The sequence below is a fragment of the Chenopodium album genome, chromosome 11, assembly GCF_948465745.1.
Source record: "Chenopodium album chromosome 11, dcCheAlbu1.1, whole genome shotgun sequence".
NCBI lineage: Eukaryota > Viridiplantae > Streptophyta > Magnoliopsida > Caryophyllales > Amaranthaceae > Chenopodium > Chenopodium album.
The window spans coordinates 19,227,420-19,299,508 of NC_137844.1; the positions used below are offsets into that span (position 1 = coordinate 19,227,420).

Consider the following 72,089-nt stretch of genomic DNA (forward strand, 5'->3'; position numbering starts at 1 on the left):
GGAGCAAGTAATTATATTTTTACACTTATTGGGACATAATGTAAGGTTTCGTGTGATTGGGGGAAGATTTTTTCGGTCAATAGGGACCGTACACTACTATTTTCATATTGTATTTCAAGCTATCCTTCGATTGTATCTAGAGGTTGTGAAACCACCAACAACTTCAATTCAGCCAGAAATTCAAAACAACCCTAGGTTCTTTCCATGGTTTGAGGATTTCATAGGGGCTATAGATGGAACACATGTGCGTGCCTCCGTTCCCATTGAGATATAAGATAGATTTCGTAGTAGAAAGGGCGGAACAACGCAAAACGTGCTAGCTGCTGTTGATTTTGATGCCAAGTTCACTTATGTTCTAGCTGGCTGGGAGGGTTCTGCACATGATTCAAGGGTCCTTAATGATGCGCTAAGTAGGGGTTTCAAAATTCCAGAAGGTAGTTGTCTCTTTTTTGGTAGTTGGCTAGTTGCAAACTGAAGATAAATTGATTATAATATGAATTTTTATTTTTGTGTGCAGGGAAGTATTATCTTGCAGATGCGGGTTTTGGTAGTCGCAAAGGTCTTATGCCTCCATACAGGAGAACCCGTTATCACTTGAAAGAATTTACAAACAATCCTCTAGAAAATGAATGGGAGTTATTCAACCTTCGACACTCTTCAATTAGAATGGTTGTAGAGAGGGCGTTTGGAATTCTAAAGGCGAGGTTTCGTGTCTTGGATGCTAAGCCTTTTTGGTCAATTAAAACCCAGGTTGATGTGGTTTTAGCATGTTGTGTGATACACAACTTCCTTAGGGGTGTGGATCGTAATGACCCGATAACTAGAGGGGTAGACTTGGAGATGGATTCACAAGATACAAGAACATTGCTTACTCGAAGGGAAATGCGAGAAGAAACAAATGAGTGTGTTAATAAAAGAAATGCCATAGCATTAGCCATGTGGACTGCATACAAGAGGCCTCAAACAACCTGAGTCTTTCAATTTATTTCCTTATGTTGTAATGGGTTACACTAATGATTTAAAGTAGAAATTGCAAAGATGTTTATATTCTCCTTAATTACATGAACTTTTATTTTGGTGAATGTATCTAAAATGATAAGATTTTCTTGATAATTCATGTGGTTTGCATATGAGAAGCATGTGTATCTACCATTGCAGGTGAAGAATGAAGAAAAAAAGGGAATTTTCGTTGGTCAAAACAAATGTCCAAGGAGTTGCTGGTATTTCTTGCAGAAGAAGTGAGAAAGGGAAATAGGCCAAAAAACACTTTCAGAACAAGCTCATTTGTTGCTGCTGCAAAAAATATATCAGAAAAATTTAAAACTTCCTGCACAGCAGACCATGTTGAGAACCACATGAGGACGGTGAAAGCTAATTGGGCAATCATATCGAAAGTTCGTGGTAACTCTGGATTTGGGTGGAATGACACTGTGAAGATGGTAACAGCATCTCCTAATGCTTACAATAACTATGTTCATGTATCATTCTAACTTAATTTTTTAGGTGCTTTGATTTCTAAATGAAATTAAAAGATTGATGTACTTCTGATCATCTGCATGGAAATATATGGTAAATGATTTTCTTGGTTTTGCTAAGCTTTTGTATGAGGGCAATGAATGTTACATACAACAGTTATGTTTTAACTCAAGTATGTTTCAAGTATTTCTCTGATATTTTTCTCCTTTTGTATGCAGGAAAATCCTTCTCATGAGAAATATCTCAACCAAAAAATTGATATGTATGAAGAAATAGCAATCGTGGCTGGTAAAGACATGGCTTGTGGAGACTTTTCTAAGAGTTTTGCTGATATTGAACTTAGCAATGAAAGTGGACAAAGGCAGGCTACAAGTATGAAAGAAGATGGGACATTGAAATCAGATAGTGCCACTTCTTCAAAGCCAAGACAACATCATAAGAGGACTCGAGGTGAAGATGACACTTGTGATTTGCAACAAATATCTAATCAACTAGGAGAAGTGGTTAGTGCTCTGAAAAAATTCTCAAACAACCAACTTGATGTGGAGAAACTTTATGAAGAGATAATGAAGATGGATGATTTTGAAGAAGCAGTTCGTGATGCCGCATTTGACCACTTAGTTGAGCGGGAGATACTTGCCAAAGCTTTTTTGACAAAGAGCAAACCTCTCCGAAGAGTTTGGATCCGAAACTTCATAAATTCCCTTAATCGTTAAAATTAGAATGAGTATGTTTTATTGTTTGTCTACAACTACTTACTATAAATGTCTACTATTATGAGTACGTAGAAAGTAAAGTATTCTGTAATGTCTTGGTATTTGAGTTGTTGTTGCTACTTTGTACTAGTCTACAACATTTTATCTTACTTATATAATTTTATTATGCTAATTTTTACCCTTTTATTTCTAAATTGCATTTAATATTTACAAAAATAAATTCAAAGTTATCCTTTAAAAAATAATATAGGAAAGACAAAGAATAAAAAAAAATTTAAAAAAATGTTGATTTTCTATTGAACAAAACGACGGAAAATGCTTAAAAAGGAAAATCAATTTACATGTAACCAAACAAGGGAAAATATGTAGGAAATTACATTTTCTTATGAAAAAGGTTTTTCGAGGAAAATCATTTTCCATTGAAAACCTTTTACACCCAACCATACATGGCCTAAGATATTGCTGCATTTGAAAAGGAAAACACTATACAATTGTCTTACAACTTGCAATTGTCAACGTATTTGTGATATTAAGTCAATTCGATTACTCATATTTTAGGTCAATTATCCATACTTTCGATTTGTTTGGTTGTTTCTTTTTCTTTTTTACAATACGAGTAATTTTAAAACCGACCTTATTCAGCTATGTTTCCTATTTGTAGGGTCTTTTATTTTTTTTAGTTAAACAAAAACAAAAAAATTAAAGAAAACCACCCATAGTGGTATATATATATATATATATATATATATATATATATATATATATTGCTAGAATGAGAAAATGAGAAAAACACTAATCCATTGATGCATCATCTTGGTTTAAAATTCAAATTCCCACCTCCTTTTATTCTTAACTTTCTCATATTTTGACAAAAAGCGTGCCAAGAAGGTGTGCTTCATTTAAAAGAAAATAAATAAAGTCGATCATATGAGTTTCAAAATCAAAAATCCAAAAAATAAAACCCCAACAATCCCCAACGGAATCTAATATTTTAGTTCGGATTTTTCGATTTCAGGTTTAGTATCGAAATTCTGGATTTATTGTGCAATCACCCAAAATCGACTCGAAAATTCAATTCAGATTTTGACTTGTATAAACACAATAATCTATAACATAACTTATTTATATTACTCCCTCCGTGTTTTAATAAGTGTTATAGTTTGACAGACACATAGTTTTAGGCAATTTAATTGACTTAAATAAAATAAGAGGTAAGTGAGGTAGTTAGAGTATTAAATAATTGTAAAAGAAAGATAATGGGGTTAATAGTTTATTGAAAAGTAATGAATGTGAGAGGAAAGTTGTAGGGAATATTTCAAGCATTATCCCAAACTTGAACCCCACTGTGATCATACACTTAAGCATGGTGGCGTCCAAAAGGAAGGAAGCTAGAGCAAAAGAGTCGCCAATAAGTTTTAGGAACTTGTAAACCGTTCACAAGGTGAAGATTACACCCCTTAACGATCCAGGAGATCGTCAACTCCAAAAGGTTTTGAACCAAATAGGGTTCGGAGATGAAGGTACAAATCCAATCTAAAAGACAAAGAACTCGCCCTAATAATAGGCCTCTACTTTATTCTAATCGTATTCATGTGCACTTTTTGACTAGCATGCAAACAATAGGTTAACCCTAAACCTGTTTATCTATGTTGGTTGAATATATTGCACAAGCAAAACTATTATTGGCGATCACTTGAATTATAATCATATTATCCCTAAATAAGATTATTAATTATCTTATTAAGCGTGATTACAAGTACAAATTCCCTTTGAACAGCATAAAAGACGTGATCAAGCAATAACAATAAATAAGCATCAAGCAACATGATAAATAATGATCATCATAATTATGTTAAAGCATAATATTAATACCAAGATCCTAGGCATGATACTAACAAGATTAATAACAAACCCTGGCATGTCACTAAGCAATAAAGATCAAAGCTTTTGCCTGATACTAATATGATATTAGAAAAGAGTAAAAGGCACCCTAAACATGATACTAGAAAGCAATAATAACATCCTAACATGATACTAGAAATCAAACAAATTTAAACATGCTTTCTACAAGAATAGAGCAATAAGACTACATACTTTGATGCCTCGTATCTCTTTCTAATAACAAAATACACGCGTTAGTAACTTCAAGGAAAATATGAAATCAAACAATCAAATTAAATAATTAAAATAGAGATTAGGGACCAAACCCTCAGAAATTATAACCTTTCACGTCTAGGGAGAAGGCAACTTCGAACTCGGCTAGGTGTGTCTAGATCTCGTGCATGCGGAATTTTGTTTGTGAAAAGGGTTGGTTTAGAAAGAGGGAGAGAAAAGATTGATTGATGATGAGAATTGATGGTAATTGATGATTGATTGTTGATGATTATTGAATTTATGATTGAAGATGAATTGATGGTAATTGATGATTGATTGTTGATGATTATTGAATTTATGATCGTAGCGACAGGCTTGTCGTTTGGCAACAGCCTGGATTCCTACACGATTTCAAATACGGAGTCCATTTATCAATCAAAATTGACTTGTAAAGTCCGTATGAAAACTGAAATCGTATTCTTCATAAAATAATATTTTATTCCAAGTAAAACTTATCAAAATATAATTATTAATTCTAATTTTATTAGGACTTAAAAGAACCTTCTAGAGAATTCTAGAAGACTATAAGTAATTCTAATAACTTTAGGAATAATAATTAACATTGGGCCCTCCCCTAGATCATCGGGCCGCATGTAAAGATCAAACCGGGCCCAGTTTATTATTTTGACCATAACTTCCTCATTATTCATCGGAATTGGGCTTATAATATATCGTTGGAAAGCTCTTTGCACGCCCCATCCAACTACACTATTATTGGACCCGTTTCGTGGACCAAACTAAACTGGATTGGCTATTTTCATAAAATAGAGTTGTTTTTCGAAAACAGAAAGAAAGAATTTTTAATAAAAACTAACCGCAACATCTGACCCTTCACACTTTCACCTCGTTCGATAATCATTCGACACAAAAGGTATTCATCACTGGGTTTGATTTTGGGGAGACACAAATGGGTGTCTACAGAAGCCCCCACTTTGACTGTGTTTGGAGAAACGCAAGTTTCGAAAACGAAAGTCAAAGTATCGATGGGGACAGAGAATGATTCAGAATGTTCTGCGATCCTAAATCATTCTTGTAACGCTGATACCTGCAAACTAGCGTTAGTTAAACAGATAAAAGAGTTAAGAAACGCGTATCTTGCACCGTCGAGCACACGTCTCTATAGGTAACCGATTTGTTGCTGTATTGCTGTTTTGACAACTTTCCACAATCTATGGAACACCATCTTGCTATTTTGAAGTTCACTCGTCTCTAAACAATAGAGCTTCTTTTTTTGATATGTTCACGCGCATTTGAACAAAAGAGCTTGAAAGAAATGTCCACGCGTCTCTAAACAAAAGAGCTTTGATAGAAATGTCCACGCGTCTCTGAACAAAAGAGCTTGAAAGAAATGTCCACGCGTCTCTGAACAAAAGAGCTTGAAAGAAATGTCCACGCGTCTCTGAACAAAAGAGCTTTAAAGAAATGTCCACGCGTCTCTGAACAAAAGAGATTTAAAGAAATGACCACGCGTCTCTGAACAAAAGAGCTTTGATGATACTTGAATGTTTGTTGCGATAATATTTCGAAGAAAATTACCGAAGACCAACGCTTGTCGATCTTTAAAGCTCGCTTGAACTTTCCTTCCGCTATGCCAGTACGTCGACGCTTTTGCTGCTTGTGAACCATTATGTCGGTGCCTCTGTTGTTTATGAACCAGTATGTCGGTGTCTTGCAATGAGCCAATGTTTAGGCGCTTTAAGCTAAGTGAGACGATCTTTCGTCAGGTCGATCACTTATTGCGATTGTAATCAAGCCGACTCCTTAATCATGACAAATTTCTTATAGGGGCTAACTGGCGTACCAAGGAACCCGAAATTGCTGAAAGAGGTTGAAATAATTGATCTGAGTGGTTGAGCATTCTATCGCCGCTGCAATGCCTCTGGCGCCGCGATTTGGCTCTATCGCCAGACGCTATGATCTACCGCCAAACACTGAAATCTGTTACCAGACGCTTGATGTTGTCGTCTAGCGCTGGAGTAGGGTCTTCCCTATTCTGCTCTTGCTGCCGTTGGGATGCACCTGTATTTATCTTTGACTATAGTACTTTGCTAATTTCTTTAATTATTTTAGGGTTGACCTAAGGTTTAATGTCGCTCGACTCATTGACTTGACACAACTCAAGGTATAAACTTGACTCGCTGTGATTGACTCGAGGTTGACTCGACTCGAAGTGAAATGACACGTGTGTGCATTGTATTGTGAAAAGCAAAAATTTTCCGTCATTTTTTGTAGAGGGTACCGACTTTCTCCCGAAAAAGAAAGACGCGAAAAAGAATCGAAGTGAATTTTTTGAAGGTGCATGTTGAATGAGCTTAATCCGTTAATGTTGTCTCTCACAGTACAAGGATTGTAACATCTTAGACTATCCTAGTTGACTTGATAATGAAAGTATTTAGGTAGCTTAGGCGCAGAGGCTAAGTACTTCATACTTTGTGATGCAATGATGAGTGATGAGTGATTTTGTTATGACAAAGTATGCTCCAGCGTTGTGTTAAGATTTCATGACAAATGGTTCCTAAGGGAAAGACTATTTGGTCATGTATCTGTGATGTGTGTGAAAGTGATACTACAGTTACGCTGCAAAGGCTAAGTGTTTGGATAAAGTATTTTGAGAAGAGTCAAATGATGGTGACTCTTAGGCTAGGTAAGCTAATAATGTAGGGGTCAAGCCCCCAAGTCTATCTCTAAATGAAAAAGGATGAGCATTGGAGATCCTTTGATATGATCAATTATGAACGTAAATATAATGCATTTTTATTACGGCCGCACCTCGATGTGAGGTTGCCTACGTATCCGTTAGGAATCAGGCCGAACGTAGCTCTAGCCGAACCTCGCACAAGTGTGTATACCTCAAAAAGGTCTTTTTAAGGGTTGTAACGTGGTTAGGATAAAGGTTATAGAAGAGAGGGATAAAGGCTCAAGACCCTAGATAAGCCCCCAAGGTGTGCAACCTTGCATTTGGATCCTTGTATTTTTATGCTTGAGTTTTCTCAGTTTTAAATTCTCTTTTATATATTTGCTCTCTCTTTTTTTTTTTTGCTTTTGAATTTTTTATTTTGAACCTTTTTGATAAGTGTGGGCAATCCCGATCATGCGGTCTATCACTCACTTGGCATTCATGTTTCTTAGGCACGGTACCGAGCACTCGATAAGAAACGCAATCTGAGACGTGTTCATATCAAAGACATGTTCACGTCAATGACATTGGAACACTTTCCCTTTTGCCACTTGTATTGTTTTTGCTATTTTAATTTTTTGATTCACTCAAGCTTTTGAATTTGCATAAGTTACTCACCATCCCATCCCCAGGTTAGGTAGATGTGGGTTGAAGAAAGAAAGGTCAATCGTTAGACGAGGCTCAAAGTAGTTTATCAAGAAAGGATTTATATATTTGAAGGGTGAAAGGTGATATGATGTGGCTACAAGGGGTGCCTCAAATCATTGGTATACCTTGTGCTTAGTTTGGCGCTTTTTTTTTTTTATGAATGCAATGCAATGCGGTGATCATACGAAAGGAAACAAATGCTCATTTTATTAAAAGGGAAAGAAATAATGATCCTACAAAATAAATCTAAGGAGAATAAAACGGTGCCTATGCTAGACTTATTGGGGAAAGGAATAAAAAAGAAATAGAAAAAGAGGTCACGAAATCTTGTCATTGAAGCTCGCCTCTTGTCTTGTGCTTTATCATCACTCGGTCTTCTTGCCGATTGGAGGTATAGGAAGCTTGTTATTGTCGATCAAATATTGGATTACATCCTTTAGCTTCCAACAGCTCTCGGTAGTATGACCCCTACCTTGATGGTACTTGTAGCGTACATTTGGGTTCCAACTAGGCAATCTCTTCTCAAGTGGGGGATCTTGAATGGGTCCAATAGGAGTAATGAGTTTCTTTGCATGAAGTCGATCGAAAGCATCATCGTAGCTAATTCCAATAGGGGTGAAATCTTTTCTTAGTTGCTTTCTGAATCCTCGATTATCCATGGCTAAGATTTCATTAAGGTCGAAAGTACCAACACTGTTGCTAGAGTAGGTGTTTTCGGAAGAAGAAGGATAGTCGTTCTTCTTTCCTTTACAACCATTGTTGTTATCGTTACTAATCCTAGCCTTCTTGTCGCGTGGAGGAACATGAAGGAGACTTGAATCAATGAGGTCTTGAACACGATCTTTGAGAGCGAGACATACTTTGGTGGTGTGACCACGACCTCTATGGTATCGGCAATAAGATTTTGGGTCCCAATTGGGATACCGTTTTTCAGGCGGAGGGTCTTGACTGGGACCAATGGGGCGAATGAGACCTTGATCGTGGAGACAGTCAAAAGCTTCATTGTAAGTCATTCCTATTGGTGTGTATTCTTCAATGGTCCGTTTTGTCCGTGGCTTAGGAGCATTGAGTTCTTCATTAGATTCTTGGTGAGAATTTTGTTCAACAACCATCATTCGATTTGCTAATCCTTCTACCATATACAAGAGCATGGTAATGACATCTTGCAGTTTTCGAACGTCTTCTTTTAAACTTGACAAGTCTTCCCTGATATTATCTAAGAAAATACTTTCATCCTCCTCAATCATGGCCACTTCATCAAGAGAGGTTATATAAGTTGTCTCGATCATGGGCTTACCTACAGGTGTGATAAGGAGTGAAGGATCGAAGGATGTTTGATCTTCTGTGATGGCTAGAATCTCGGAAGTGACCCTTTCCTTGGTGATATTTGTAGTGCTTATTAGGATCCCACTTGGGTGGCCTGGCTTTTGGAACTGGATCTTTGATAGGCCTTATGGGCATGACTAGTCCAATAATAGTGTAGTTTTTCGAAAGCTGTTTCATAACTCATACCAAGTGGAGTGAACACTCTTTTCGACCTTTGGATTCGTGGTTTGGAGGTGATCGTAGCATGTACTTCATTAATGGGAGAGGAAGAAGAAGGATGGTCGTTCTTCTTTCCTCTCGCACTATTATCTTTCAGAAGGTCATCTTCAATGTCAATGCCTATATTATACACAGCCTTGAAAGTATTCAAGTTGTGTTGATATTTTAAGTGCTTTGCATATTTTTCTTAAAGATTCTTGATGAACATCCTCACAGATTCTTTCTCGGTAGGAACCTTGACCATATTAGCAGAAGTTTCCCTCCATTTGTTGAAGAAAGGAGTGAACCCTTCGTTTTCGTTTTGTTTTAACATCTCAAGTTGTCTGTGGTCTGTTTCGTCTTGAATGTTGCACTTATATCTATCTATGAAAGCGTTTACAATTGACTCCCAACTAGAGGTTTTCTCTTTATCAAGAGAAAAGTACCATTGCTGACAAACGGTTTCTAAAGATAGAGAAAACACAGAATGAAAAGCTTTCTTATATATTCCCTTAATATTCATTACAGTTTCAAAGGCTCTTAAATGAAAATAAGGGTTATCCATTGCCTTGAATTTCGGGATTTCGTTGGCATTGAACTTCTGCGGAAGAAGATCCTTGTCCACCGAGACCCCTTGTGAGCTAATGCCCTAGAATCTATAGTCATTGGATAATCTGCTCAAACTTTCTTGCATGAGCTCCATTTGTTGTTGTCTCACAGGGTCATTGATTGGGAGAGTCAAATTCTTCAACATTTCAGCCATGTTAGCCACTTGTCCCTTGAGTTCGTTGACTTCTTCCTGACTAGCCATTATTTTCTTAGCTTTCCTTTTTCGACCGATTGGCTTATCAAAAAGTTGAACTTGAATAAAGGTGTTGTCTTTGATTAATCTTCCTTCTCTCCTTGACCAAGTATTGTGGAATGGGAAATTAAGGGATATTCATTGTTAATTATTTGACTCAACTCTATTCAATATGCAATGGATGGAAGAAGGTAGGAAGAATGAATATTGTGACATGGGGAAAGCATGTAGAGAATGGAAAGATGATGTAGATGGAAAGATATGAAAAAATTAGGAATAGAATGTACCCCCAACTCAAATGACGGAAAAAACCGACTCATGCATGAACCTAAGACATGGTCATGGTGACTATATAAAGTGTGTGCTAACACTAGTGAGTGTATGTGACATGTTAAGGCTCTTGTGTAAGACCATGGGACTAAGTGCCTAGACTCAATTAAGGACTTAAATATGGCTAAAGCCATTAACAAATTGGTTAAACTGATTAGCAGACTGGTTAATTAGACTCGTCGTGATGACTCGAGTAAGAATATGGACTGTCGCCGGAACAACGGAACTGTCGCCACAGTTTAAAGCTTGTCTCCAAACGACAAACAGTATACTGCGGCACCACAGCCCAAACTTCTGCGCCATTGCTGGAACATTAATGTGGGACTGTTTCCAGTAAGATTACTCTAAGGGGACATGCCTACAGTTGTACTAAGTCAGATTGATTACTTTATTAGTCTTTAATTAGTCAAATCAATTAATTAATTAGTTAGACAAAGTCCTTTTTAGTCATTAATTAGTTTATTTAGACTTAAACACAAGTTAAACAAACGGTTAGCACAAATAGGGTATGCACAAGCAAAGAATGCACAAATAGTTCAAATAGTCACAATATGATGCAATGAGTTTGCAACCTAACCATGGCTCTAGTTCTCTAAAGTTCAAGGATAAGGGTTAGTTAAAGAGAGTCCATGGTTATGAGTCCGGATGCATCGCGCAGAAGCCTTACCTTTGGAAGGGTTGGCGCATATGGATGGGCCCCTGTAAGTTAAAAAACTTGCTTCCACGGTTTGATGGATTCACAAACTCGGATGTACCCGTCGTTGCCAGGAGCGTTCGATTGGGTAGATGGAGCGTGAACCCCCAGAGGGTTATGTCCATATGTAAAACACATATGGGTTTCAGAAAAGAGAGAAACACTCAATCAGGAAGTAGAATCGAGCCAACAGTGTTAGAAATGGTCAAAACAAGAAGGCAGAGTTTTGGCTCGGTATTGGAAGAACTAGGCGCCAAACTACAAGGACTGTCGCCGCAAAAGTACCCCTGTTGCAAAGCGACAGAAGCACTTTACAGGCGACAAGCCCTGTTTTCTAGACGCTAGTTCCTACATGCCTCAGCAGCTATATCTACGTTCTTAGAATTTTCCAGATTTCGCAGTATTATTTCAATTTTAGTTGTGAAAGATATTTCTCAAGTTTCCTACGTGTAAAAATCCTATGTTTTTTACTCATTTCGGATGGTCTATCTAATGAGAACCTTTTTTATGCATATGACAATAATGCTAATCAAAATTACGCACATGAAATACTTAGAACTTTTCGAGTCTCATCCGCTCGTTCTAAATCAGTGCCAAAATAAATTTTAGGAATTAAAATAGAAATCCTTCCTAGTGGAGTCGCCAAAAACTGTAGGGAATATTTCAAGCATTACCCCAAACTTGAACCCCACTGTGATCATACACTTAAGCATGGTGGCGTCCAAAGGGAAGGAAGCTAGAGCAAAAGAGTCGCCAACAAGTTTTAGGAACTTGTAAATCGTTCACAAGGTGAAGATTACACCCCTTAACGATCCAGGAGATCGTCAACTCCAAAAGGTTTTGAACCAAATAGGGTTCGGAGATGAAGGTACAAATCCAATCTAAAAGACAAAGAACTCGCCCTAATAATAGGCCTCTACTTTATTCTAATCGTATTCATGTGCGCTTTCTGACTAGCATGCAAACAATAGGTTAACCCTAAACCTGTTTATCTATGTTGGTTGAATATAATGCACAAGCAAAACTATTATTGGCGATCACTTGAATTATAATCATATTATCCCTAAATAAGATTATTAATTATCTTATTAAGCGTGATTACAAGTACAAATTCCCTTTGAACATGCATAAAAGGCGTGATCAAGCAATAACAATAAATAAGCATCAAGCAACATGATAAATAATGATCATCATAATTATGTTAAAGCATAATATTAATACCAAGATCCTAGGCATGATACTAATAAGATTAATAACAAACCCTGGCATGTCACTAAGCAATAAAGATCAAAGCTTTTGCCCTAACATGATACTAATATGATATTAGAAAAGAGTAAAAGGCACCCTAAACATGATACTAGAAAGCAATAATAACATCCTAACATGATACTAGAAATCAAACAAATTTAAACATGCTTTCTACAAGAATAGAGCAATAAGACTACATACTTTGATGCCTCGTATCTCTTTCTAATAACAAAATACACGCGTTAGTAACTTCAAGGAAAATATGAAATCAAACAACCAAATTAAATAATTAAAATAGAGATTAGGGACCAAACCCTCAGAAATTATAACCTTTCACGTCTAGGGAGAAGGCAACTTCGAACTCGGCTAGGTGTGTCTAGATCTCGTGCATGCGGAATTTTGTTTGTGAAAAGGGTTGGTTTAGAAAGAGAGAGAGAAAAGATTGATTGATGATGAGAATTGATGGTAATTGATGATTATTGAATTTATGATTGAAGATGAATAAAAACAGAGGTTCAGGACCCTATTTATAAGAAAATAGTCCGGAAATAGGTAGAATTTGATAAGGAATAAAACTTCACGCTGTCGCCGCAAAATCAACCTTGTCGCTTGGCGACAAGCTCTGTCGCGTGGCGACAACACTTGTCGCGTAGCGACAGGCCTGTCGTTTGGCGACAGCCTGGAAACCTACGCGCTTTCAAACACGGAGTCCATTTATCAATCAAAATTGACTTGTAAAGTCAGTATGAAAACTGAAATCGTATTCTTCATAAAATAATATTTTATTCCAAGTAAAACTTATCAAAATATAATTATTAATTCTAATTTTATTAGGAATTAAAAGGACCTTCTAGAGAATTCTAGAAGACTATAATTAATTCTAATAACTTTAGGAGTAATAATTAACATTGGGCCCTCCCCTAGATCATCGGACCGCATGTAAAGATCAAACCGGGCCCAGTTTAGTATTTTGACCATAACTTCCTCATTATTCATCGGAATTGGGCTTATAATATATCGTTGGAAAGCTCTTTGCAAACCCCATCAAACTACACTATTATTGGACCCTTGTCATGGACCAAACTAAACTGGATTGTCTATTTTCATAAAATAGAGTTGTTTTTCGAAAACAGAAAGAAAGAATTTTTAATAAAAACTAACCGCAACATCTGACCCTTCACACTTTCACCTCATTCGATAATCATTTGACGCAAAAGGTATTCATCACTGGGTTTGGTTTTGGGGAGACACAAATGGGTGTCTACAAAAGTTATAATAAAAAAGTAGTAGTGAGTTTGGGTGGGGACTATGAGAGGAGAGAGATATAAAATTTAAATGTAGCTTTTTACCAAAAAAGGAAGTGTAACACTTATTAAAGCACGGAGGGAGTATTAATTAATCCTAGTTAACTCTCTCCTCCTTCCTCTCCCCTAAACCTTAGCCTCCACTGCTGTTTTTTGAATGGGCTTCCATCGATGTTAACCGGTGGAAAGCCCCATATAATCTTTGTTAATCTCTTTAAAAGTTTTTCTAGGTTTATAATAATGGTTCCTCCTTTTGGGAGGAACTTTTCTCCTTCTAAAGAAAGGGGATCTTCTTTGAAAGACAAGGGTTTTTCATCCTCCTTCGAAAGACAAGTTTTATCTCCTCTTTTTGGGGAAGAATTTTCTTAGGTTTGAATCCATGATATTAATCTAATGATGGATTGCCGTGAAACTATTTCGTTGGAGAAAAACTATACGAGATTGCAGGGTTATCAAGGTTTTGAATACAGTCAGATGAACCAGAAGGAAAACCCCCTAGGGTTACAAAGGATCGTTTGATTGTCCCTCCAACAAGGCTATATTTTCCACCGATATAAGCGGGAGATGTTCCACAGTGCAAGATCTACTCAACGATTGTAGTTTTTGTAAAGGAAATTTTTATTTGATTTTTATGTACTACCCCCGATTCTTATAACTCGCAATAAAGAGTAGTTTTGCAGAGTCCTAGGCGAACGATCTTAAGAATAGTTAGTGAAAAATAATGGCATATACTTAAGTATATATTAAACAACCCTAAAAAAAAAGGAAAAAACAATTTCAACCAAAATAACCCACCACCACTAGCACCACCGAAACCACCAACCACCACCACCCAGTAGCGCCGAAACCACCTAGCATCGCCAGCCGGCACTACCGAACGAAACAACCCAACACCACCGAAACCACCTAACACCATTGAACCCTGTTGACCCACCGCACCCACAAACTCACAAGCTGCAACAACCCACCGAACTCACGAGCCGTAGAAACTCACTGAACCCACCAAACCTACGAGTCATAGCAACCTAGGCCACCAAACCCACGAACCCACGAGCCGGAGCAACCCACCAAACCCACGAACCCATGAGCCTGAACAACCCACCAAACCCACCGACCCCAGCTAACCCACATATTTGGAATAAATTAAAACCACCCATAAGCCACCAGACACGAACCCACAAACCAGCCACGAACCTACTGATCCACCCACAAACCACCCACGAACCCACCAATCTGAACCCACCGATGTGAACCCATCAACCTACCACTAACAAACCCCACAATCAGAAACCACCAACGAACCCATGTTCTGAAACCATCGACAAACCCACAATCTGAAACCTACCACCATCGATCTCACCGCTCTTAACCCACGAAGCCACCATGAGAAGGAGGTTGGAGGAGGAGAGAGAAAAATAATGGGGATGAGAGTGAAATTAATTAAGCTTGGGGTTTAATCTAATGAAATTAGATTTGTAGTTTAATAAGGTTGGTTTTTTTTTTTTAAAAAAAAAAAGTTAAGAGTATAATTGTCAATTCGCGCCCAAAAACTTACTACGAAAGGAAAGAAAAACATTTGTTGTGACTTGCGAGTAATATGAACCATCCATTTTTGGCAAATGTTGCGAGTAATAAGAACCGAAGGTAGTATTTAAAGTTGAATCTATTTTGTAGATGTCATATAACCTTTTATTGTCCTGTTTGGCAAAAGTAGCGGTAGCGGGTAGCTTTTACCGGTCGAGTAGCGGGTAGCTTTTAAGGTAGCGAGTAGCGGTTAATTAATAGTAGGTAGAGGTTAGTTGTCAAAGTAACGGTTGATAGTATGGTGTTTGGTAAAAGTAGCGGTTGCAATACTAAAATATATCAAAATTCATATAAATATTGTTTAAATAGTAATAAAAAATTTCCAAACTACCCGCTACTTCTAAACGCTACCATTTTTAACGTTTGAAAAAAGCTACCTAAACTCTACCTATATCTCTAATCGCTACTAGAATCGCTATCTTTTCAAACACTCTCATGACTGGTCAAAAACGCTAACCGCTACTACCAAACAGCAAAACCAAAATTTTAAATCTTTACTATTAAAAAAAAAAAAAAAAAAAAATCTATAACATAACCAAAATTTTAAATTGACCCAATTCAACCCAACCCGTATTAAGCAAAACCGACCTAGACACCCGAATTGACACTTCTAACCGTCATTTAGTACAAATAGTCTAATCCAACATAAAGACCAAGACGAAGAAGGTCAGAGTTCCCGCCATGGCGCCATGTCAGACCATTTCCAACTGACAATGAAAGTGGCCGGTTTAAGACTGTATAATATAATGTTGTCAATTAACAAATATTCAAAATTTCAACGGTCTCCAATTTGTTTTATTCCTACAACAAAGGCATGCCATTTACATCTCCTCATGTTTCTTTCCCAATATACCCACGTCACATCATCTTCCATTTTTCTTCTGGTATTAACTAATTTCTTCCTTATTTTTTTAAATTTCTCTAATTTTAATTTTATTGATACCTTTTTTTTTGTGGGGTTATTTGATTCAGCCATTGTTGATTAAGCGTAAGTTGTTATATAATTTCTGTCATTATTGTCAATTTGTTGGTTTTTTTTTCAGCATATCTTTATGTTGGTTGATTTGAATTTGTCCATTTTTATATAATGTGAAAAAGTCAATTGGGTTGTCTACCAAATGTTCGATTATATGTTCTTTAAATGGTTATGACTTTCTTTATTGGATGATAGAATTGATCTTGTTATGTTCGCATGAATAGCCCGGTTTAGAGTATTGTTGTTGCTTTGATTGGTGTGGTAGAATGAAGATATATGTTATTTACAATGTCCCTCTTAGGGATGGGTCCATCAAGTGTGTTGAAGTTGCCGCGATTTCTTCATAATGTCTATATAATTTCGTTCTTAATACAGTTGCATTATGTCATGACAATTAGCAGCACGATGTAGAGATTGAGCTACTTCTTTATAAGCTAAGCTTAAAGTTTTTTGGCTGATTTTCTTTCAAAGGTTTATCTCTTTGATTACTTTGATATTCTTCAAGAATTGATGACCTTGAAAGTGATGGAAGACTCGTATTTACTTAACTCCGTAATATGAATTTTTTAAAATGTGTGAATCATCTGTTGCTAGTGAATGTAATTAGTATGTTTCCACAGGTTGTAATTGACTGTTGCATCCTTCTTGGTAGGGCATTCCCATTAAGGTAGCGTGGAAGACAATAGAGTTAGAATCTCTCCGTTGTCTAGATTTTCACAGCAATTGAATTGATGTGGAACTTCGTATACCCTATCATATATGAATGAGTTTTGGAGTTCATGTCTGAAAAGTTTGACATAATGAATACCAGTCCGAGGTTCAACATTAAAGGAAATGCTTTTGAAATGGTGTCTAGTCCCACATTCGAGGCTGAGGGTAAGGAATGCAAACTGTGTATGTCATGCCTCTCAACCACAATCCTCTTAAAATGACTGAATGTATTGTTACTTGCAGTCCAAAAGCGTATGTCTCTTGTTGAATGGATAAACACGATAGTCCCTCATTTTTACCTATCAGTAAAAGCTTCAGATGAGGAAATGAGAGCGTCTTTGCTTGATGGCGACATATTATGTCAGATATTGCACAAGTTAAAATACACTTCTAATGATGAGGTTAGTAAGATGCTTTATATATATATACTCTTTCTTCATATGGTTTTGGCTATTTTATTGCTACATTTTTCTGACAGTAGGTTATTGATTTTATCTGTAGGTTGATGATTGTAGTCCTTCTCCAGAGTCCAAGAGAAGAAAAATTCAGAGGTTTATCACTGCCATGTCTGAAAATGGGCTGCCTAGTTTTGATACATCAGACTTAGAGAAGGTATTCACTACAAATAAATATGTGGTTTTTAAGTCGCAAGTGTCATTTTGATAGCTTATGATAAGCGTATGAACGCATGAATACTATTCATTTCCAAAAAGGTAACATGCACATTGCTAAGAATGAATATCAGAATTGCTGTTCTTTTTTTGAAGACAGAATTGCTGTTCTTGACATATGCTATTAATGTAACAAGATTCTGATATCTTTCCTCCATTCCCATTCTTTACTTGGTTCACTGTGTAACATATCCTCTAAAGAATATGATAGTATTATTCCAATATCAATTAGACTCGTAAAAGTATTTTAACAATGTTTTCGAAATAACCATGAGCAGCTATAGTATTATAAGTTTCTGAGCTTAGTATAGATATGTTAAGGGTAAGGCAACCCAGACTAATCGAATTAACTTTCTGCTTTATATGGCTTGAAGGGATCAATGAAACCTGTTCTAGATTGCCTTTTAGCACTCAAAGAACATTCGATGCCAAATTTTGGTGGATCAGTTCTGAAAGCTGTGGATGAAAGGCGGAAGGCATTGTCAGACTCAAAATTTCAACGTGGATGTAGTCCGCTTTCACCAGGTTAGAGACCCTTTTTACTAATTTCAGATGTTAATATAAGTTCAAGGTTTATAAGTTCAGGAACAATACATCCAGGGCTGTATTCTCCCACCTTTTATTCACTTGATCAGTTCTAATAAGTTCACTGAAAGTCAGATCAGATAAGTTTAGGAATAATAAGTTTAGAGAAGCTTAGGGCTAATTGTTTATATAAGAAGTTCAGGTCCAATAAGTTCAGATATGTTCAGGTCTAATGGGTTCATGACCTGCTTTATTTTTCCTTACCACATTTTTCTCTTTTTTAGAATCACCAACTAAGCTACTGCATGGTGGAAATAAGCTCCATGAAGTGTTTCAGATGAAACAAGGATTTTATACTGATCTTTCTGCGACGAAAATTTCAGAAATGTTAAAGTCAAATAGCTTAGATGTAAGTTCTACATATTTGTGAATCTCAGCATTCGAGATGCAAATTCTTTCAAGGTCATAATTATCATCTTTTGTGCAGAATGCTCCAACTCAGTCACTTTTGAGTGTCATCAGTGGAATTCTGGATGAAAGCATAGAGAGGAAAAATGCTGAAATACCTCAAGTACTATAAATTTGTTCTTCATTTTCTGAAAGTTATGTTGTGCATGGAGATGATTGAGTAAATAATCTAATATATCCTTTCTTTCATTTATCTGTTGTGATTTCCTTTTGTCAGCGCGTAGCATGCCTTTTAAGAAAAGTTGTGCTGGAGATAGAGAGACGGATAGCAACTCAAGCAGAGCATTTGCGAACTGTAATGTGTTTTTCAAAATCATTTTTTGTTACCAAATTTCTTTGAATATATTAACAATATCCATATTTTTCTCTCCTGCAGCAAAGCAATGTATTTAAGGCACGAGAAGAAAAATATCAGTCTAGAATTAAAGTGCTTGAAGCCCTTGCCAAAGGGACCAGTGAGGAGAGTGAGGTGGTTCAAATAGTATTTTAATTATTTATTTGGTCTTGCTTTAGCAAAACTACCATTTTCTGCCATCATTTTGTGATTCAAATATTGTCCATATTTTGACAGATTGTTATGAACCAGCTCCAGCATATAAAGGTACAGTTGATGATGTTTATGAATTATAATACGTTTTTTTGTATATTTTTGTCAATATTGGAGAGATGTTCATTTCAATTTTTCATAAAAAGTGTGAAGTGGATCTGTTTACCTCAATAAATGTACCACTTCAATCATGTTAATTGCTGCAATAATTTTATGTTGAACCTTTTTTTTACCTGTTACACCTGAAAACATCATGTGCTGATTTAGACTAGCTAACTCTTATACAATGAACTTGAATGGGCGTAGACAAGTTCTAAAGTTTTGGATTGATTTTCGTTCAAATTTCAGACGTCTGACTGATTCTTTGCAATTAATTGGTCATGTTATCATGTACTTATTCTGTTTACTTCTAGATGCGAAAGGCTCATGAAACTCTTAAACTTCTTAATGCAATCATGCTTTGACATTTTAATTTATTAATGCGCAGTCTGAGAAAAGCAAGATGGAGGAGAAGAAAAGGTTTGAACAACAGGAAGCTACCAAGTTACAGAAACAGAAGGATGAAAATAATCTTGAGGTCTCAACACTGAGACAGGAGCTGGAATTGGCCAAAAGAATGCATGAACTGCGCTACATGGAATTGGAGACACAAGCCAAGCTGGAGAGATTTGACTTAGAAAAGCGGTTGAAGGAGCAAGAAAAACTTCTAGAAGATTCAAATATTAAGGATGAAGACCGTGTTGAAATCTCATCTCTAAAACAGGAGCTGGAAATGGCCAAAAAAACGAATGAAATCCATAGTTTGCAGCTTGAAAGTGAGGCCAAATTTGTAAAATCTGAATTGGAGGAAAGGTTAAGGAAACAAGAGCAGCTTCTTGAAGATTCAAAGGTCAAAATCAAAGAACTTGAAATGAGTTGTGAGACAAAAAATCATAGATGGAGCAAGAAAGAGCATGTATATGAAGCCTTTGTGAAGATTCAGTGGTCTGGCTTAAAGGTATGTATTTTATTATTTTGTGTTATCGGTTTTGACATGGGAAATCAACTTGTCATAACTCTATGAATTGATACATTGCCAACACTCAGGAGCTTAGGTGCTCTTCAGATAACATCAAGCAAGAAATGTTGTTGTCACAGAGGACCTACCTGGAGGAATTGAACCATGTAGGTAAGAAGTGGATCTTGTTCTGCAGATTATGAATAGCATTGTTTTTTCTACTATATAACTCAGGTTCTTAACTAGCTCAGGTACAAAGCTTAAAGATTTAGCGAAAGCAGCTCAGAGTTGTCATGAAGTTCTTAATGAAAATCGCAAATTATTTAATGAGCTTCAGGATTTAAAAGGTTTGTTTTCTTGATGTTGTTTTAGCTATGCCACAGTTAGTGCAGGGAAGTGGAGATATGATTATTTATTTATGCTATCCTTTGTGTTCTACTTATTTGCACAGGTAGTATTAGGGTATATTGTCGAGTAAGGCCACTCCGTCCCTGGGAGAATCAAAAGCAAACAATCTTAGAGAACATTGGGGAACATGGAGAATTGACTGTTGCAAATCCTGTCAAACCAAACGATGCTCAAAAATCATTCAGATTCAATAAGGTTTATGGTCCTATGGCTACTCAAGGTTTCTTTTTTCTTCTTGTTCTCTTTTATTTAGGATCTATATTATACCGTTATGATACTTCTTTTTTCTTCCCTTTTTGGTTGGTGTTAGTATAACTTTCTATCGACTTGTATATTCTTACTTGTAATAGCTGAGGTTTTCTCTGATACTCAACCGTTGATACGAACCATTCTTGATGGGTACAATGTTTGCATATTTGCTTATGGTCAAACTGGCTCTGGAAAAACATACACAATGGTATGTATTTCTCCTTTCCCTTGTATCCTTTCCCTTGTATTCAAAAGGATGTTTTGTCTCCTTGAGAGATATTCATTTCATTGGTCTTGTGGCAGAGTGGACCGGATAATGCATCTAAGGAGGATTGGGGGGTCAATTACCGTGCTTTAGATGACCTTTTCCAAATCTCTGAAGACAGAAAGAGCTTCTTTTCCTATGAGATAGGAGTTCAAATGATTGAAATATATAATGAACAAATTCGGGATTTACTCTCAAATGATGGTTCGCAAAAGAAATATCCTTTTACTACAGTTTTTGTAGCATGATGACTGATAAGTTCTAGCATCATATAAGTTGTTTTTATAACTATGTTAGATAATTGTTTCCTTAACTTGCGCACACTAGGGATTTTAGCCACTCCTCAACCGCATGGACTTGCTGTCCCAGATGCAAGTATGCATCCAGTCAGATCCACTGAAGATGTCATTGAATTGATGGAAATTGGACTATCAAACAGATCCGTTAGTTCTACTGCAATGAATGAAAGAAGTAGCCGCTCGCACAGGTGAGGCGCAATGCTGTTAAGAGTTTATGACTTATTTTTTCTTATCCATTTTATAATGCTTCACTTTTTTTTTTTTTTTTTTTTTTTTTTTTTTTTTTTTTTTTAACAACGCTTTGATTAATGCAATATTCACATTTTAAATTTTGACTACATTTTATGATTTATAGATAAGGAAAAATATAGCCTGTTGGATCTTGTTGTATTCATATTAAATTAAGCTTACATAATATCAATTATAAACTTTTCTTATTGATTATTAAAGATGCTAATGATTGATAATATGCATTGGCAAGTGTGAAATTAAAAGTGTTGCAAGTAAAAAGAAATAGAGGAAGTAATAGCATACATTTGACTTTGATGTCTAAGGTGCATTAGAATTGGTAATTATTTTGTTATATAATGTGTGGGACTATGATAAAGCATCATTTGGTATATACTAAAAAATACATTCATAAGATCGTGCTTTCATTGTTATACTATAGGACTGAATGATTGAAAGGAATGGTCAAAGACAAGATTTCACGTCAAAATTGATCTGAAATGAGTATTATTAGTAGCTTGACCTTATGCATAGTAAATACTTGTGCAGTGTTGTCTCCATTCACGTTCAGGGAATAGAGTTAAAATCTGGAGCAACCTCACATGGCAGTCTTCATTTGGTAGATCTTGCTGGTAGTGAGAGAGTTGACAGGTCTGAAGCAACTGGGGATAGGTTGAAGGAAGCACAACACATCAACAAATCACTATCTGCTCTCGGGGATGTTATCTTTTCACTTTCTCAGAAAAATCCCCATGTACCATACAGAAATAGCAAGCTTACGCAGGTTCTTCAGGCCTCTCTAGGTAATAATTCTCTTTTCTTGCCCATTGGGTGCACACATTAACTTCATTCCTGTCCCTCTCTTCTTCCTGTGACTCACTTTTTGATAACTTTAATTTCCTCATGGTGTTTACCGAAACTTGATAGTTTGACTCATGCCTTCAATGTTTCAGGTGGTCAAGCAAAAACACTTATGTTTGTTCAGATTAATCCTGATGTGAATTCATACACTGAATCATTAAGCACCTTAAAATTTGCTGAAAGGGTGTCTGGTGTTGAGCTAGGTGCTGCACGGAGTAATAAAGAGGGCAGAGATGTCAGAGAATTAATGGATCAGGTGCTTGTTATGTTATGTAACTCAATGCTTACATAGATTGACTTTAAATGAAGTTGAACAATCTGCTTGACATGATAGTTAAATATGAAAAAGCCACAATGATCAACATTTATAATAATTTTAGAAATCGAGACGTATACAAACATTTGGTTCACCTTATATAATACTTTCACAAACCATTCAACTTATCACCATAATGTGTTGGTTGATATTAAGTATAGTAGTCTTGGATCTAGAAATCTGTGTAATTTGTATATGGTGCATTCAAGAACATATTGCATGCTGCACCTAGCTAATCTGTTCGCTGATGAATAATGACTATAACTGAATATTTATTGAATCAAAATATTAAACTTATGTTAATAATATCAATAACCCTTTAGCAGCTTAATAATCCAAACTATAACTTCTTCAAAACTAGAATTAAGCTTTCCTAGCTTGTTAACAAAATAACAACTAAACACCAGCTTTCTTGGAGTGGAAAAAGAGTAAGAAGATAAAGTAGTAGTTGCAAGTTTGAAAATGTTAGATAAAATAATTTAAAGGGTTGAGATTTCATTGATGACCTCACATTGTTATCAAATTTTGTTTAGTACTTTTAGTTTGCTGTAGGTTATTATGTTTTATACAAATACATCTACTCTTTACAATTTTGATAAGAGGTTCATTTTTCGAAATGACTATAAAAAGAATTACATTAATGATATTGAATTGAATGGTTATCAGCACGCCTCAACAATGCTTCATATGTGGTTGTAAACATGTCACTTAGAAATAGTAAAATTAATTTGAAGTTCATCTCAATGGTAATCTATAGGTAAAGTTTAATGATGTGCAAAAACTTGTTGGGTTTTTGGCAAATAGCATTGATATTTAGTTTTAAAATTATATGTTATCACTAGAATTCAGCTTTGAAGTTCAATTCGATAAAAGTGTATAATTAGTTTCATATGTGGTCCATGTTGGGTGCTTTTGGGTGTAAAAATCAGAGCTACCGGTGTAGTTGCTTAAAAATGGACACAGAAAAGATTCAATGTGTAGCTAAACGAAGTATGAAGATCTTAATTAAGAGTTTAACTGTTATGAGACCATACAAAAATGATCTGGAATATCAATGCCAATTTTAGTGCAATGGGTACTGCGAAAATCAATCAGTAAGGTTCAAAAATTGCAGCAGAAAATATACCATGTACCATAAAAGCAATAGATCGAGATCCTTTGATACATGTAGGCATGTAGCTCTGCCATTTTCCAATTGAAATATGATTGTCAGTTCAGTTAAGGACTTCTGCATGTATAACAGAAATCTTCTAGACTGTTAGTTGTCACAATATTGGATTTATTCATTGAAACTTTTTCTTAAGTGATACGAAAGAAAGGACACAAAAGTGAATTTTATTACTTGTACCTTATTGCTTATGTTTTATTTTGACAAAAAAATTTGATTTTAAAAAATCAACCTCTTTTGTTTTAAGTATGCCCTTCAAATTGGTTGTTCTTGTTCTGAGAATGCTTTAAATTTGTGATGATCTCCATCATCTCTTCCCTTTCCCATCTAAATTATGCATTGCTTTTTAGATTTATGAGATACATTTTGGATAATATATTTCTTATAATTGTGTTAAATTATACTTCAAAGTATAATTTTGTGAACATCAAGCATTCTTGAATGTTACTATATGGATTGATTAGAATCATACACCTTATTGTTGATTTATGTGTGACTTTCAGGTGGCATCTCTCAAAGATACAATAGCTAAAAAAGATGAGGAGATTGATCGATTACTGAAAGATCCCAGAAGTCCAATCTCTAGGCGGAGCTTAAGCTCCTTAAAGAATGGATCTTTATCACCATCAACAAAGTCCATTGGAAGTAGTCCTCAACGAAGTCCAAAAGTATCTAATGTTAGACGCATGGGAATTCGTACAAAATCAGCTTCTGATCAGGATGGAGTTTTGAAGAACTATGACCCTAGTGTCCTTTCCATACATGAAGATGAAAATGAAGGGTTACGAGCATCATGGTCCATGAATGACTTAAACGACCAAAAGGATTCTCCCCGGCTACCAAATAACTCTGGTGGGACTTCAATGGTTGATGATGTGATTGGTATGGGGGACTCTAGTAATGATGACAGATTGAGTGAAATATCTGATGGTGATCTCTCTGTTGGAACAGACATCGATGGCACTTACGAAGCAAGCTCTTCACATGAGGCAACCAAACCATCAAATAGTGCAGAGAAGCGAGGAGAAAAGTACGTTTTTTAACTACTTTTGGCTACTATTTTGTGCACTGTGTTTTTCTCTTGTTTTGAGGTTTTGCATAAGTTTTTTTTTTCTCCTGCTATAAGAATTTCTTCTTGTCCTGAGCGTGTTTGTTATCCTGATTCCTCTGCAACCGTACAATTCATGTGTCGCATTCATTATATGTTCTACAATAGTATGAGAAGTCATAAATAACTAATATACTACCAAAACTTCAGTTAGCATAACTCTGCTTATTTTCCACTCTTAATTTTTAATGACAAATACCTTGGATGTTGGGAATGCAGTCAAAACCAAAACTATAAAGTACTTTATTAATCATATTATGTTGGTATAGGTCAAATAAAAAGTTCATTAAAACAGGAAAATTTCAGAATGATAATTAAGTTTGTCTTATAAACTACTGTAATATGCATGAGTACACACTAGAATTACAATAACGCGATCTTCTTTTGTGTGCAGACCAAGAATGGTTACAAGGCCTTCTCAACCGTCAAGGTTAGCAACAGCCAGAAAAGCAGCCGGCATCTCCCGTTTGTCAGAAGTAAAGTCCACCCTAAGAGCAGCTTCTGGTGTGTTATAAGCACTCTTGTTTTCTGATTCAAAATGTTTTTAGTGTCGCGTTCTTAATTATTCACTATTTTTTTTTTCGCAGCATTGAAAAAACCTGCTAGTGCAAGCTCTTCTCCTGTTGATTCAGTCAGTGGCCGAAGACGAGTGTAGGTTAGTCAAAAACAGTAATTCTTAAAAAAAAAAAACTGTGCACAGTTCTACATTTTTTGTGTGCCATAATAATAAGTTTTATGGTTGGTTCTTGTTTTCTTATAATATTTTTTTTTATTTTTTTAATTAGTTCCATTATTTTCTTTATTTGTTCTCATGGCTTGTATGTTATTCTTTTTCATGTAATCTGGTACTGGCAAGAAGCAATTTTGTGCCAGTGTATATGAAGGTAGAGGAAAGGTTTCTTTCACTATGAGGCAAACAATTCTCAATGGCCCTTATTCTGGGTAATGATAGTAGTTGTATTACTTGTATATATATTATGGTTACTCGTAGAGTTGTAGATGATTTCGTGCAATTATGTTTATTTACGCTTTTGGTTGATTAGCATTTGTGGAGGGAAAAAAAGGGGAGGGAAATAGAGGAATGGAATGGGAGACGAATAGGCTCGTCTCAATTATAATGGAGGCCATGAGAGCGACAACAACCAAAAAAATAAAAAAAATAAAAAAAAAAAAAAAAAAAAGTGGGCCCTTAACCTATAAATTAAATGAGAAATCTATAAATTTTTACCTATACCCCTAATGTAGGTAGTTCTGCCTACACCCCCTTTCCATTACAATGACGTCGTCTTAATAATTTTTCGGGTTTTGAATCACATATAAAATGTTCATTCTTATATATATAAAAGTTCAATTTTGTATTTGTCAAAAAAAAAAAAAAAAAAAAAAAAATAAAAGAGTTCAATTTTGTATCATTAAATGTTCAATCCTGCTAATACAATGTGTTCTTATTTATTTGTCTTATTATTTAGTTAAATTAACTAGTATATATAGTACCCGTGCGATGTACGGTTGACAATAGCAAGTATTAAAAACATAAAAATATGAACTGATCTAAAAGTATGGATGTTGATTTAAAAAAACCTAATAATACGACTATAAGAGTGTGAAGAGTTATCTAAAACAATACATATAAAAATAAATTACATTGATGACAATTTAAAAAGTAAAATTTATATAAATAATAAAAAATCGACTTTCACATTTACTGAGCTGAGATGAGCTGAACTGAACTGAACTGATTGGAGCTGAACTGAACTGAATAGAGCTGAAATGAATATTTTATAAGAGAAGGAAATTAGGAGCTGAACTGAACTGAATTGAACTGAACTGAATTGAATTGATTGAAACTGAACTGAACTGAAGTGATTGGAGCTGAACTGAACTGAACTAAATTGAACTGAAATTAAGCCAAAGTGAACAGGTCCTTAGTTAAATTTGACCCATTTGTTAATGATGTAGTTTGACCCTAAACATACAACTACACATCATATAACATTTGTTTGTTTGTATTTTTTTTATATAAATATTGTATCAATAATTATGAAAATCGAGTGAATATGACATTAGTATACGTAGTGAGACACAGAATTTGTGATTCCAAATCAAAGACATTGTGACTACTACAAAAAAAAAATGTACTCACTTCTCTGCACAACACTCTAATTTTCTCGTCAATTTACGGCGTTACACCTGATTTAGATGGAGATATAACGATAAATTGGAAAAAATGTCAGTAAAGTCCATAACTTCAATTCTAGCTCAAATATCGATACTTCCAAAGCTCATACACCATGAAAATGAAGTTCTTATCCTATGATAATTCTGACCATGTAATCGCAAGATGTAAGGCCAGGTCCATGACTTGATTGATAACTGAATCGATTTTTTCTTCCATTGACGTGAATGCATGCATATTATTATAAGATCTTATGTTCTCCAAAAAATTCCTTCTTTCAGGGTCCTTGTTCTTTAAAAATCCACTAAGTAGTGGTGATAGTTCTTTTAGTAGAGGTAATTTCACTTTTCCTTGCATACAACACTATGAGTATTTTGGATTTGTTGAGTTTCGATGCTTCTCTAATCTTTCCTCATACCAAAATATTGCACCACAAAATTGGCAAGTATATGTCGGGTCTCCAATGTCCCAATATTCTGAGCAAACATAAAACAACACAACATTTTTAGTAGTGAAATTATTTTCTTAATAAGCTCCACAAATTACAAATAGCTTATGAATAATATAATTCTTTTTTTTTTTTTTTCAGAATCATTGGTCTTTAGCATTATAATTATATAAACTGAAGAAAGATAAAATCATAGTAGCACCAATAAATATACATAAGAGAAATCAACCTAAACTCTGTTACTTTTATAAATTATAGTAACATACCTTGATTTTCTCGAGTATCGTTGTGAATATGTATATTATCCGGTGTCGAATCAGAGTGAATATCACCTGTTATTAAAATAAGTTCTATAAAAATTATAATGCATAAAATTCATACCTTTAAAAATTCTACCGTAGTCGTCGACTACGGACGACTATGGTCGACTACAATAAGAGATTAAATCTCATCCATTTATTGTTAATTGGCTAATCCTAGACGTCCAATTCGATACCCCAACAAAACAATCATCAAGTCATTAACACAGTCATCAAGTCTAGTCATCAAATCATTAAACAGTCATCAAGTCTAGTCATCAATTCATTAAACAGTCATCAAGTCTAGTCATCAAGTCATTAAACTGTCATCAAGTCTAGTCATCAAGTCATTAACTCTAGTTTGGTTAAATTAATTTGTTCAAAAGCTTTTTTTTTAATTTTTTTATTTTTATAAAATTGAATAAAAATATCTTATATTCATCTTCAATCTCTATCATCAAAAACCTTCATGTTCAACCTACAACATTCATTCTTCTGGTTCAAATTAATTAAATTCTTATATTTTGTTTAATTTCATATTTAAATTGATCATCATATAATCAATATTTTGGCTTCATATATTGATTTACTTGTTGGCCTTTTCTCCCTTTATTCATGGAGTACAAAATCAATGGACCTAATATAGGATTTTAAAAATATTAATTATATGATTCATCCGCAATTGTTTTTTCATCCGGAATTGTTTTTTCATTTTTTTTTATCACTATATGATTCATCCGCAATTGATCATTATATGATTTATCCGCAATTGTTATTTTTTTTTTTTTTTTTGAATAGCAATCCGCCATTGTTAAATGTTAAGGTTGAAGATGAATAATATTGTTTTAACTTTTTTTTTTTTAAATCCTATATTAGGTGCGTTTTTCAGAAATAAAAAAAAAAAAAAAAAATTCCCTACCCTACTTCCTTATACGTGTAATATTAAGGAATAATTAGAGTGTTGGTGTATTATTGCTTCAAAATAGTAGTAGTTATTATTTCCTATTCCTTAGCTAGGATATTGCCATTAATGGCTTAAGATTAGGAGCCAAGGGAGTTTTTTTTATAATTGTCAGTAGTAGTGGTGGTTATGCTAGAAGTTATGTTGTTAGTGGAGAGATTATTTAGGCATTTAGTTTGATCATGTGATCATTATCCCTAAATTATTGCTTTATTTGTTTATTTCTATTAAGTATTTAAGTACCGGTATGTACGTTTATTTTGTAATTGCAATCTAATGAAAATAGTTGTTTTGTTTCCTTAATATTATTGTTATTATTCTTTATTAGAATTAGCTTCAACATAGAGTATCTAATTATTCTTTCTGTTATTTTATAAATATCTTTTATTTACTTAGTCAATGTTAATAAGAAGCACTACCAAATCAATAAAAAGTCAATCTATTATATACTTTGCACTCCTTCCCCTTTCAAACTACTACTCCAAATCACCATAACCCAGAAAAGATTTAAGATATAAACAACAAAATTCGAAAAAGAAAATAGAGAAGATGGAAGAAACATACAATGGTAGTTGTACCAAGAAGCAACGTGAGCAACTCTTCTTGCGATCGATCCATAGCCAAAATCAAGAGAACGGAGAAAATTTAGGGATGAGAAAATTTAAGGATTTACATAAAAGCGGAAAAAAAATTGAAAATTTAGGGTTTTCATAGAAAAGTGGAAAAAGTATTAAGGGTTGAATAGTAAAGATTCTTTCAATTTGGCATTTTGATTAAATTTAATACTTGTACTCCGTAGTGTGTAATATTTCCTTTCTACCTTTAAAATGTACAAGTATTTACTTACTTGACTATTTCGTATATTTGTTGGCACGTGAGTCATTAACGTTAGTGTTATAGAATACTCTGTTTCGGTTATAGGGGTTGCTCTGTTAATTTAATAGAGGTTGATCTGTCAGTATAATAGAAGTTACACTGTTACTATTATAAGAATTACTCCGTTTTTTTAATCAATAAGTATATTTTTAAATTTAGTAAATGTAAAAAAACAAAAATCATTAATATATATATCGCATTTAGCAAAAATAAGCTTTAGTCGACAAAAATAAGTAAATTTGATACTCCCACCGTTTCATAATGTTAGTCCCATATACTATTTTGGGTGTTTCAAAAATATGTACCCATATTGAATATATTTCATTTATAACTTGATTTTTTTTTTAATTAATAAGTTGTTGATTGATGACATTACTCTAAGTAAGGAAATCTTTACCTTAAATTATGCAATTATAACTTGTGCTTTCTTAATAAAAAATCTAAAAAGTTAAATAAGGTAAACTAATTATGAATTATGTTGTACTTTAATGTTAGATTCCAAATATATTTCTTTTTTTATTTTATGTGATTGATTTCATATGGGACTAACATTATGAGATGAATGGAGTATAAGTTTACTTATGTTAACATCTAAAATCTTTTGAAATTCACTTTTGCTATAAATTTTAGCCATATTTACTATCCAATTGTGACACATTTGAATATGTTTAGGGTATGGTTGGCTAATTTGAGTCGCATCAGTTCTATTATAACTAATCTTAAGCAATACATAGTATACCATTAGAATTAATTGATAGGCTACCAGTCCACCACCATACATATTCATGTGCCAATTAATGCTCATTACGATTCACCCAAAGTAAATCCTATTCTTTTTCTTAATAATGAAGGTGGCTGGGATTACATTTGATATCGGAAATTTGTAATGGGCCAAGATTCCTTTATGCCATGCTACATTTTACTCCACATAACATCTACATTCAAATCAGTTGGAGACAAATTCCTACATTGTCTATGTTTCCTACAAACTTTTGTTGGTTCTCTCCTTCAAGTTTCCACCACTTTATTTTAGGTGTCACTTGTGGTCTTATGTCCTTACATATCTACGACCTCAAAAATTGAGCACCACAAGTCTATGTTGAGTTATTTTTCACCAGGGATTAAAGACGGCAGGCCAGTCCCATGGCCCATCACGAAAAAAGCACGACACGACACATTACTGTGTGTGTCGGCCATGAGCCACATTTATAAGAAGAAGCACAATAAGACACAGCACGACAAAGCACGCTAAAATCAATGAAATTTTGCTTAGGCACGCAAGCCCAGCACAATGGCATTGCACGTGGGCCTGGGCCGTGCACGGACCAACCTTTTCTAAACTTCGTCCTGACATGGCACAAAACTCGTGGGCTAAGCTATGGGTCGGGCTTAACTAACCCCAAATCACGTGGGCTCGGCACGACCCAGAACCATCTTTACCAGAGGTCATCTTACAATCAACGTAACTCTTCCCTCCAAGCAATCCTTACCAAAACTCTTTTTATTTACTTTTATTATTTTATCCCACCAGTGTTTTATGAATTATATTGATTTCCTTCACTAAAGTTTAACCTTTTATGTTTCTTTATTTTTTTTTATTTAACCGTATACGTTTTAACTATCTCTTTAAAAGATCGGTTACTGTCCCAGGTGACCGGTTTTCCACGTCAACTGGCGTCCAAAATCGGTTACCATCCCAAGTGACCGATTTTGCACATCGATTGACCTTGGTCAACCGGCTTCCAAAATCGGTTATCGTGACTGTTGATTAGTTTTGTGCGCCGGTTGTTCGTCATCACACGATAAAATAAACCCACGTTAAACCCCAGAACAATAAATTGTGCCTATTGAAAGCCGACGGCAACGTTTGCAATTCGTTTTTCGATGAGCCGCCTCGATCACCATCCATTTCTCGTCAACTTTCGCGTTTGTGGTGGCAATCCTGTGTAGATGGTGGTGGTTGTGGTGGCAAGTCGTACCGATGTTGTGATTGGTGGTAGTTGACTTGGTTGTTTTTTAAGTGGTGGATGGACTAAAGTTAGAGAAAGAAAACGGGAAAAAAAAAATTACAAGGGCAAGAATTTTCCCATTGCTTGAAATGTTGGCAGTGTGATGATTTTGCAGGCGGTTTAACAATCCACCTAACTTTTTTATTAGAAGATAATTGAAGATATAAATGGTATATGATGTTTTGGCTAACGTAAAACTCCAAGCATTGCCATTAAAAAAGAATGGATGAAGTGTAACAAATCTTACTTCATATATGAGAATTCACTTCAATTAAAAATGAGTCGTTGACTTTAGGTAATAATCATGTTTCTGGTTTAAAATTTTGGATTTTGCTTGTGTACGGAGGACATACCTTATTTAAAACAAAAACTTCATATCAACGTGAGGAGGCATTAATGTGACTTAAATGTTACGAAGTATGAATGTGAGGAGGCATTAACTGTTTTGATTTTAAAATGGACTAATGTTTTCAATCTTAATTAGTTCAATGACTATTATAATTAAACATACTTCATATTAATTTGCTCGTGAATCTGTATCTGAAGCAAGAAATTTTCCACTTGCGTCATACAAATTACCACGTTCAAGTTGTGACAAGTAATACGAATGACCAAGATTACAATAGAACACTGCAAATATACATATGTACTATCAACACGATAGATGGAAGATAATAGATTTACACATAAACCCTGTATAAACAAATAGTGAGCAAGGGGGTTTTATGTGTCATCAGATTTCGCTAATTTATCATCTACATTGGCTGGAGGATCAATTTTCCCCACGCTGTTGTTCTGAGCTGGATTATGCATTTCAATGGTGTCCTTTATTTTCTGGAACTGCAAAATAGGTGAAGAGAGGTAAGTAGATAATAATTCATTTACAAACTGGAAACACATACAATGTGAGTACGTTATACTACAAAAGAATCAACTAAACATGAGTTCTTACAAATCAAGAACCATTTAATTTTCTAAGAAATGAAAAACCATTTAAGTTGCTTTTACACACTGTCATATATAAGTTACGCAACAAAAAATCAAGACAAGTGAAACCAAGAAACATCATCTTGGTAGTTAATAATCCTTATCAAGACAACCAGGTACACCAACAAATCCTAGGTCTTGTGTCACCAACCATAGCCCAATCCCCTGAATTTGCATGCCCTACCAAATAAACCTTCTCTTTTTTGACACATACCAAATAAACCTTCTCAAACCCTGAACTTGGTTAGGTTGTTTATGTTGAAAAAAAAAAAAAAAAAAACCCAAATCTAACTTGTAAAGACAATCAATAACATAATATTAAAACAGACACCAGGAATGACACATGTCAATTCCTGGTGACGTTTTTTTCCTCCAAAAACATTTTTCTTTTTTGCTAAAATCTTCTTTGAGAATTTTAGTATAAAATATAACTATTATAATATTATTTTAAATATTTTATACATAACTTATTTAATAATACATTCCTTTATAGGTTTCCCATATCTTTTAATAGTAGGACAATACATCTTCAAAAAGTATTATTCTGTATGTCATATGTTTAATACATCATATTTTATTCCTAAAAATGACTAATATATTTTAAATAAGCTAATTTTGTAACAAAATTTAAAATGATGAATCTATTAAATAATAGATTCGTACTACACAAATTGTTATTGTTATTATTATTAACAAGAATTTTGATTCTCTTAATACTTTAATTGGTTTCTCGCCTAATTCTAATATGAATAACATATCAAATTAAAGGAGTCGGTTTTTATTCAAAAAAAATGAAGGGAGTTTAATAACATAGCGTATCATTATAAACACCTTATCTATGCATGTAATTTCATGTAAGAAAATTTGATAAATTACAATTTTATTATTTTTTATTTATATCCCTAATTTAATACTTTCATAAATTATCAACTTCTAAGAAAAAAATGACTAAATATCATTAAATCAGGGTTATTATTATTATTACTGACTATTAAGTGTAATAAAAAGAAAATTGATACTAATTTATCATTGAATTTATAAACCACTCATATGGTCTAATATATAGTTTTAATATACTCATTTGTCTAATAGACTCATTTGTTATATTTCATTTTTCATTTCATTATATATACAAAATAAGAAGATAATAAATTTGTTATAGTTGTAGTTTATCTATGTGTTATTTTTATTTTTTAATACAATTTTTTTTTTCTTTTATTGATTAAATGTAGTGAAATTACCGAGCATGGCACGGGTGCTAATCTAGTTCTATATAATAATGCTGCCTAAACTATTTGTATCAAGACATTGGAGGCGAAGAAATAGTAAGCTGTTTTAAAGAGTAGGTTGTCACATGCTAACGATTTCCCTGATGCCCTGGCACAGCAAGTTCCATATGAGGCAACCTCCCTATGCCTGTGTGCCTTACTGAATTGGTGCAGATTAGTGTCATTCCAACAGTAGTCAGCTCTCTCTCTCTCTCTCTCTGGTGCTAAGATAGCAGGATTTGGAGGGTAGAGGAAGGGAGGGGAGTTGGTGAATAATAATAGGGTTGAGCTAAGGGAGGGAAAACACACCATGGATATACCAATAGTATTCCAGGTCACGTACTATAAGACACACCAATACCATAAGCATTCACGTAAGTGACTATGTCATCACCAGTTATGTATCATAAGGATCTTTGGCTTTATCATCCTAACTGAATCCACCCAATTAAATCAAAAATGCTAAAGCCCATTATTTTCGCAATAATGCTGCAAAAACTGGCTCGCAGCAGGAGCATTTCTTTGCAAATGTACTGACTTTTTGTGCTTCTAATATTAACTCATCTACAGCTATGGATTGGGGTAATTATGTCCTCCATCAATTAATCAGCTTGAAAGAATATCCCCATAGCTTCAGATTTTCTGTGCTTAGTCACAAAAATGCTTGCCTCTTCGTATTCTTTTGTAAATGTAGGTGTTGCAGCAATTTTACTAATCACTCATCCTAAGCTTCATTTAGCAATATATATTTGGGCTGCTGGAGTGCAAACAACTGTGCTAGAATTAAATGCATTAAAGAGTTAATAAAAAGACTTGAAAAAAAAAATTATACTTCCACCATCCCAAATTAGTTAACACGTATTCCTTTATGGAAGCTTCTTATTAGTTGACACATTTTCATTTTGGGCAAGTCTTGTGTAGTTCAATGACAACATTACCCTCACTCTTCTTCTCTCTCCTTCCCCATAGTAGCCATATCATACCCAATCTTTCTCCTTTCTTCCCTATTTCATCACTCTCTCTTCTCAATAGAAAACCACTCATTCTCCTCTTTCCAGGTGCGGAGGTGCCACCATGGCCACCACCGTCCCATCCCATATTCTGTCTCCTTAGTCGCCTCTGGCCTTTGCTTGTCACTCGGCCCCTTGTCACCGACTTTTGCCAACTCTATTCTCACATTAACTGCATCCTCTTTTTCTTAGGCAAAACCATTTCTAGGGTTTAGCTCTCGGTTTCACCTTGTTTTTTCTGTTTAACAATCGCAAAATCCCAAAAAAAATTGGAGATAATAAAAATTTGGAACTTAAATCATAAAAAATGGTGACTTTGCGTCAGTGGTGGCTTGCAATTTGGTGGTTATGGAGACCAAGGGGAGGAAGAACCTTATGAAGGTGGTGTGAAGTGTGCTTTAGGGTGGTAAAAGGAGGAAATTTCTTAGGGTTAGGGCATGCTTGGATTGAGAGTAATGTTTTAATAGGGTAATAAAGTCGAACTAAACAAAATGAAAGTAAATTTCTGAATCTGATGATAACCCCCTTTTTTTGTTGTTCATGCCAATATTAAGGTGGTTTTAACGGTGGTGGAGTTGTGTAGTAAAGGAAGGTGTAGGTAGTTGTATTGTCGAGGAAACAACAGCTGGTGGTAGTGGCTATGCAATGATAATGCGTAAGGTAATCTGTCTTTTTCCTTAACATATCAGCCCGCCTTAATTTACGTGCCTACTTCAATTGTGTCAATTAATTTGGGGGCTATTTGGAATGTTGTGCATTCAATACATTGTTGGTGACAACTTTATTATATTAGTAGTGCTTTTGTTGCAAAAAAAATAAAAAATCCTTAGAAACATAAGAGCATCCACAGTCCCACAGATTATAAGAAGTAAGCACCTAGTGAAAATAGATGATGTCTTTCGAAGGTGCTAATTGAATCAGCATAGGATCTATTAAAATCTATGTATCTTCATGGATTAGCCCACAAATTTTAGAACATAACATCGAAGGAAGAGCTTGAAAGATGGACAGGCACCTCATGTACATAAGCTTTATGAAAAGATCCATTATCACATATAGCTGGGATGAAGTTGTAGAAAAAGATAAGCATTAAACCCAAGACGAATCCTGAGCTACTTTATAGAAACATACATCTAGTGTGTTGCTAGAATCACTTTCTTTACAGCAAGTGGAGTTGTGTGTGGAAAAGGTATCCGTTTTTCTTCCCCGGACTAAATAGGACCTAGTTACATAAAAAAAAGAAGAAGCAGGCAGAGGGCTTACCTTAGCGAGTGAACAAGAAAACCCTTCCACCTTTCCATCAGCTCCACGATAGAAATGGAAGTAAGGAAGCACCTTCACATTCATACTTTTGCACATTGCCTTATTCTCATCAAAATTAACCTTTATAAACAATATCTCTGGATGTGATTCAGCCATTCTGCACAACTGGAAACACAGTGCAACAAATCAGACCAAACAAACTTTAAAGATCAAAAGTGAATCAGAACCAAAGTCATTAATCACCTAGCCTGCGAAAAGAATTTGCATAACTCTTCATGGTAGACAATTAATTTGAAAATCTTGCTCTCACTCACCCTCTCTCTCCAAATCCTTCTTTCCTAGAAAAAAAAAAAAAAATAAAAAAAAAAAAATTAAAAAAATAAAAAAAAATTGCACACATATTGTGGGAATTCAAAATGAAACCCTGAAAAAACCTATAACCGAGGGAAGGTTAATTGAGAATTGAGATTTAAGTGTAATCTTGTTTAGAGCAAAGTTTGTAATTCAATCACTATTTTTGAAGCCGAGCTATTAAATCATTTGTCAAGTAGAAATCGGTGCAGTCCAATAAAACTTTAAACTTCAAACATTTGTGAAAGAGTAAGGAGACCCAATTTACTCTGTGAGTCACAATAGCAGATGAAATAATAACTGGAAAAGCATAATGGCCTTCCAAATCATGTGGAAGAGTGAGTCAGATGTGAATGATGCTTCGAAATCATTTCTATGCTTTAGGAACATCTAGTGTGTCTTTGTCATAGAAAATTCTACAATAATACAGACATATTTAAAATTTACATAAGTGATATTTAGAAGAAGGGGGGCTTTGCTTTTACAGAAACCTGGAGCCAAGGTATCTTAAAGATCCATATATCAGAGATCAAAATTTTCTAGTGTATACACAAACAAAATAATTACTTCTAATTAAACCATGACTCTCAAGACAATATTTTATGAGCAATATATAAGATCATGGATGTCAACTAAAGAGATCAATGGTAAATATGCTATGTTAAGCTTTTAGAGCATAGTAACTGAGTTCTGATCCTCTCATTATTCTTTGTGACTCTTTTGTAATTATTTCTCTTGAGTGATGTTCTTCACCTAAAAGGGGTCCTTAAAGAACAAGATTGTCACCCAAATTCACCATTCTTCAAACGTTTCCAAGACATCTTTCACCTTTTTCCTATTCCTCGCACTCAAATAAATACAGATATGCTCAAGCCTTATCACTCCAATCATTCACTTCCCACTCCTTCATAACTGTACCCTAATATCTTATACCAACCCATACTAATTGATCTACACTCTTATAAATAAAAATTTCATAACATTATATCTATCCTGGATTAATTGTCTTGTTAAGCTTGGGTACACATAATATTATTACTTTAGTAAAAAAAAGGGCAATGTGGGTTTTTATGGACAATGAATTAGGCGAAATAAAACAATTGACAGTTTGATTGAGATAGAGAAAGAGTTAATGAGGCGTAAATCACATATACAGACCAACACCAAATGGTTTGAGTAAAATACAACTTTTATTTTAGGTCAGATGACAGTTTTTATGGACAAAGCTATTTAATTTTCTAATCCCTTGTGAACCCAAAAAAAAAGGCATATTATAACAGTAAAGAAGGAAATTTTATCCTTATAATATATTGGTAGCAAATTCCTAACTTGTGCCAAGTCTCATATTCTCATAATATCAAATTAGGTAAGATAATTATGAGAAAGATTAAGAATTAAGATATTATAAAGAGCAAATATTAATGATGGGAAGGGTAGTATAATAAGTCAGGAAATATTTACTTAAAACCACCCTAGAGCGACAGTACAAACAACAAAAACAATAAATAAATGACGTGCCCATCGGGTGCGGGTCATGTGTGCCTCTTTCACTGCACCTCGCCTATAGCAAAAAAAAAAAAAAAAAAAAAAAAAAAAAAAAAAAAAAAAAAAATCTAAGCTCCCTAGTGCCCCAGCACACCTAAGGCACAATTTTTTATACACTGGGTAGGAGCAGCGCAGTCCAAATGGTGACACAATGCACAAGGTGAGGAGCCTGCCTTCTGCAGAGAAGTGCTAGAAAGAGGAAAATAGAGTTGGATTCCAAGAAGAAAAAAACAAATAAAATTATTTAGATTAAATGTTACCTAGACTTTTATTAAACAACTAGCAGATCCCTTAAATCCTCAATTTATTACATTATATGCTCCATTACAATGATAAATAAAATTTTTTCTATTAAGAGAAACCATTCACATATAGGGTAGCAATTGTGGTTGATGACTTGACGGACATAGCAGAGATTGTCAAGTGGTGGCCAGCGCCAGTTCTTCTGATGGGCTTCGTTGATCGAGCATTCTCTCTCTCTCTCTCTCTCTCTCTCTCTCTCTCTCTCTCTCTCGTTTTCTCATTGTTTATTTTTTTTTCTTTCCATTACAATCTGAAACTTTCCACTCCTTTTACTTTCAATTTCAAACCAATTCATTCCAGTAAACATATCATTCCTGCCAACAATTTCTCTATATCTCAGTGCATTCTAAGCTTATCTTTTCTATTTTTTGAAATAGTTACCAAGTATCCTCTCCCTTTCCCTCCATCCGACTTTGGGAAAAATATAAAATGGAAACTTACTATATTTAATCACGTTGCCCTATTGTATAAGTTGCCTCCAAATATACACGAGCAACATGTAGCACACTTCCTTTTTAATTACATAAAAAAAGCAGAACATACTTGCTTTTATTAAGCTTTATTTCAATTTAATCCTATGGAATCATAAAAATAGCTCACGTCCACCTTATCTTCATAGGACATCACTGGAGTAATGAGGATCCTTAAATTGTTTTATCTGGGAAAATAGGAGAAAGGACTTTATACTGGATTTAAGATTATCAGATCAGCTTATTTGTTATCAGATAAGATACAAAAGACATTTGGATCAGTTCAAAACATATTATGGATAGACTTTAAGAATTAATAAGTAATATAAACATTCTCTTTTTTCTCTCTTTTATTGAACCAATAAATAGGTAAAATCAAGGAAGTATAGAAGATTAACTCCCTACACAAATTAAGGCTAGAACTCCTTTCTTCCTTATCTTATTCTACATGCAAAGGAAGGGGAGAACAAAGACAAGACATTTTTTTTAGGATAGATGGATGCGACCTTCGCTTACGGGTCACTAGATTAACTCAAGACCTTTCAGTTGTGAGCATGAGCTAGCTTAGGAATTCAATATTTGGTTAACACGGGAAGGTAGGTCAACCAGACCACTCTTGTCACCTCTTGGTAAAAAAGTTTTGGCCAACTAATACAGAAAGACATAAAGTCAGTCTCTTTTGCGTCACATGAGTAGGTTGAACAAACTCCTTCTACTGGTTACAAGAGGAAAGCTGAATCCCAAAGTGTCTTTAGAGAAGAAGCTTTATCTACACCCTTTCAAAGGCTTGTTTGCCTATTCTAGATGACCTCGCGTCCTTGCCTATAACTAAAGATGAATCAAAGAGATGTAACAGCTTCATTTTTGGGAGTTTTGCGGCTTACCAAATCCAAATTATTCCTTTAAACAACTTAGAAGGGGATGCAATGAGAAGCTTGATCCTCAATATTGCACAAGCTTCACTCAAATAGGAACTTGAACACCTTTAATCAGTTCAAAGGATATTACAAATTAGCAAGCATCTGAAAATTGTTGATAGCAACTCAAAGACTCCAATCAACATATCATTACCAGATGTAATATATTTTTTCGAAATCAATGGGTTAGCTGCTTGTACCCTACCAAGCATATCATTCTTAGATTATTAATTTTCCTACCCCATACCTATTGCCAAACTCTCTAGGCTTTAAATTCTAAAAAACTTATAAAAACACTCATAGTCCTATAAGCGAAAAAGTCAGCGTCATATCAATATACTGCCTCTGTTTTTTTTTTTTAGTTGACACCTTTCTAGTATCACGCTTGCCAACACATGTTTTTAACGATTAATAACACTAATTATAAACATTATAAAATTATAAAAAGTGGATATTAATAAAATATACATTGAAACGATTCAAACAAGACCCCACATGAATATGTTTTATCGTATCTATAAACTACAAAAGCGAGTCAAAGCGTGTTGTGTAAATAGTGTAAAAGTCAAACAGTGTCAACTAAAAAAACCGGAGGAAGTATCATGTATCAACAAATCTACAATCCAAATAAAAACAACAGGTACACAAGCAAACAAGAACAATCAGGAAAGTCTGAGCAATTGAAGGAAGTTACCCTTGGAAACAAAGCACGGCAAGAAGCACACCAAGTTCCATAGAATTCAACAACTACTAATCTATCTCCAGCTTCTTTTAGTGCACTCAAAAACTCCTCAGTGGAATGAACATCAATCATATTGGGTCCTGCATTCTTCTCCCACCATTTTGGTTGATCGGTCGCTTCAGCAACAACAGCATGCACCTAGCATACATCACCATACACAACACAGAAGGCTCTAACTTAATTACCACAACCACATTTACTATTGCTTGATCGAGAAAATAAATACAGATAGTTAAAACTTCGTCCGTCTCACATTATACCACATTTCTATTTTAGGACGTTTCAAAATAACAGGCCACTTTATATACATACATAAAACTAAATTAATATATGAAAATTTTCATATTACTCTTCAAGTTTATAGGATTAACTCCATAATATCGTCATAATATGATGATTACAATAGAAATGACCTCGAATCGAATTTGGAGTAGTAAATTAACTTATAAAAATCCAAAATTCAATGAAATGCGAATTACCCCAGCAATATACATGAGAAACATGTATAATTGACCATATTATATCAAATAATTTTGAAAAAGATAAAGAGAATAATAAAATGATTACCTTGAATGAAGACGGTCGCTTTCTGGGTTTGAAGGAAAGAGGAGCAACAGAAACAAAAGCAGAATCAACGACTTTAGCACTAATTTCAAAGGAATTACGATTAACTGGGTGCCAATTATTGAGTGAAGTGAGCAAAGACGCGGAAAATCGAAGGGAATTGCAAGAAGATAATCGAATAGCATCTGCCATTGAAGAAGAAAGAGAAAAATTGAAATTAATTTAAGCAATTGAATCGAAAACAATGGTGTGTGAATAAAATTAGCAGCATAATAATGGAGAAATTGGTGAAAATTTAGGGATAGAAAATGAACTCGGATTTTTTTCCCAAAAAAAAAAAAAAAAAAATTTCCCGAGTTTTGAATAAGTGGCCTGAGCTGACTTACATAAAGGGCGTTTGGTCAGTATATATCATATCACTAGGGGTGTTCAAAAAAACCCGACCCGATTGTCCCGACCCGATTTCCCGATGACCCGGTAAGTACCCGATGGGAAATTCGGGGAAAAAATCTATTTTTCCGGGACGGGTACCCGACCCGAGAAGATTGTCTCTTATCCGGGTCGGGACATGGGGCAAATTTTTTAATTATCGGGTACCCGTTACCCGATAATAACTTAATTTTTTTTTTTTTAAAAAAAAAAAACCCTCCTTCAAAATGAGCCCAGCCCATTTATATTTTACTAGTTTATTAACTTAGGGTTCCTGATCTCTCTTTTCAATTTTCACGCCACTTTCATCTCCCCCTCTCTCTCCTCCCTTATCTTTCTCCGCCTCTCTCTCTCCTCCCCTATCTTTCTCCGCCTCTCACCGCCCCTATTTTTGTTATGCGAATCGAAGCAACAACAACCGCAACAACGTTCTGCAAATCGAAGTAACAACAACCGCAACTACAACACCGAAGGGGAGGTGCGGTGGTGTATGTGCTTGCTTCAATATGGTGGCGGCTCCACTTTCATCATTCATGCTCAGATCTACAAGAAGATTACAAGTTTCCAATATTAATAATGAAGTATGTTTGTTAATTAATTAGGGATGAATATGTATACCCATTTTATTGTGGGTTTTAGTGTTTTACAAGTTAATTAGTACTAAATTATTTTTAATTGTGTTTGGAATTCTGGATTAGTATAGTCATTCATGGATTTGATAGTAATAACGTGATAGTACTCTTTAAATTGGGTTTTTGTTGGGGTTGTATAACTTGTTCTTATTATATTATACTGATAAGAAAGTTGTTTTGTTATTTGTTTTTTTTTTAATTTATTTTATACAGCATATTGTTTTTTTTACAAGAAATACTAGTATAATTATACGAGATATTTTATACTGGTATACGTATAAGAGAAATAAACATTAATTTTCAGAAAGATAAATAAACCTTTAAAAAAAAAAAAAAAAAAGATCCGGGTACCCTATACCCAGACCCGAATAATTCGGGTACCCGGAACCCGGGTACCCGAGATATTCGGGTCGGGACATGGGACAAATTAACAAGTACCCGAAACTCCGGGTACCCGGGTTTTCGGGTACCCGAAAACCCGGGTACCCGGATTTGAACACCCCTACATATCACATCTTTGAACTAATTGATTGTTGTCGTAGTGGTGATTGAGACTACACTTAGTAGGGAGGATTCATATTTGATCCCGTAATAATAACTGAGAGGGGAATAGAACATAATCACCCATAACTGATCTCCGAATCCGGATAAGCCCAAAGAGTGAAGCGGGTGGAACACCAAAAAAAAAATATCATATCTTTGAGGAAATTATATATCCAAGGGCATATCCCCGAATCTAAATTAGTTTAAAGGGTGAAATAGTGTTTTCGTTGGATGCCTCTTAGGTATAAGAGGTGGTTCTAGTTATAAACTATACCTAACTAACCGACCCTTGCTCCTTAACCAGGAATGTGAAATATAACAAATTCACTTTATGGTTTACCTCAATGCTCAAAATAGGATAGGAATAGACAAACAAAACGGATTTTTGAAAACAGATAGAAAATACTCCACTCATTCATATTATGACGGAAAACAACATATGCATGATCCTAGTATACGATAATAAATGTAATATAAGCTTCATCGTTTATTATACTAAAAATGGAGAGCGAAAAAACGAGAGGAAACCTAGGGTTTTCAAGCGAAGAAAATGACCAATTGCAAATGTCGTAAGAGTAAAATAAAGAGACTACGAAACTGAAAAAAAAATTGTACATTTAATATTATATAACTAATCATTTCAGTTGTTATAGTAAATGTTCTTTTTATCAAAGAAATGTTATCAAAGAAATCAAAAATCAAGTAGAAAAAGAGGGAGAAATAGACTTAACGGTATAAAATACGAGGATAGAAGACGTAGATAGGGACAACATTGGAGTAGTTGGAAGCAGCAGAAACAATGTCGAGATGATCGTCGTCTCGTCGATTCGAAGGTCATGCTTGAACCAGACAACAGCAGCTCCGCCATTGTTGTTGATTCGAAGGTCTTGTGCGTGTTTTCCGTCATTTTTTTAGGAGGTAAGTCGGATATTATCCTCCCAACATAAACTATTTTGGGTAAAATTACCCAAGCCACGAGGTCCTATCAAAAGGTGACACGTGTCACCTTACGAAAGGTCCAAATGGATCAATCGCCTTATGACACGTGTCCCTCCATACAATTGGGAAAAAAGGCTGCCTTCATGGCCCAAATCCTGAGAAAGTCGTAATATGGCGCAACCCACCAAAATTAGGTCAGAATGACCTAAGAAATGGGTACTTTTTCCAACGACCCTATAAATAGGGATATTTCCCCCATTTTCTAGGACACGTTCATTTTCCCACATCAGATCTACATTCTCTCACATCAGAGAAAACACCTGATCTCGGAATCCGAGAAGATCTCACATTTACCTTTTCCGCACCTCATCGTACTCTTCGATCGATACTAACTTGATCGTCGGAGGCGGAGCTCCTACCAACCGGAGTCTCCGTGTTTTGCAGGTACAGATCGCGTGGGACTATTCTTGGTGACGTAACTCTCCCAAGGGATTAGAAAACACCCAAAATATTTGGCGCCGTCTGTGGGGAGAGTACCTCTAAGATGATCAAAGAGTCTGTACCGCTACCTGAACCCAGTCGGGCGAGAGTCGATGGAGAGATCTATTCAGACCAAGATACAAATAACGAATGTGAAGTCGAAACCCATGTAGCCCCTGATGGGTCACTCATCTCTAAGCGCATCTGTCCCAGGGATAAGAACGCGGCAACAATGAAGTTGGTCCCAGTAAATCTACTAGACCACCAGCTGGGGAAACCTAGTCATCCAGAGGGACTGCTCCCGTTACTAGGGATGAACTCATGAAGTTCATGAATAATTTCAAGTAGGAAATCAAGGACCTCATCAACAAAAGGACGACTAGCTCTAGCAAGGGTCAGTCGACCAAGAAGACTCCTCAAGCTGAGAGGAGAAAGCCACACCTGCAATTGACTGGTCTAAAATCCTTCTGCCTCAGACGGGAACAAGGAAGGTCATCCGAACAGTTCAGCCGGATGGCAACAAGAAGAATTTCTCCGATGCTTGACACATTATCGAGCATAATAGGAGCCAGCAGCTGTTTGAGCCAGCCTCTACATCGAGCTTCCCAGACAGCTTCAAAAATACCTCAGCAAGGAATTCTCAATCCTTGCATGAGAGCCATACAGGCGGCAAGTCCGTCCACACTGGCCCTCAAATGATTGAGTCAGCCCCGTATGTGCCTTAGATGCTATACGGGCAATATACCCCACCATCCATGCAGCCGACCCTCTTTGGAGGTCAGGCGGCATACAACGTCCAACCTGTGAACTAGCGGCTCCGTCTGTTAAAACTTGGTGAACAAACCTCTGCGTTCACCAATGAGATAACCGAGGCGGCACAGCTGGCTAAGGTTAAGAATGTTTTGGTTGGTGCCTATGATGGTACCACCAACCCTAAAGATCACCTTATGGCCTACACCAACCTCATGCACATGTAGGGGTTGGAGGACGCCATGTGGTGTAGATGCTTCCTGGCTACATTGGAGGGCATAGCGCAACAATGGTTTGGCAACTTGCCAGCCAGATGTATTGATAGCTTCAAGAGGCTTGCCTTCTTGTTTGCTTCCAACTTCTCGATGAACATCCCTGCCAAGAAAACAAGTCTCGACTTGAGCACAATTCGACAAGGAGAGAGAGAAGGACTCCGCTCCTGCGTCAAGCGGTTCAATCTGGTGAGAACCCAAATTCAAGGACTACCTAACGAAGTTGCTTATACAGACTTCTTCAAGGGTTTGAACGACGGATCAACCTTTAAGTTTGACCTTGTCAGGAAGAGGGTTTTCACCCTCCAAGAGGCGTTGATAGAGGCGGAGAGCTTTATACAAGCAATCGACCTTTGCACGTCCAGCTAGCAACCAATCAGTCTCTAAGAAGTCTGGCAAACAAAAGGAGAGCCGGTCTGCTTAGCCGGCTCCCAAAGCTGAACAGAGCAAAAAGGGAAAGGGATCTGGGTGGTTGACGATTCTGATCAGCCGTCCTAGAAGAAAAAGAAGGAATTCAAACCGTACGTTCCTAAGTACGATTTTCATAAAGACTGCTACTCAATCTTCATGGAGATAAAGGATCGGGTGACTATTGAGAAACTCGCGGCCATGAAGGGTTCCGCCAATAATCAAGACAAAAATAAATACTGCCATTTCCATGAGGACATCGACCATGAAATCAATGACTGCTATAGCCTCAAGCGGTTGCTGGACCGTCTGGCTGATCAGGGGGTGTTGAAGTCATACATCCTCAAGTCCAAGGTCACCCTGAAGACAAATCCAAGGCAGTCGTCCAAAAAGACTCCCCAGCCTACTAGTAGCTCGGACACTGACAAGGATCCGATCTACACCATAGCAGGCAGTTTTGCTGGAGGGGGCCCTACCATCCGGGGCACCAAGGACCATTTGAGGAAAATGGATGTTAATTGTACTGAAGAAGGTCAGGCGTCTACCAACACATTCCCAGAGGTCGTCATCACTGAAAAGGATCGGGGCAAAGTCCGCTGGGCGCATGATGACCCTATGGTTATTGAATGCAAAGTGGCCAACCAACTGGTTAGCCGCATCCTAATTGACACTGGTAGCTTATTTGACATCATCAGCTACAAGTGCCTGTCCAAGCTGAGGTACAAGGTGGACAACATGCACGACGTCTCCCACCCTCTCGTTGGTTTTGGTGGAGGAGTTGTGCACCCTGTCGGACGAATAGATCTGCCCATCCGGTTGGGAGAGAAGGGAAAAGGGAAGCATATGACCGTTCGGTTTTTGGTGGTTGAAGAGCTGACCGCCTATAACCTTATTTTGGGTCGTCCCACTCTGAACGAGTGCAAGGCCGTCATCATCCCAACTCTTATGTTGTTGAAATATGAAAGGGATGATGGTTATGTTGGCTCCCTAAACGGGGATTAGAAGACGACTAAGGAGTGTTACCTCTCATATGTCAAACCGACGGTTGCAGTAGCCGGATAGGGGTCGGAGCCAATAGATCTTGACGATGTCAAGGATCCTGATCCAACCCCACCAGCCACCAAGAAAAGAAAACCTGCTCAGCTGGTAGAGGTGAAGAAGGAGAAGAAATAGCAATCACTGACCGGGGAACGGTCAGATGAACTCCGTCCCTAGCCGGCCGGCGAGCACATTGATATTGCTCTGGATGACAGCTGTCTAGAGCGTACTGTTAAGGTGGAGACGGTTGCTTTTGCAAAGTTGGGTGCAGACTTGCACCTTCCGCTGAAGAAATTCAAAGACATCTTTGCGTTTGAAGTGGAAGAGATGCCAGACATCAGCCCGAATCTCGCTGTCCACAAACTCGCCGTTGATCTGAAAAAGAAGCCCATTCGGCAAAAGAAAAGAAATCACAACGAGGAAAGAAGTCAGGCAGCAGCTGCCGAGGTTAAAAAGCTGTTAGACGCCGGGTTTATTCGGCCATGTAACTTCCCTGATTAGGTTGCAAATGTTGTGCTTGTAAAGAAGCCGAATGGTACCTGGAGCATGTGCGTTGATTACACTGACTTGAACAAGGCATATCCCAAGGACAGTTACCCACTTTCAAAGATCGACAATTTGGTCGACTCTACAGCTGGGTATGCTTTGATGAGTTTTATGGATGCCTACTCAGGCTTCCACCAGATTCCCCTGTGGAAAAAAGATCAAGAAAAGACGACATTCGTCACTGATCAGGGGTTATTCTGTTATACTGTGATGTCGTTTGGCTTGAAGAATACGCCTGCTACTTTCTAATGGATGATTAATACTGTCTTCATTAATCAGATTGGGAGGAATGTAGAGGCGTACATCGATGACATGATAGTCAAATCCAAGCAACAAACGGATCATCTCGCTGATATCCGAGAAACCTTCACCACACTCAGGCGGCACAAAGTCATGCTTAATCCCAAGAAGTGTGTATTTGGTGTTGACTCTAGGAAGTTTCTCGAATTTTTAATTGATCAAAGGGGAATAGAGGCCAACCCAAAAAAGATAAAGGTGGTGATTGACATGAAGTCACCCCGTACTATAAAAGAAGTTTAGAAGCTTACTAGTTATCTGGTGGCATTGGGGAGATTCCTCAACCGGTCAGGTGACAAATGCCTCTATTTCTTCCAGGTAATCAGAAAGAAGACAAGGTTTGAATGGGGGGGATGATGTCGAGGCGGCCTTTCAGAAATTGAAAGAATATCTACAGTCTTTGCCAAGGCTTGTTAGCCCTCTGCCCAAAGAGACGCTTTACATGTACTTAGCTGTTTCAGATCATGCCCTCAATACTATTCTCCTTGCTGAGAGAGACAACATTCTACTCCCGGTCTATTTCATTAGCCATGTACTCAGCAATGCTGAACTACTATAACACCCCAATAATTCTCTCTTTAAACCTGTGAGTACCCTGAACAAAAATCTAAGAGAATTACTGACGTGTTACTGCCAGGTGTTCAAACGTTAAGGCTGTATCAGAAATTAGCAAGGGAAAAACTAATTCAATTATAAATAAGTTTCAAACCAACAAACAAAACCAAATTAAGTCTTACAACTTGGAACCATTAAGGCCCTTATTCAAAACCCAAACTAGTAAAAGTAGTATTAAATGAAACCGAGTTTAAATAAATCCAATAGTAAGTAGCAAAGTAAGTTGTGAAAAGTAACCAACACTCCACTTAAAATCCCACCACCTTGATGCGAATTCTGAATATGTAAAAACCTATGGTTAATCTACTCCCCAATATTATAAGTGTAAAAATTGGATCGTCACAGGATCATTGAAAGGCGAAGGCCATGACCAAAGAAAGACATACAAAAGCACGCAATCAGCAATGCTGAGTACATACAGGCTACGAAATATAATAAGAAATCCCTAGCATGGCAGTATGCTACTATTATTCAATCATCACACACAATTAAATTATAGACTCAACACACGACTTTACTGTCAAGTTTACTAACACTTCACTAGTTAATAATAGTTAAATCATTTCATTTTATTCATCGAATTAAGCAATAGACAAGGTTGTCCTCCTATGATCCATTTGGAACATCAATAAAAGAAAACCCCATGCCTCCTTTCGGAAACATCAATAAACATCAAATGGCCACGGACGCGACTTCATGACCATAGCTAGTATGAGATCTCATCTAACTCCTTATAATTTTTAAAAGCATTTGAAAACAAGGGACTCGTAGATCAGACGGCCTCTAAAAAGCACACGGCTAATACCCCTTGAACCCCAACCCCTGATTGTCAATATTCTAGATGTGCACAAATCCAGAGTTTTATTGCTCATCTATCTTACACTTTACGTGATTTACAAGTTTAGAATTGGTGAAGACTCATATGCAGAACAATACAATCAATCAAATATCACATCATTTAAACAATCTAAGTTTCCAATTCAATTCTTGATTTATTAGTGACAAGTAATATTTATTATTGATTCCTTTAGCTACCTTGGTGCATAAACACCTTAAGTGTATAAAGCACCAAAACCTTAACCTTGTCTTTTAAGACTTTAATTCTTCCTTTACTTATTCCATTTCAATAATCATGAACGAGTAATTAAATAATTCATTCCACATAGTCACATACCTTTGCCTCTAAGCACATCTTACAAAATTAATGCATAAACAATTCTTGCAAAGTAGAATAAGACACAACATACGGAAATCACAATGTATAATCAAACAATTAAGCCCAGTCTTCTCTATACATGACACTAAGTTATCAATACATCCCTAAACATGCATCTAAAGGCAAGGTTTCGTAACTTGTACGTACCTTGAATAAACAAATTGGTAAACTGCTTTTCCAACTAAAAACCCCTTCTATGAGGTTCTCTCCTAAACCAAACAACAAAATCTCAATCAATACCCAAACAACCAAATTTTCAGCAACACTAACTTACTTTAAAACCTTCAAAATCCAATTAAACAACACTTTAAAACCTCCCTTTAATTAGAGTCAAAAGCTTATATATAATTCTTTAGATTTCTTTCAAAAAAAACCATAAAATACACCTTTGTACGTAAAATTACAGCAAGTATAAACTAATCTTCAAAATTCAATGCTTCAAACTTACAAAATAACCCCAACAATTATTTGTAGAAATTGGAATCATGAATTAATGAAATTACCTCAAATAAAACCCAAAATTAAAATTTTAACAAATGTGAAAATTAGTTTTAATCATCAAAAATATAATTCTAAAATAATATAATCACTATATATTTAAGTAACTTGACTAACATGTTTTTAAGCCCTAAAATCATGAAAACCAAGATTTAAGCCCTTATTTTTTTAATTAAATCAAATCTAAAATTTTATTCAATAAATTAAAAATAGTATAATTCATAAATGTGTAGTCTTTTAGAGTGATTAAACATTATTAAACAAGAATAATAACAATTCAAAAACAAAAACTTATAAAGATTAAAACTTGAAATAATTTAACAAAAGAGAAAGAAAGAAGGAAGGAAGGAAAGAGAGAAGAAGAGCAAACGACGGCTGGGTGTATGACGGTGGTCAGAGGTGGTTTGGACGACACGATGGTCGCCGGTGGTGGGTTGTCGTCGGTGGCAACAGCGCTGCAGAATAGCAGATTTTTTTTTCCTTTTTGTAGTTTGTGAATGATGGAGAAAAGCAAGAGGGAAAGTAGTACTACTGGTAGTACGTGAAATTGCAAGGTGGGGAAAATTTGAGGGTTTTGGGGGATTTTTTATATGGGCTTGGTTTCCAAGTTTAAGTAAGAGTAGGATTAAAGAGTTGGGCTTGAATAAAAGTTTAAGGTTATTTTGAAGTGGGCAACAACATTATAAACAAGGTGGGTTGGACTTGAATAATCATTCACGATTGAAAATATGGGTAGAGAAATAATTTAATAAAAATAATTTTATTAACTTTACCAACATTAAATTTATTTGCTTATATAAAATAAATTTTGTGAATAAATAATCATAATTAAATATTCACATAAATATGTTAAAATATAATTTTAAATTTCACAAAATTACGGGGGATTACAACTACGGTACCCCATGGTTGAAAAATTTGGTCTTGCTCTTTATATGGTTGTCAAGAAGTTGAAACCCTACATCCTGGCACACCCGGTTGTGGTCTACACAAACCAACGTCTCAAGCGACCAATGATAACCTTGGAGTCATCCGGTAAAATGTTCTAATGGGCTATTGAAATTCAAAGTCTTGAAATCACTTTCGAACCAAGAAAGGCAGTGAAGGGTCAGGCGTTCGCCGACTTCATTGTCGAAATGACAAGGCCGGTTGCACTGGATAATCCTGATCAGGTTTGGAAAAAGTATGTAGACGGGAGCTCTACCATGAACGGCTGTGGTGTAGGCGTTATTTGCCAGTCTCCTGAGGGGGACAAGTTTGAGTATGCACTACGGTTCAAGTTCTAGGCCTCAAACAATGTGGTAGAGTATGAAGCCTTGCTAGCCAGCATCTGTATGTGTAAGGCGGCAGGGGCAACCAAAATTAACGCCTGCTCAGACTCACAGTTGGTCGTTAGCCAATACCATGGTGATTATTAGGCCACCTATCCGGCTATCTTGAGGCGGTTAAAACTGAAGCTACGACACTTGAAGTGTTCCATCTGAGTCAAGCGCCCAGGTCTGAAAACAATCAGGCGAATGCACTGTCAAAGATGGCATCCTCCGCCTCCCGTGATACGCCTCGGCCAGTCTTCAGGGAAGTTTTGGAAAAATGAAGTATTGCTGAAGAAGAGCCCATTGGAGTACTTGACCGAAGCTCAACTCTGATGGATGCATCCGGGCATACTTACAAGACGGCACGCTGCCTGATTCACCACAAGAAGTGGCCCTCATGAAAAAACGTGCTGCAAACTTCGAGATGAGAAACGGAGAACTCTTAAAAATAGGTTTTTTAAAGCCTCTATTGAAGTGTGTTACCCCAGAAAAGGGGCAAGAAGTTCTCAAAGAATTGCATGCGGGATACTGCGCCTCCCACACAGGCGGCAGGTCCTTGGCTGTCAAGCCCAAACGACAGGGGTATTTCTGACCTACTCTTGAGTCAGACGCCATGGAGATGGTAAAAAAAATGTGACAAGTGCCAAAGGTTTAGCAAGCTAATCCATCGTCCGACCATTGACCTGACGGCAATTCATAGCCTAATCCCGTTTGCTAAATGGGGCATGGACATTCTGGGTCCGTATACGCCTGCTCCAGGCGGAAAGCGGTACATCCTGGTGGCTGTGGATTATTTCACCAAGTGGGTGGAGGCAGAGGCGGTCAAAAATATCAAGACAAAGGATGTCATCTCTTTTATTTGGAAGAACATCATCACCTGGTTCGGGGTACCTATGTCTATGGTTTTTGGCAATAGCCCTTAGTGTGAGACGCCTCAACTCAAGAATTAGTTGAGAGATTAAGGGATCTCACATTGTTTTGCATTAGTCGGCCGACCCCAAGCAAACGTCCAGGTTGAAGCCTTCAACAAACTCATCTCGGACGGCATCAAAAAGAAAATTGAAAGGGTCGGTGGCTTATGGGTAGAAGAATTAGTTCATGTCCTTTGGGCTTCCTGGACAACTGAAAAAGGGCCAACTGGTGAAACCCCATTTCTCATGGTTTACGGTGCTGAAGCCATCTTGCCCATCGAGCATTATGAGTCGACTCTACCAGTCATGCTATAGGATGAAGAGGCAAACCGGGAGGCCAAGCGGCTAGCATTGGACTCACTCCCAGAACGCAGGGGCAATGCCGCCTTGATTCATGAGATTTACCGTCAGAGAATGACCCGTTCCTACAACAAAAGAGTACACAAACGGCCTCTAAAAGAAGGGGACTTTGTGTTACGGAAAATGAAGGCAACCGGTAGGGCCAATGAAGAAGGCAAGATGACGCCCAATTGGGAAGGTCCCTACCAGATCTATGAAGAAGTAAGAGGCAGCGCCTACCGCCAGGAATTTCCAGACGGTAGGCGGCTGCCCAGAACTTGGAATGTAGACAACCTTAAAAAGTACTATTTCTAAGACTTGTAAATTTTTCGTAAATATTAAGCTATCAATGAGAAATATGCTTTTTAGTTTCAATTGTGTATTCATTTGTTGAAGATACAGACGTCCCTTGATAATAAAAATACCGCCTGTGCATACTACAGGTGTCCAACTTTAAAAACGAAACTAAGCTAAGAATCTTAGTGGCTAAACAATAAGAAGAGGCCAATGGCCGGATGACATTTATATTTATAAATTCGTCTGCTCCCACATGAGTAAGGCGTCCGACGACACCCATCTGGGTGAATTCGTCATAGAGAGAATCTCCCATTTGGGTGACACATTGCTCTATAAACCTATACAGACGGTAACGATTGAACGACTTAATTGGTCAACTCATAGCTATCTGACGTAAGTAATCTAAAAAGAATGCAATCGGATTTGGAATGAAGCTGTGTCTAGAAACACAGCTGGAGTCCAAGTAAAGCTCTTACTTAGATTATGTCTTGAAATTATTAACCTCTGAAGAGTCTTCCTAGTAGGAAAGGCGGACGAGTATATAATTGGATTACAAACACCCCAGACGGCGGATAAAGATGGTTTATTAAAAGCTATTTGAGCCGCCTAGGGGTAAGCAGTTCACCTGCTTTTATTACATCTAGGTAGCTTCGTCGCAGAGAGTGTCATCCCAATTAAGATGACTCATTACTCCTAATATACATAGACGACCATTATTAATTGGCCTAATTGGCTCACTCATAGCCGTTCGGATTGAAAATTCTAGGTGGAACAAGCCCTAAGAACCTGTTTGAAATGGGGCAAGCGGCCAACCGTTTCCCTTGGAATAGCTTAAGCGCTATAAGACCGCCTGTTATTGTGACGGAGTAAAGCAGGCGGGCGAAGGCAGATTATACATTCTGGTCCGCCTACTCCTTATGGGAAAAATGGCCAGAATGTAAGGGCTAAGGCTTTAATTAAACATTTAATAGCCATTCGGCTACCTAGAAGTGGTCAATGACCGCTTGTTTCCATCACCGACTGCTCAGTGGCCGGCTGCACGCTTGGTTTGGGGCAATCACCATAGTGATTGATTGACTTAGAAATTAGTCATACTCTCTTTTAAGTATCAAAAATTTCCAAGTCAATCAACCCACTCTTAAACTCAAGCGTACAGCCGTACAGGGGCAAAAACACCCGGTATACCGCTTGTATCAAATAGATGCAAACATTAAAAAAAACACAATTGTTAAAAACCGACCTAATGGCCGGATGATTCATCATTAAAAAGCTGACCCCTTGACCAACCAAAATAAATAAAAATTGTTACCTGGTTATACAACCGGTGGAATAGTGACATTGTTGGATAAACCCGACTCCACAGTCGGTAAATGAACAAGATATACTCGAGACGCAGGCCGAAAATGTATTTAAAAGGCCATTCGACCGCAAAAACTTAACATAATCAGCTTTGGGGGAGGACTCCGCTTCATTCTCATCCGCCGTATCTCCTTCATTGGTCGAATGGTTCTCGTTCAGCTTGTTGTCCTCGTTCCCCTGATCATCATCCGGGACCTCCAATCCTTCGCCCTCAGCCTCCCGCTCCGCCTGCTGTCGCTCTTTATCCAGGGCCTCAGTGGCTTGCTTAAAGCGATACTCCCAGATGGAGTAATCGTCCTTGGGAAAGAGAGCCTTCCACGCCATCTTCATCCGGGTGGTGCAGTCGGCCTCGTTCTCTTCGATGAGCAGCCGATTCTCTTCCTCGACACAGGCAACATACTTAGACCTGAGCTGCTCCTCCTGGTTGGTAAGATTTTTCTACAAAGTCTCATTCTAGCGGCGGAGATTGTCTGTGTTCCTGCCAACGTCTTGCAGCTTGCCAAGCTCCATCCGGGCCGTCTTCAGCTCCCCCTTGAGCTCAGTCACCCTCTTCTGGGCCGCCTCCTAATCTTTTTTGACTTGCAAATTTATAGTCGCCCGCGAGTACAGGATATCCTGAGTTAGTGCCTCAGTTTTATTAACATAAAACATCGCCTGGTTAAGATTAGAAGCGGCCCTTTGGTTGGCAGCCCTTACCATAATCTGCTTGTCATTGAATGGCTTTTTAAGCCCATTCACCCTCAACATGGCCTGCATCTGGCCAAAAAATAAGACTGTTAACATGCAGTCGGCTAGCAAAGACTTGAATAAATTTTCTAACTTTAGAGGGGTTACCTAAGCAAGAAGCGCCAGTATGGCGTCGAAGTTGAGAGTGTTGACTCCCTTAATGGAGTCTCGCTGCTCAGCAGAGACGACTTGAGCATATTCTTGGCCAGCTGCTGTACATCCGGCGTTTGGGAATCATCTGCACATGCAACATTTGGTGAGAGGTTGGCATAGATCCGGCCAATAGACCGGCTGACTTCATAACGGTTAGGCGACTGGTTATAAGTCTTAACCCTACAAGGGTAAGGCAAAAGGTCAAATGCGCTGGTACCTGGGATCACGACCAGGTCCTGGACACACTTGTCCTTCCGCTTACCAGAAAGACCGCCTAGAGAGTTGTCAGTGCCGATAGATGGCCTATCTTTGGAGGCCTTGGATTCCTCTGCCTACTTTAAAGCAGCCATAGCAGCCGGCGACTTTCCGCTTGTTGAGGGGTGAGAATCAGACTTGCTTGCAGATGGCTTGTGAGCAATCGTCTTCCTCTTCTTCGAGGGCGTCTGCCCCTCCCCAGTAGATGGCCACTTGGGGGCCTCTCATTCAAAGCCAGCAGTATTGGCGGCTTGACTAATCCCTCTTGTAAAAATCACAACACTTAGCAAAAAATTATGCAATAGAGTTGTGCCAAATAGATGGATGTTTGGGAACTTACATGCTCAAGCTGATCCTTTTTGAAGATCTAGTTCTTCTTCCGGATCATCTGACAATAGGCGGATGCTGAGTTGCTAGGCTTCTTGTTTGGATCTAGTTGAGACATAGCTTCCTCTACAAAAAGCTCGAGTGTATGGTTAGCAAAACAAACAAACAAAACAATAAACTCTCAACAAAACACTCATCCGACCACTCACCTCTTCCTTTTTCTGAACTAAGGCCATAGGCGGCTAGGAAAACAAGGTCCCTAAGTAATTAAAACCTAGGGATATAACTATTCAGGACAATCTTTCTCTCAGTTCCCCCCTTTACTGTTTTGATGTCAACGTTAAACAGCTTAGGCGTCAAAATTTGATCCCAGCCTTCTTCAGGTACAGGCAAAAGGATCGCTTTCTAGCCCAAGAGATATCGATATCTATTCTAAGAGTTGAACTTCTTGTTCCTGGTGGTGTCTGGAGAAGAAATGATGTAGAACTTGTCTCTCCAATCTTTCCACTTAGACTCTTTTCTAAGAGTCATCATGAAACCTTTATTGCAATTCAGAGTATACCAGCCGGGTCCGGCTGATTTCGGCGCCTTGCTTAAGTAGTGCATAGAGGCAAATGCCTCAAAACTTGGTTCTACCCCCTAAATCATGCAGGCAGCCACATAGCCCAATATATTAACCCAAGAATTGGGGGCTAGTTGCCACACCCCCAGAAGGTAACCATCAAGGATCCTTTCAACAGCTGGATCCAAGGGAAACTGGAGGCTCGCATGTATTGCGGCCGCATAGCAACCAAAGCTAGAATCCTCATAGCTCTGGTTGAGTGGCCAGAAGATAGTATCATCAAGGGCAGGAACATTAATTTCATAGCCGACGCCCATTACGTAGGTGTCCCGGATGTTGTCCAAGTTCTTCCGTATGAGTCTTTGAGTTGCAGTAGAGATGTGGGTAAAGTAGGGAGTGTATTGCTCTTGAAGGGAGGAAGAAGTCTCCTCTTGACCTCTTTTAGTAGAGGCGCCCTCTCCTACAGATACCTCCTCATCTGCCTCAGACGGTCTTCCTTCATTTTTAGAGCCGCCTGAGGGGGCATCCGTATGGGATGACCCTTGCTCAGAGCCGGATGACCCATCACCGGAGTCGTTATATGACTCATCTAAAATAGCGTGATTTGGCGTACTAGGGGTGTCAGGCGGGTAGTAATAGACTTCGTTCCTAGGCACCCTAATAGGATTATCGTCCTCCTCGTCACTAGATGCCTGAGATGTCCTCTTAATTCTGGCCATAGTGTCCTGCACAGACACAAAGACGGTCGAATTTAGGGACGAATGCAGAATGGGGCAGGCGGCACCCCTAGTCCTAAATTAAGCCATCCCATGTGACCGGCTGACAGCTATCCTAGGCCGTGCCGTGGGTGTTTGTGAAACCATTTATGTAAAGAAGGGAAAAGCAAACACAAGCGAAAGCAAAATTTTTAAGAGAGATAAAGTGCAGACGGTTACCTTGTGTGAAGGTACTGTTGGAGACTACTCGACCCAGTTGTAGCAGGATAACTGAAAGTAAACGGTAGATGACAAATTCTCTTAAAAAAGTCAAAGATTCTCTTAGATTCTCTCAAGTGGTTTTTCGTGAATATGCGAAAAATGAGGGGAAAAACTATATTTATAGAGGGTAAAATCCGAGGCAATCCTGTAATTTTCCCAGATGGGTGAACAGTAAAACTGATACACCAATGCATGAGTGACAAATGTCACAGATTCCACGTGGCACACCATGTCACATCTCTGAGGGGAAAATGTTTTGGGTAAAATTACCCAAGCCACGAGGTCCTATCAAAAGATGACACGTGTCACCCTACGAAAGGTCCAAATGGGTCAATCGCCTTATGACACGTGTCCCTCCATATAATTGGGAAAAAAATGCTGCCTTCATGGCCCAAATCCTGAGAAAGTCATAATACGGCGCAACCCACCAAACTTAGGTCAGAATAACCTAAGAAAGGGGCACTTTTTCAAACGACCCTGTAAATAGGGAGATTTGCCCCATTTTCTAGGACATGTTCATTTATTACATCAGATCTACATTCTCTCACATCAGAGAAAACACCTGGTCTCCGAATCTGAAAAGATCTCACATTTACCTTTTCCGCACCATTTCGTACGCTTCGACTGGAACTTGATCGTCGGAGGCGGAGCTCCTACCAACCGGAGTCTCCATATTTTGTAGGTACAGATCGTGTGGGACCCGTCTTGGTGACGTAACTCTCCCGAGGGACTAGAAAACACCCAAAACATAAACCATGTTGCTTAAAATTTGATTTGATCCCCATACTTGATTCCCAAAATATTCTCCCATTTTTTACTTTTTTCACCCAATAAAAAATAAAATTTAATGAGTCAAGTAATTAAAAGAAACATTGGTTTAATGTCACAATGCTTGGTTAAGGAGAGAAGGACGTTTAATCAAAGACAACACCTTCATTCAAGTACTGCTTTTTGATAAAACGATTCGACACAGAAAAAAGTTCGTAATAATGGCTAGTCAAGAAAAAGTTGATCAACTCAAACAAACTGTTAATGGACTCACTGAAATGCTTAAGGGGCTCATTGCGCAAGTCAACGACCCTAACAAGCAAGTGCTAGTTGAGACTATCAAGCACATAGAAGAAAGCTTGAGTCAAATGTCTAATGACTACAAGTACCTTGGGAATAGCTCAAAAGGAGTCTCAGTGGATAAGGAACTTCTTCTGCAAAAGTTTTCTGCCAATGATATCCCCTAAATTCAATCCACTTGACAATCCTTGCTTTCACTTAAGGGCTGTTTAAAAAATTATGGACATTAAGGGAATTGATAGGAGAGTTTTCCCTTCACTCTTTCCTCTTTCTCTTGAACCAGTATGTTAACAATGGTTCTTCTCCATAGACACCGAGAAGATTGCTACTTGGGAATCTATTACACATGCTTTTATTGATAGATATAAATGTAATATTCATATAGAAACTGATCATAAGGAATATAAGATACTTAAACAGAAAGAAAATGAAGGATTCACTACTTCCTATAATAAGTGGAAGGAAACTTCCACTAGAATGATTGAAGTTCCAAGTGAAAAAGAATTAGTAAGGATGTTCATTAAGAACCTCCAAGACAAGTATCAAAAGCATCTGAAATATCAATGCAACTTAAATACTTTCAAAGCCGTTTACAACATAGGCATTTTTGAAATTGAGGATGACCTTATGAAATAGAAAGCTACTAACACAACAACAATGGTTGGAAAGGAAAGAAGAATGACAATCCTTCTTCTTCCAAATCTACCCATTCTGTTAACAATGTTAGCACCTTTAACTTAAATGATGTCCAACCCATGAATAATCAAGGATAAAGGAAGCAGTTTAGGAGAGACTTCACTCCTATTGGGATGAGCTATGATACTGCTTTTGACTGTCTTTATGCCAAAAGACTCATTACTCATATTGGACCTATGCAAGATCCTCCAGTTGAAAGGAGAACACTTAATTGGGATCCAAACGCACATTGTTAATATGACCAAGGTTGGGCCACTCTACCGAGAGTTACTGGAAATTAAAAGAAGCTATCCAAGACCTGAATGATAACAACAAACTCCCAGTGCCTCCTGCTAGCAAGAAGCCAAGCATCAATACTTCTCCACTTTCGGATTCCTTAGCAATTTCAGATGAACAAGATCCTATCGATCCATCGCTCCACATTAAACCAAGGAAGTTCATGTCATTGAAGAAGAAAAAGAGACTTTCTTTGATGCCATGCACGACTTTCAAGAAGAAGCTAAGCCCTTAACTATTCGTGAACAGGTTACTACTAGGGAAGAAATATGTGCCCTTACCAACACATTAGAAGAGATAAGATTTGAACTTCAAGTTCTTTCCAGGAAGGTAGAGGAAGCTAAAAATAAGCACGCTCCTGAAAAAGAAATACATACTTCTTCTTCAAACAATGTTGAGAGAAAACCATTCATCTTTAACGTTGTTACACCACCAATGAAGAGAAATGACAAGGTTTACACACCTATTGGTGTTACTTATGAGAAGATGTTCAACATGCTCTTCGAGATGAAAAAAATAAAACCTCTCGAAGTAAGGCCATTTGAATCCCTCAAAAGGACGGACAAATTTTACTGCAAATACCATCAATCTAAGGGCACACTATAGAAAATTGTTTCAAATTTAAAGATCTCGTGCAAGGATTCATAGATAGTGGAAGGCTTATCCCTATAATAAGGGAAATCTTGGATAAAGATGTCAGCATTAATGTAGTTTGGGACAGCGACGATGAGGATGTCTACCTCAAGGCTATGAAAGAACCACCACTAGCTACACTTTATCAAGTTGATGATGATTGGGTGAGTATGAAGACATCCCAATCTATGTCCTTACCAGGTCCGGGAGATTGCAACCCCTAGTCACGAGTGCACCTATCCTTACCACTCCACAAATTCCAGCGCCCCTTATAGAAGACAATGATATTGTCAAGCAACTCAAGAAAACTAAGGTCAAGATAAACGTGTGGAAGCTTCTAGATTCATCTCATGAACATAGAGTTGCCATAATGGACGCTATAACAAAAGTAGGATAGACTTTGAGACTACTCTAGAGGGTTTGGCCAACTTCCTTACAAGTGACCTCCCTAGTCCCATTAACTTGATCACCTTTTCTGACAAGGATTTACCCCTGGAAGGTGATAAACACAACAAAGCCTTAAACTTCACGGTGGTTTGTAAATTGATGAATGTGCCAATGATCCTTGTAGACAATGGTTCAGTAATTAATATTTTCCCACTTTGAGCTGCAAGAATGTTGGGAATAAAGGATGAAGACTTGTCTCCATCTACACAAGGGATAAGGGCCTATGAAAATACTCGTCGCCAAGCTCTTGGAACCATCACTATGAACGTCACTGCAGAAGTCATTGAACATGCCACCACTTTTCAAGTAGTAAACATCAAGATTTCACTCAACTTATTGTTAGGACGCCCTTGGATTTATGATCTACAGGTCGTCCCTTGATCTCTCCACCAACAAGTCAAGGCTATAGTTGGAGGAATTCCTATCATAATAGATGCCTCCCCTATGAGAATCAAAGCGATTGAAAAACCGAGCATTTATGTAGAGCAAGATGAGAATGATGAGGATTTATGGGGATTTATTGTGGAAGTGGTCTATTTAATCAAAGAAGATGAAAAGACCCCTCTTGACTACAACCCCCATTCAAATCTTGTAGTATACGTTATCCTCAAAAGACAAGGGCACTTTTCTGGAATGACTCTAGGAAAGAAGAAAGAGATAGCCAAACGAATGAGACTACCTAGCCTCCCTAAATTAGATACTTTTGGACTTGGTTTTGAACCAACTCTAGAAGATCTTAAGCGAGCCTAGGAAAAGTTCAATGCACAGAGAATAACTCGCACCTAGAAAAAGACAATCCCAATGGATTAATACCCTCTCACTCTAAATGGATAATTCATAAAAGAGGGGGAAGATTACCCATGCTATGAATTCCCAAAACCACTTGTAAAGAATGGAATACGACAACCTGGTTTTGAAATCTTCCTAGATTGTAATTTTCTAAATGAGATCTCAGCTCATATTCATAAGGAACGAGCACCTCCATGCTTTGACTTTAATGTCATGGGTCTCCTCTTTGGGTACGAGAAAAATAAGCCTAAGCATGTTGACGACAACTTGCTGCTTATCCAAACGGTGCTACAAAGTGAGAACTTTGACCCCTCCAAGCTCATCACTCCAGCGGATGGACTAGTCCAAGGATGGCGTAAGATCGTATAAGTGACTACACCAAGTGGAAAGAAGATATCCATAACCACGAGGCAAGGACCTACGTTTGATGAGTTTGATTCGTCAGAGTAAGAGTCTAAGTCTAAATTTGAGTCTTCTAAGTCTCTTGTAGTCGCACCTCCCTCTATTCCACCTAGTTTAGCACCTACTCCTAGAATAGTTAGTAGCAAAGTCCCAACGGACCTTTCTCGTTATGACGCAATGATTCAAGAATTTAACAATATGTCTTCTTCCTCTTACTCCTCGTGTTACTCTCTTACCCAACATGACGAGCATTCCTTTACTAACAACGAAAATGTCAAAGAAGTAATTAAAGCAATAGAAGCACTTGAGAATAAAACAATAATAATTGAAGAAACTGAAACTGTTAACATCTCAAAAGATCCCACCATTAAAAGAGAAGTTGAAATTAGCTTAACTTTTACTCAAGAAGAAAGAACTGACTAGATAAATCTACTAAAACAATTCTTCGATGTGTTTTCCTGGTCATATGAAGATATGCCAGGAATAAATAGAGAAATTGCTCAACACACTATACCACTAATTCCAGGAATTAAACCTGTAAAACAAAAGTTACGTTGAATGAAACACGGTGTAGCTATTAAAATAAAAGAAGAAGTTCAAAAACAAATAACTGCATGTTTTATCAAGGTGTTTAAATATCAAGAATGGTTGCCAACGTGGTACCAATTACCAAGAAAGATGGTAGAGTAAGAATGTGTGTCGACTACATAGATCTCAATAAGGCAAGTCCTAAGGAGGACTTCCCTTTACCATACATCGACATTTTAGTAGATAATACAACCAATCACGCACTTCTCTAGTTTATGGATGGGTACGCAGGTTACAATCAAATTCTCATGGCAGAAGAAGACATGGAGAAAACAACTTTCATACACCATGGGGCACTTAATGTTACACGGTAACGTCATTCGGATTAAAAAATGTGAGTGCCACTTACCAGAGAGCAGCGACTGCCTTATTTCATGACATGATGCACAAAGAAGTCGAAGTATATGTGGATGATATGATAGTGAAATCCAAGGATCGTCCTGGCCACCAAGTAGCCTTGAGAAAATTCTTTGAAAGGCTTTGAAAATACAATATGAGGCTAAACCCAAGCAAATGTGCATTTGGAGTCACATCAGGAAAACCTCTAGGCTATGTCATTAGCTATAGAGGAATTGAGATAGATCCCATTAAAATCAAGGTAATCATGTTAATATCACCACCCAAAATTGAGAAACAAATTCGAGGATTTATTGGCCGATTGCAATACACAAGTAGGTTCATATCAAAGCTTACCACGATATGTGAACCAATATTCAAGAAGCTAAAAAAAAATGTACCAGTGATATGGGATGATGAATTCCAAGAAGCCTTTGATATGATTAAGGCTTATCTTGAATCATCCTGTATTAGCACCAGCACTTCTAGGCATTCCTCTTCGCCTATACTTAACAGTCACCAAAGAAACAATGGGGGCTATTGGTTCACAAGAAGTTGAAGGGAAAGAAAATTTCATCTACTACTTAAGTAAGAAAATGCTCGAATATGAAGTACGCTACACACCATTTGAAAAGTTATGCCTCCACAACTAAATTGAGGCATTACATGCTCGTTCATACCGTCTATGTGGTATCTCGAATGGACCCCCTTAAATACCACTTTGAGAAGTCTACACTAAATGGAAGAATATCCAGATGGATAGTGAACTTGGCTCAATTCAACCTAAGGTTCTTGGCTCAAAAGGCTATTAAAGGATATGTGGTTTTTGATTTCCTAGCAGACTTCCTAATAGAGGATTCTACACTAATACAAGAGAATAAATTTCCAGACGAAGAGTTGATGGTCATTGAGGATGACACTTGGATGTTATACTTTAACGGAGCATCCAACTAAAAAGGGTGTGGTGTAGGGGTATTATTAGTATCACCTAAGGAGAAGCATGTCCCAATCTTGATCATGCTTGACTTTGACGTTACCAATAATGCAGCGGAATATGAGCATATGCAGTAGGCCTCGAAACAACCTTGGCATTAGAATTAAAGAAACTTCAAATATTCGGAGATTTTTCCCTTATAATTAACAAAATCTCCAAAAGATGGAAAGTAAGGAATGAAAGCTTTGCTCACTACCAAACTTATTTGGAAACCCTCACCGATCAACTGGAGAAAGTATAATACACATATTTACCAAGAGAAGAAAATCAGTTTATTGTTGCCTTGGCAAGACTAGCCTCAATGGTTAGGATTCATAAGGAAATTAAACAAATGCCTTTAACCATAGAAAACAGGCATAAACCTGCTTACATTAAAGCTATTAAGGATGAAAAGGTAACTCAAGAAGAAGAAGAAGAAGAAGAAGAAGAAGAAGAAGAACCTTGGTATACAGACATCCTCAATGATGTCACCAAAAGGGAATATCTACCTAACACTTACAAAAGAGTAAAGCGGGCTTGAAGACTTTTAGCATCACAAATCATGTTGATAAATGATGAACTACAGAAAAAGGTACCTAAAGGCAAGGCTCTCTTATGTGTAAGCAAAAAGGAAGCTCAAAGGGCAATGAGAATTATTCACGAAGGAGCATGTGGAACACACATGATATGGTAAAATGCTAGTTCAAAAATTAATGTGCCAAGGTTATTACTGGACTTCCATGAATAAAGATTGCAATCAATATGTGAAAAGATGCACAAAATGCCAAATATATGCTAATTTACAACACGTCCCACCATCTCTCCTTTACACCTTCTCATCTCAATGACCATTCTCAACTTGGGGAATAGATATCATTGGAAAGATTACTCCCCTCTGGGACAGGAGGTCATGAATACATTCTTGTCACCATTGATTACTTCACCAAATGGGTTGAGGCAGCCTCGTATGCGAAACTCACCACAAAACACATAACAATCTTTATCGAAAGAAATATCATATGTAGATATAGAGTCCCACATGAAATGATAAGTGACAATGGAACTCACTTTCCAGCAGAGTTTGAAGACTTACTTCAAAAGTATGGAAAAAAAATCACCACTCCTCCCCATATAGACCTCAAGCAAACGGCGCAGTGGAAGCAGCTAATAAGAATTTAAAGACAATTATCGAAAATATGACATAAAGTTACAAGGATAGGCATTACAAACTCCATTTTTCTCTTTGGGTTTATCGCACGTCAAGTCAAGCCTATGGAGTGGTTTGCATAGTCAAGATGTCGAGTAACCCTAAAATCTCTTCTTTTTCGGTTCCTTCAAGGAATCATTGAGATGCTCATTAGAGATGGATTTGAAACTAGTAGGGAGAACACGGTAAGATTTTTTGGGATGAAGGTGAATTGCATCTTATTAGTTCTCTATGCTTAACATATTTTATGTTTTAATCAACCTTGGATATCTTGAAACGTAAACTCCCTTATTTTCTTAGAAAAATTGCATCCATTTATGCTTGTTCATTTGCAAAAGTACTTTCAAGAGCATATGTTTTCTTACTTTTCTTTTGATTTCCTTTTTATGATTTGCCTTGTTTCACTACTACAAAATTGGTCAAAGAGACCATAAATAAGAGACCCTTTAATTAGATAACCGGTCTCTTTGTTTCAAGAAACCGAAGTTTACAAATCACGGGTCTCTTTGACCTATCTTAGAAAAGTGAAAATTTAAGAGGGACCTTTTATTAGAAATGACAGGTCTCTCTTAGTTTTTTAATTTTTAATTTAGAAAAGGGAGACCCTTTATTAAAGGTGATAGGTCTCTTTGGTTTTTTTTTTTTATTTTAATTTTTTTTTATTTAATTTTAAAAAAGAAAGACCTGTTTTCAAGATAACCGGTCTCACCTTATTTTTTCCAAAAAATAAAATAAAATAAAATTATTTGGAGAGACCTGTTATTTCACTAAACTGGTCTCTCCTACACTAGCTCTAATTAAACCTTAGAACTTCTCCTATCTTCAATCCGCCTCCATCTTCTTCCTCTTCTCCTAGCTCTCTCTCTTCTCTCTCTATTTAGTCCTACTCTTTTTCTTCAAATCTTCCTCTCATGGGAAACTACGGTATCAACGAACAGTTTCTCACTCCATGGGAAACTTCGTCAATCCGATGGTAAGCATGAACGAAAACCCTAGATCCCTAATAACTTTCGAAATTTGTCAAATCCAAGTAGGCTACCATCGCAATTCGTCAAATATGTTATAATTTTTTGATTTTGTCGTGAAAATGTCAGCAGGTGCAACTGGGTACAGCTACAAAGCAATGAAAGAAATTATTGCCATTTATGATGTCTAGTATTTCTTCTAATTCCAACGTTAATTTTTTTTTTAATTTTTTGTTATTGTTTTTCTTGAATCTATGGTTTTTCAATTGTTGGCATGATTTTCTGAATAGTTTGTACAAGGTATGAATGAAAGGCAAATCAAAATTTTAAGATTTACAAACTATAATCTATGAAAATTGCTCAATTTATAGCAAATTTTTTGTACTTTCTTTTCTTTATGAGTATTGATCTCTTACAATCTTAGTTGACCAGATCTAATTTTCTCAATCTGGTGGAATGAAATTGAAGCCCAATTACATGAATTATACGAAAATGAAGGGTAACGTCTGATAATATGCAAAAGATCAAATTAAAGGTGGTTATTCAGTTACACTTCTTCTGCCTTCATCTATTGTCAGCTCACTGGTTTACTAGATGAAATGTGAAGTAATTGTTCATTTTTAGTTCTTTTTACAATTTAGTTTATGAAAATTATGTAATTTATAAGTTACTTTGATGGTTTTGGAAAATGATTTTCTTGGAATCAGGTTTATGAAATTTTGTAAGAACATTGAAGGTATTGGACGATTGAGAGATCGAGATTTTGCAGTTGAAGAATTCGTTTCCATCTCTTGCGCTTTGTATATAATTATACATATAAGTTCAATAATTCATATGTAAATTTGTCATGGATTTCAAGTTTGATGAAATCGTTTGTATTTAAATATGAAACACTTAATCATGCAATTTTAAATCTTTTAATGTTGAAGGTGTAACTTACAATATTCCATTAATTTCAACATAGTACTCCGTATCTATAAGATTAATTGAAAGCTTGATTTTTTTTTTCAATTTTAAATGAGACCAAAGAGACCGGTTGAGTTATATAACCGGTCTTAGTTTTCCGAAAAAGGAGACTGTCTACCTTAAATAGGCGATCTCAGTTTTCTGAAAAAAGAGACTGCCTATGTTAGATAGGTAGTCCCGATTTTCTTAAAAATGAAACCACTTATCTTAGATAGGCGGTCTCATTTTTTCATTATAGAGACCGCCTCTAACAAAGCAGTCTCTTTTCCAAAGAGACCGCTGAGCTAGAGACCACCTCTAAGGCAATCTCTTTGGCCTCTTTAAACGGGTGTCTAAGGCCATTCTTGTAGTAGTGTTTGTTTGGTTTGGGAGAGTTATGGGGGTAAACTTTTAGGAAACCCTTACGAGACCTCACTTGTCCTCATTGGAGACTTGGGTTTAAAGTCTTGTTGTAGTTGTAGACACCTACTTTTGGCCTCCTGTCCCGACAGGAAGTGCGATGATGTTACAAAAACCCGGTCTTCATGCTAGATCAAAGTTGAAGTGTTTATGGACTACGAAATACACTATGAAGTAAGTTAAAACCTATATTTGAGACCAATTTATCTTAGAGCTTTGTCTAATTACTAATTAGGCCTAAAACGAGCTCATACATGTTTAAACTTGATTAATAATGGACCCAAATGCGTCAAATGCAATGATTAGATCCAATGGATCTTACATTGTTAAAACCGAGCCAATCAGATAAACCAACCATAAATTTCTATGAAAAGTTCATACAGATGGATAGCCCTTTCAAATATCTTTCCAACGGTATATTATAAGCCCAATTCCGAGTGAAAACGAAAAAGTTATGATCAAAACACTAATCTGGGCCCTAAAACCGACACCCTTGTACTCCAACAGCCATATCTTTTGATCCATTTATTTTAACCTAATTCCAACGTAATTGGAAAGTAGAAATTCAGAGCTTTCCAATGATATCTCACATTCCTTAATGGGACTTTGCAAGCAAAAGGTATTGAAGTTTTAAAAACGCGTTTTTGTATAAGGAAAACCGCACCGAGGGCAACTCAATGAGCGCGCGCAAGTCAAAGAGATGCGCGTGGCACCTAGCGCGACTCCCAGAGTTGCACACGCCACCTGACGCCGAGGCCCTAAACTTGGATTCCTACGCCTATAATTATGGGTCTTCGTTCAACCCTAAGACGGACAGAAAAAATCAGAATTCTAAACCCTAGCATTTTTAAAAACCTAATCTCTTAAGTACCCTTACTATTGTAACACCCTAGAAATTCCTTTCCTTTAAATACCTGTTTTGCTCTTTTAAAAATTCAAAATAGGAAAATCTAAGACATTACAGCCACCGTGAAAACGGCTAAGGCAACTATAAAAGACACACAGCGGAAGACTATCTTTTAAAACCATTCAAAACAATTCAACTTAAAAAGTCAACCAAAGAAAGTAAAGTCAAACCAAAGTAAAACGAAATCAACCTACAACTTGGAACCATTGTAGGCCCTTAACAAAACCGAACCAATTCAAAACCTTTGCGTTAGTCTCACAAGCATAATATAAAAAATGATTAAAGTAATAAACATATGATAAACTTATGGTAACTAGCATAATTCACTCTTCACTCATTCCCATCATGAATATGCTTCATCACCTAAAAAACTTCTCTCTACTTGTTTCAACTACTCTCCATTAAAAATGGGTCATCATAGGGCCAAGGTAAAGACAAGGCCAACAAACACACAATCAGTAAAGCTGAGTACATAAGCGTAATTAAACACACTAACATGCTTTCACCTATCAACACACAACTTACCTCATTGCACCTGTTTACAAGCACACAACATACAACATGACTTCTCAATTAAGTAACTAATTGATTCATTTAGCATTGATTACGCATCAAACGGGTTCCCCCCTAACCTGCCCCAATAAAGGGGTACTAACATGGGAGCTAACCGTGCCAGTATAAAATAACCACTCGTAAGTGGCGGAATTCCTGCGCATAATAATAAAAGGAAAATACAGCGTCCTGTACTCCCAGTAGAAGTTATGGTCAAATATAAAGTCGCATAACTCCCCCTATATGTTCATACTCAAGGTATATACGTTCCAAGAGTTTTAGTGCGTAATCTCTTTCACTTTACGTTATTTACATATTATTAATTTTGGTGATGACTCTCAAACCATAACACAATCCAACATTATAATTATCCAAACAATTAAACATTCCAATTTAATTCTTGAATAATTAGTGACCACATAATATTTAATGTTGAACCCTTTTTAAATCTATCTCGGTGTTAAAGACACCTTAAACTCGTAATGCGCCACAATTCCTATCCCTTGGTGTTAGAAACACCTTAAGTGCACTAAGGCACCAATATATAATTTATTCCTCGTGTACATAGCCACTTACATAGCTCTTTTCTCATGCTTATAGCATCAATAAAAATTATATGAACCACAATAAAATTTCTCTTTAATATTCCAAGCTAAATTAAACATTTAGTTTAATTAAACATGCTCTCTATCATGCCAATAATAAAAGTGTGGTTCATACATAACATTCTAAAATAATTATTTCCATTCAATAATCCATCACAAATAATCCATGCTTCATAATTCAATCACCAACATCAACCAAATAATAAATTGCAACCAAAACTATCATGATACTATTTGGAATCAATTATTCAAAGCCTAGCATGTTCCTATATCACCAAATAAATATCAAGTACACGAACGTACCTTGAATACGATCTTAAAATCGCCACGACTAACAGAATTCACTCACTTGGATGTCTCCTACAATCCAAAATCATAATATGGCATTAAAATCTACTCCACACAAATTTCCAGCAATATATACTCTTATTAAACCTCCCATAATTTAATTAAAACAAGCTGAAAATTCATTTAAAACCTCTTACTTTAATCTCAATTGATGGGTAGTCAAAATTCCTTCAAGAAACTTAAGTTTTAGCTTACTAACAAAATTTCCAGCAATATTAACTTATGAAAACTTGATGTAATTATACTTAAAAACCTTCAAATTAAAGATTTAAACCACCCTAAATCATATTCCTTCAATAATCAACTATTTACAATTCTAGGGTTTCAAGTTTGGGGCTTTTTAATTAAAATTAAAATTTGAAAATTAATTTGCACCATACTTAAAATCAATCATCATAAAATCATCACAAAACTCATAATTAATAATTAGATTTAGGATTAAACAAAAGAAATAAAAAAAGAATAATTTTTTTTTTGTTCGACGGCCGCAAGCAGTAGCCACCACGGCACAGTTGGGCTACTTCCGCGCTTTGTCGGTGCCACCGCAGCTGTTGGCACTTGCGCCGGTGGCTGTGGTGGCGGCCGGTGGTGTGTGGTGGTGGCCGGCCGTGCAAAAAGGGGTAGGGGAAAAGAAAGAAAAAGAAAAAGAAATAAAGGAGAAGGGAGAGAAAGTTTACCTTGGGTATTCTCCACTCTGGGCAAAGCTTAATTTGCCCGTGTGTTGAATATTTATATCCCTTTCTCTAGAAACCCTTCTTACCTAAAATTTTCCTTTCTATCTTGACTAATACATTTCCTAATAAAACTTAACTAAAATAAAATTTTCCTAAAATAAATCCCAACTTAATAAAATAATTAATTAAATAAAATTTTCCTTTTATAAAATATTTCCAAACTTATTTAAAATAAATAACTAGAATGCTATAAATAATTCATTTCGAATTATTTAAATACTTCACAAAATACTTATTTAAAATAAAATACGTATAAAAATATGGGGTATTACAACTATCATACTACTTTTCTCTTTTCTTTTCAATTACTCTTCAATCCAAATACATTCCATTGAAGTCCTTGAAGGTATGAAGAAGGAGGAAAGTCCATAAACGTATAAGATGAAGATTTAACATAAAAGAAGAACAGTTAGTTTCCTGAGCACTTAGATAAATCACTTTTCTTTTATTGTTTAATAACTTTAATTGATTAATTAGTGTTGTTTGACCACTTTAAACAAACTTTTAATTAATTTAATTCACATAGATTCTTGCGTTAATTCAAGACTAGAATTTGAATAATTAATTGATTGTTTTATCACCTAAGTCAAGGCGAATATTGTTTATTTCTTGTTCTTTTCACGAATTTGAATTAACTAAGAATAACGACATTCGTTGCAATGTAATCTTTATGTGGTTAATGCTTGTAAATAAACTCAACCAACTTAGTTTTAGGTACCACTTTACATATATTGTTTGGTGATAAAATTGTGAAAAAGGAAGAGTTAGTAGAGGCCGCACTAGGGCTAGAATAGTTGTTCCTCCCAAAAAGGAACGTTATTTTGGTACCCTCGCTCCCTAACTCATTTCTAGTATAAGTAGTCCAATTTGGGCATAGGGTAAATTTATGATTCATGCTAAATATCTCTTGAACCCTACTTGGGAGAAAGGCATGAACGAGGTTTATGAGTTTTCCTAAAACTCATTGGCGACTCCTTACTAGTTTCTTACAAAAAAGCATAATGATAGGATCAACTCTAATTCAAAGGTCTCCCAAACAGTTAAGAATTTAAATCCTAAAACACCCTAAAAAGTGTAAACTCATAGAATTTTAAAGAGCCATGGGCATAAAGGAGAAGGATCCTCTACGATAGGCACACCCTCCTTACAGTGGCTACTCCACCGGGGATTTAGAGTTTTCAAGATTAGTTCATAGTTATGGTCCAAGGTTTCCAACACCAGGTTACCTATGGGTTGTAATGATGGCTAACTTGGATAATCTCTAGTTAGAGAGCGAGACTTGAATGCATAATATCTTCCTTTTTCACAAAAGTAAATACAAAACAAGCAACATTACATCATGCATAATCATAGCACACTATAGCCCGTGGGGATTGGCTCATTGACTAGGGGTTGCAAACACTAGGCTTCTATCCCAAAATCAATAACAATCATTCCACTTATATCGCCAAAAAAATGTTGGGAGGACTATGTCATGGGTCAACATGTTGAGTGATTGATTTGTGCATCATTTCTTAAGATATGGTACCTTTGGACACCCAAGCCTTGACCTTAGAATGACATTGTATGCATCGACGGTTCATTTTATGTTTCTTATGTGACTATATGGATATGTGTTTAATTATATGATTCGTGTCTAATCTAATTAATTCCAACTTGTTACCTAGAGATAATTAAAAAAAAAAAAGCATTGTGGTTCGACATAAAAAAAAAACTTTTATCGTTCTTTTTGCATTTTCGTTAAAAAAATGTCGAACCTACCAGGTGGCGCGTAAACTATCAAAGTTGCGTGCACCTTTCAAGCACAAGTCCAGAAGTTGCGAGTGGCTCTTTCGCACAACTTTGTGTCTTGTGCGCGCCCACTGTTCCACGTTGACTTTTGACTTATTGCGAGCAATGTTATACAAAGAAAATGATATTACCATTTCAAGGTTAATCGTTAAGTAGGTGCTAATAATATCTCTTTGGCTAAGAATATTGTCTAACTTAGTTGTTTTTTTTATTGTTCTTATATCTTTTATCGTTCTTTGTTTAAAAAAAAAATGTCTTTTAATCGTTCTTTTCTTTCTTTCCTTTTTTTTTTTCTCTTTTCCCAAAAAAAAGGTCTTTTATCATTCTGTATGCTTTTTTTCGCAAAAAAAAAAAAAAAGAAAAAAAAACGCGATACTTTTTT

At 36.5% G+C, this 72,089-nt stretch overlaps 4 protein-coding genes and 1 long non-coding RNA gene across 5 annotated transcripts; 3 read left to right on the forward strand and 2 right to left on the reverse strand.

Moving 5' to 3' along the window:
• The first annotated feature begins 1,202 nt into the window (after positions 1-1,202).
• On the forward strand, positions 1,203-2,192 carry LOC145566415 (uncharacterized). Its single transcript, XM_081625843.1, has 2 exons — positions 1,203-1,478; positions 1,695-2,192. Exons 1-2 carry the CDS (start codon positions 1,203-1,205, stop codon positions 2,190-2,192), a joined length of 774 nt encoding a protein of 257 aa, XP_081481969.1.
• A 14,720-nt stretch (positions 2,193-16,912) lies between these two features.
• On the forward strand, positions 16,913-25,609 carry LOC145566416 (kinesin-like protein KIN-14C). Its single transcript, XM_081625844.1, has 21 exons — positions 16,913-17,027; positions 17,088-17,245; positions 17,346-17,456; positions 17,890-18,040; positions 18,325-18,449; positions 18,528-18,611; positions 18,726-18,803; positions 18,885-18,977; positions 19,080-19,109; positions 19,543-20,052; positions 20,142-20,223; positions 20,304-20,399; positions 20,504-20,680; positions 20,811-20,917; positions 21,013-21,191; positions 21,297-21,461; positions 22,051-22,304; positions 22,455-22,618; positions 24,350-24,876; positions 25,349-25,458; positions 25,542-25,609. The coding sequence occupies exons 1-21, from the start codon at positions 16,913-16,915 to the stop codon at positions 25,607-25,609; spliced, it is 3,384 nt and encodes a 1,127-aa protein (XP_081481970.1).
• Positions 25,610-26,806: 1,197 nt separating this feature from the next.
• On the reverse strand, positions 26,807-29,631 carry LOC145568700 (uncharacterized). Its single transcript, XR_014095893.1, has 3 exons — positions 29,417-29,631; positions 27,845-27,910; positions 26,807-27,606 (listed from the first exon to the last, which is right to left on the reverse strand). It is a non-coding gene; the product is annotated as an uncharacterized LOC145568700 (long non-coding RNA).
• A 2,572-nt stretch (positions 29,632-32,203) lies between these two features.
• Positions 32,204-41,513, reverse strand: LOC145567474 (thioredoxin-like 2, chloroplastic). The gene is made up of 4 exons (XM_081626764.1): positions 41,147-41,513; positions 40,532-40,717; positions 36,252-36,416; positions 32,204-32,563 (listed from the first exon to the last, which is right to left on the reverse strand). The coding sequence occupies exons 1-4, from the start codon at positions 41,333-41,335 to the stop codon at positions 32,447-32,449; spliced, it is 657 nt and encodes a 218-aa protein (XP_081482890.1). The 5' UTR covers positions 41,336-41,513; the 3' UTR covers positions 32,204-32,446.
• Positions 41,514-45,755: 4,242 nt separating this feature from the next.
• LOC145566417 (uncharacterized) lies at positions 45,756-46,598 on the forward strand. Its single transcript, XM_081625845.1, has one exon. It carries the CDS (start codon positions 45,756-45,758, stop codon positions 46,596-46,598), a length of 843 nt encoding a protein of 280 aa, XP_081481971.1.
• Positions 46,599-72,089: the final 25,491 nt, after the last annotated feature.

What these genes read in the sequence shown, in the direction of transcription:
- LOC145566417 (XM_081625845.1), top strand. Translation starts at nt 45,756, where the DNA reads ATGGAGATAAAGGATCGGGTGACTATTGAGAAACTCGCGGCCATGAAG.
- LOC145567474 (XM_081626764.1), bottom strand. Translation starts at nt 41,335, where the DNA reads ATGGCAGATGCTATTCGATTATCTTCTTGCAATTCCCTTCGATTTTCC. An exon ending in GCCGTGCTTTGTTTCCAAGG is followed by an intron (nt 36,417 to 40,531) that starts GTAACTTCCTTC and finishes CTGTGTTTCCAG; the next exon opens with TTGTGCAGAATGGCTGAATC. An exon ending in TTTCTTGTTCACTCGCTAAG is followed by an intron (nt 32,564 to 36,251) that starts GTAAGCCCTCTG and finishes CCTATTTTGCAG; the next exon opens with TTCCAGAAAATAAAGGACAC.
- LOC145566416 (XM_081625844.1), top strand. Translation starts at nt 16,913, where the DNA reads ATGTCTGAAAAGTTTGACATAATGAATACCAGTCCGAGGTTCAACATT. An exon ending in ATGTAGTCCGCTTTCACCAG is followed by an intron (nt 18,041 to 18,324) that starts GTTAGAGACCCT and finishes TCTCTTTTTTAG; the next exon opens with AATCACCAACTAAGCTACTG. An exon ending in GGAGGAATTGAACCATGTAG is followed by an intron (nt 20,224 to 20,303) that starts GTAAGAAGTGGA and finishes TAACTAGCTCAG; the next exon opens with GTACAAAGCTTAAAGATTTA.
- LOC145566415 (XM_081625843.1), top strand. Translation starts at nt 1,203, where the DNA reads ATGTCCAAGGAGTTGCTGGTATTTCTTGCAGAAGAAGTGAGAAAGGGA. An exon ending in CTTACAATAACTATGTTCAT is followed by an intron (nt 1,479 to 1,694) that starts GTATCATTCTAA and finishes TTTTGTATGCAG; the next exon opens with GAAAATCCTTCTCATGAGAA.